Here is a 72,089-nt window from a genome sequence, read left to right as displayed (position 1 = left end):
TGTCTACCCTTGAACCCCCCAGTAACTCAAAGCCAAGCAGTGGAGGAGATGGCAGCTGTGCCATTATAGAGAAAACATTAAGTGGAACTGGACAGCAATTTTTAACTAAATATTTCAGGCTGAGAATAAAGAGCCATAAAGACAATCACTAATCCTCCACTTTAGCGTAATGACCATGAAGTCAAAGAAATCTTCTGACGAAACAAAAGAAAATTGGTCTTAGCATCTGGCATAATTCATCAAATAGCCGGTTATGCCTGGGACCCATTCCATTAATCACTGGATCAGTGACCTTTTCATCAAGGCTGGGGTTTCTCCAGACAAATCCATCATAAACAACCCTTGTAACTGGACTTACCATATATACACACATTTTATAAATGAAAGGCTCTAAAAAGGTGCTTGTTGGCATTGGTGTACATTTCTGGGCGGTTTCTAGAGCTGTCCCAAATAACCTTTTAGGGCTTTGGAGCTTTGGCCGTAAAAATTGGTGAATATTCAAATATTTGGGTGCGGGGTGTTGGTGCGGCCGCTCAGAAAACCCGCAGCTCCCAGCATGGCTTCACTCTAATTGTGCCTACACTGAGCCACTAAAGGTACAGAATATAAATGAGTTAAACAAATGGTCTAATTTGAAGTATAAAGCTGACACGATGAATTGCTGGAGGAACTGATCAGTGTTTTTTTGTTTGTTTGTTTTTTAAAAGGTGGAGAGGAGCATTGATTTTATTGAAAGCCATAATAAATAATAATAATAATAAAATGGGCTGTGAGGAGTTGGTGTGTCCGCGCGGGTTTCCTCTGGGTGCTTCGGTCCAACGGTCCAAAAACACACGTTGGTAGGTGGATTGGCGACTCAAAAGTGTCTGTAGGTGTGAGTGTGTGTGTGTCTGTGTTGCCCTGTGAAGGACTGGCACCCCCTCCAGGGTGTATTCCGGCCTTGCGCCCAATGATTCCAGGTAGGCTCTGGGCCCACCGCAACCCTGAACTGGATAAGGGTTACAGATAATGAATGAATGTATGAATAATAATAATCCGAATCTCAGATTAAAAAAAAAACTAATATCTATCCTATGAAGGACTTCAATTCTCTTTTTATTCTCCCTGTGTCTTTGTGGGTTTCCTCCCACAGTCAAAAACACATTTGACTGTGTGAAATTTTCCACAATAAATATGTGTGTGACTGACTGGGTGAGTGTGAAAATATCCACAGTTGTCCTGTAATGGAATGGCACACTGTCCAGAGTATGTTTCCTGCCTTGTTTTGTCACCTCTCAACCAAATTGCTGATGCGTGGTTGGCAGCCATCCAGGTGAATGCCGCACAGTGGTAGCGATCCAAGTGATGCCCTCAGGCTCTATAATGTGTAAAATATGTTGTATGTAAAGGAGTATACAAAAACACTATAGAAGTGTTATTAAGTAACTTTTAAGTGGTAAAGAGCCTTCACGTTAATGGGATTTTATCGACGTATTTTCGTCACTAGTTTACAACTGTGGCTTTTTGTGAATTTCACAAACTGAGACAACATTGTTGAAACTGACAATTGCAAAACATGCAACAGATGTCCTAATTAACCCTCTTTTCCATTGTTTAACACAAAAGAGGCCTTCTGAATGCCAGCTGGAAATTGATATGCTTTGTACCAGCTCAATGCTGAAACACCAGATAGCTTCAAACATACATCATGTTATCTCCAAGATCCATTTTCAGATCTTGTTTTTCTACTTGTCCCTGTGCCTGAAAAACACCAACGTTATGATCTACATACAAGCATTATCTAATCAATATGATTCCAAAACAATCTCAATGCTTGTATTTAAGAAAGAAACCCACAATCTGGTATTTATAATCTCTCAAAAGAGAAGTGATGACACACAGTCACCACTTACTCCACCAAGGAGAGCCCGAAAAAGGTTTTGGAGAAAAGGCTTTAATCCTGATAAAGGTTGAGAAAAAAACATGAGAGAAAAATATTTGAGATGAACAAAAGAGGCCCTGGATCTTGATTGATCATGGTGAAGTGTGACAGCTTGAAAAGAGGTGTTCCTGATTGTCAGAGAAGTCTAGCTGCAAGACTCACAAAGATCTAGTCACTGAACTACTATGAACTTCCCTCTGGCAAAGATCAACACAAGTCAAAACTTTTATTAATAAGAATAATCCATGTTGTTTGCTGAACTGTAGCTTACTTTTTTGGTAAAGTTTTAAGCCGAGGCTTGAGTCTTTTGTTAATGCTCTGAAAAGTTAACTGAATACTGAAGTAATTAACTAATTCAAATAAATAACAATTGACTGAAAATTCAAAGTAAACAAAAAAATTCTGAAAATGACTTGCTTACTTTAATTAGCTAATATCTACTTTAACTTAGTGGAAATCGATTCAATTATCCCCCTCCCCAAAAAATATATATACATTCATTCATTCATTATCTGTAACCCTTATCCAGTTCAGGGTTGCAGTGGGTCCGGAGCCTACCTGGAATCATTGAGCACAAGGCGGGAATACACCCTGGAGGGGGCGCCAGTCCTCCACAGGGCAACTCACATACACACACACCTACGGACACTTTTGAGTCGCCAATCCACCTACCAACGTGTGTTTTTGGACTGTGGGAGGAAACCGGAGCACCTGGAGGAAACCCACACGGAAACAGGGAGAACACACCACACTCCTCACAGACAGTCACCTGGAGGAAACCCACGCAGACACAGGGAGAACACACCACACTCCTCATAGACAGTCAACCGGAAGAAACCCACGCAGACACGGGGAGAACACACCAAACTCCTCACAGACAGTCACAAGGAGGAAACCCACACAGACACAGGGAGAACACACCACCTCCTCACAGACAGTCACCCGGAGGAAACCCACGCAGACACAGGAAGAACACACCAATTCCTCACAGACAGTCACCCGGAGGAAACTCACGCGGACACAGGGAGAACACACCACACTCCTCACAGACAGTCACCCGGAGGAAACCCACGCAGACACAGGGAGAACACACCAAACTCCTCACAGACAGTCACCCAGAGGAAACCCACGCAGACACAGGGAGAACACACCACACTCCTCACAGACAGTCACCCGGAAGAAACCCACGCAGACACGGGGAGAACACACCAAACTCCTCACAGACAGTCACAAGGAGGAAACCCAAGCAGACACATGGAGAACACACCACACTCCTCACAGACAGTCACTCCAGGTCCCTGCGACAGCACTGTGCTCCCAAAAATATATATATAATAAATATATAAATTTGAAAAAAAAAATATCTTGATCCTCTTAAGCTCACAAGTTTCAGGTCGATCAGATACTGTTTCTTTTTAAAATCCTAGCCTTGAACCAGAGGCGATTGTTCTAAGACTGCAAGGGAAGCTCAGCTTCCCCTAAAATGTCAAAAAAATAAGTGATCAAATATACACTGTTGTGTGTACATGTCAGTGAATAAATATGCACTACAACGCACTCAACTTTTGTTGAGAATCAGCTTCTTATCACAGGTAAAGACGCGGCTTTCCTCCCAATCATTCCCGCAGCTTCACAGTGCTTTAAACAGTGAGGACGCTGAGCATCCACAGAGTTCAATAGAGAAGCAGCGAAGTGCAGCGGAACGAGACGAGTCATTGGATAAATGCTGGGCTTTGTCCCGCCCATCGGACGTTCAGCGTCTCTGGGGGTCTATGGGGCAGTGGGCCGGCCTCGGCTGGCCCAGACGCTCAGCTTCTGCATGATGATTGGATGATCTGTCTGAGGCTGAATCCTTTTTTGATTGACAGCGAAATGAGCGAATCAGCGATCCTTTGGTGTAGAGATCCGTGGGAGCATTACATTTTCATTCTGTTCTGAGTTGAACCGGAGATTTTCTTAATCCTCTTAGCGGTATTTTCTTTGTTAAAAACGACTAGCGACAAATCGAGCTTCTATTTCTGGTGGGTTTTTTGTAGCTGCTTGTGTTTGGAGACTGACTTCTATCACTCTTTCTGACTTCTATCGCAGTTTCTGTCCAGCGGGTGCTGCTGAGCCCCTCCACCGTCACAAAGCACTCACAGGCGGACACACTTCACATGGGCCAAGGCCGTTTAAGCAGCCTAGCTCTGCTGGCCATTGAGAGGACACTAGTCAAGTCCCTGGAAAAGACGCCTTGTTGGTACGACAGGGTCACAGATCATTTTCTTGAAAAGGAACGGAGGGTAGAATTTACGTATAAATAAACCGACACATTTTATGATGTAGGCCGAAATTGAGCTTCCCCTCCTTGAAAGACCAGCATCCGCCACTGCCTTGAACCTGCCTTTGAGATTCAATTTGAATCAGGAAAACCTGATATGTATTTATGGACTTGTCCTCTCTTGGTTTATCACTCTGCACTGGTTGCATTTTAGATTTAGAATTCATTAGCAGGGTATAAACTGATCTTCCATACATCTGTCTCCTCATTTTCTCTGCAACCAGAGAATATTCATTCATTCATTTATTGTCTGTAACCGCTTTTATAGTTCAGGGTCGCGGTGAGTCCAGAGCCTACCCGGAATCACTGGGCACAAGGTGAGAACACACCCTGGAGGGGGCGCCAGTCCTTCACAGAGCAACACACACACTCACATTCACTCACACCTACGGACACTTTTGAGTCACCAATCCACCTACCAACGTGTGTTTTTGGAGCGTGGGAGGAAACCGGAACATCTAGAATAAACCCATGCAGAATAATTTTGACTGAAAGGTACATTTTATATGAGAAATATGGTTTTGTTCCAGGGGCAGCACGGTGGTGCAGCAGGTAGTTTCGCAGTCACACAGCTCCAGGGACCTGGAGGTTGTGGGTTTGAGTCCCGCTCCGGGTGACTGTCTGTGAGGAGTGTGGTGTGTTCTCCCTGTGTCTTCGTGGGTTTCCTCCGGGTGACTGTCTGTGAGGAGTGTGGTGTGTTCTCCCTGTGTCCGCGTGGGTTTCCTCCGGGTGACTGTCTGTGAGGAGTGTGGTGTGTTCTCCCTGTGTCTGCGTGGGTTTCCTCCGGGTGACTGTCTGTGAGGAGTGTGGTGTGTTCTCCCTGTGTCCGCGTGGGTTTCCTCCGGGTGACTGTCTGTGAGGAGTGTGGTGTGTTCTCCCTGTGTCCGCGTGGGTTTCCTCCGGGTGCTCCGGTTTCCTCCCACAGTCCAAAAACACACATGTTGGTAGGTGGATTGGCGACTCAAAAGTGATTGTAGGTGTGAGTGTGTGAGTGAATGTGAGTGTGTGTGTTGCCCTGTGATGGACTGGTGCCCCTCCAGGGTGTATTCCCGCCTTTCGCCCAATGATTCCAGGTAGGCTCTGGACTTACCATGACCCTGAATTGGATAAGCGCTTACAGATAATGGATGGATGGATGGTTTTGTTCCAGTCTTTCTTGCAAGTGTGTGTGTGTTTTATTTTTTAAGATACAAAGCACCTGCAAAGCACAGGAACGTGCCTGCAGCTCACTTAATCTCATACATACTCACTCACCACAAAGAGCTCTATTTCTTACACAGAATCCAAATTTAGGGACTGCTCCACAATAGGGTGCTTCGCGTCTCAGAATCAATGACACATTTATCTTTTTTTTCTGTTTTGCAGCTCTGGTGAAATAGGTTGTTGCCTAGTGTATTGGTATATACAGTGATCTTTGCTGCAGCAGACATACAATGAAAGATGTGAGCCATTTCTCTTTATAGCAGTCTTATTAAGTGTGTTGGAAGGAGAGCAGGGAGTCAAAATGCTTTCCACCCCCAAGAGGCAACAGGCTGTGGAAAAGGTTAAGTTTTAAAGAATTTCCACATTCAATCCAAGAACCATTCAGAAAGCTCTATGTGATTAAGAATGTGATTAAATGCCATAAAAGGACATGTTTCTGAGTCATGGCTCTTTTTTAACATTATATTTTAGAGACAATGTAATAGCTATTTAAAAATCTGGTTGGGGGATAATTGAATCTGGGCTTCTTTATGGTATCAGTGTTTCAAAGTAACAAGACTTTTTTTTTTTCCCGGTGAGTTTCAGTGACACAGGAGGGCAGAGTTCTGATGTCTGGAAAACAACAAGCTGCTTCACCTTTTGAAGAATGTTTAATTAGTTTACTGTTCACAAATCAATGAACAAAAAGGGAGTAGAAGTGAAGGCAATGTGGGCAAGTAGTGGAGCAGAGTCTTGTTGCCATTTGTACACACAGCTAATAGAGGCCACAGATGTCCCTCATTGGCATTAAACAAAGAAATGTATTAATTAAAACATGCACAATTCTTTATTAGCCTACGAGATGCTTGGGGATGCTCTACAAAAAGGTCCTACACAAGCCGTATGACTAAGAAAAACAAAACAAGCACCAAGGGGCAGAATTACAATTGGAAAAATTGGAAATGTTTGATGGACAAGAAATCACTGACACTGACAGCATGGTGCTGCACAGAACAGAAATTATTACTATTGGGGAAATAGGGCTTTTGCAGCTATTATACAGGGGTTGGACAATGAACCTGAAACACCTGGTTTTAGACCACAATAATTTATTTGTACGGTGTAGGGCCTCCTTTTGTGGCCAATACAGAGTCAATTCGTCTTGGGAATGACATATACAAGTCCTGCACAGTGGTCAGAGGGATTTGAAGCCATTCTTCTTGCAGGATAGTGGCCAGGTCACTACGTTATGCTGGTGGAGGAAAACGTTTCCTGACTCGCTCCTCCAAAACACCCCAAAGTGGTTCAATAATATTTAGATCTGGTGACTGTGCAGGCCATGGGAGATGTCCAACTTCACTTTCATGTTCATCAAACCAGTCTTTCACCAGTCTTGCTGTGTGTATTGGTGCATTGTCGTCCTGATACACGGCACCGCCTTCAGGATACAATGTTTGAAACATTGGATGCACATGGTCTTACTGGTGCAATGTGCAGTTAATGAAGATTGGCCACCAGGCTGCTCCAATTTAGCCATGACACCTCCCACACTACAATGACAGGTGTTTCAGTTTCATTGTCTAACCCCTGTATGTATCATATATATATATATATATATATATATATATATATATATATATACATATATATATCACACACCCATAGAGTATTCACACGCAGTGTTCTTCACAGTAGGCAGACACTAAACAAACCCAGTAATTTCTGTCCTCAACTGGCCTCAAAAGATGGTAGGAATTCGATGCAGTCAAAATCTCTCTAAGACATGTTTCTTCAAAGAGGTATGGTCAGCTTTACATCCTACTTTACATTTGTTCTCTCATCTATACATTTGTCAGTGCTCAAAAAGAAGAAATTAAGAAATTGATTAGAACATAACAAGCAGTAAAGAGAGAACTGTGGTTACTGTACAACAGCCAAATGCCCAGATGCTGTAGAGGGCCATCATTCAAAAGACTGAGATAACAAGCACTGTCCCCTATAATAAACCACGATTCACCAGCATTGCCATTAGCAGCCATTAGCTACCATTAGCAAGCATGGCTTTTATGGATTTATAGGAAAGGAAAGATTGGGAGTAAGGAAATGGAAGTGTGCTGAACAAAATTCATCCTATTATCCAGGTTTTAGCTTTTAGCAGGAGCACACCTGATTCTACTTGTCTGATCAACTAGTCTCCCTCTCTGAACAGTTATACAGGGTGTGCTCCTGTTTGGTTGGAAAGAAAACCTGCAGTCACACCGGCCTTTTGTGGATAAGACTGGTGACCCCTGCACCAAATGATCACTGAATTAAGAACACCAACATGTATCAACAATCAACCTTTGTGACCATGCAGGAGCTCTTTGTAGTTCTACAGTTACAGACTGCAGTCCACTCTGCACAGTTTCTTATCCCCAATTCCCCCTTCTCTTCAATGGTCAAGGTCCCTCAAAGAACACTCGCAGAGGAGAAGTGATATGTGTGGTAGATCATTCTCAGTCTTGCATTGACAATTATGTGGTGGTAGTGTGTTAGTTGGTGCTGGGCTGGTCACAGCAGTGATGCTCAAGGTTTTAAATACTCCATTAAAAGACCCCATTGGTCCACCTTGTAGATGTCAGATAGTAGCTCATCTGTTGCTGCAGTTTGTGTTGGTCGTCCTCTAATCTTTCATCAGTGGACACAGGACGCAGAGAGAGTTCCCCATGTGCACTTGCTATTTATCTTTTAAATAATGTTTTTTTATATTTCATTATAATTTTAATTGGTATATTCTTTTAATTGGTTCCCAACAGTTGCGGAATAGATTTTATTTTATATTAAATATGAATGTGTGGTTGTGAATGTGTTCAGTGATGCTTAATATGAACAAGCTTAAAATTCAAATGCAACACTTCCACTTGACCAAATTTGGTCAGTGATGCAATGACAATGACGTCATGAATGAAACACTTGTTTTTTTTGGTGGAAGACAAAGCATGCATCTTGTACTGAAGCCAGAGTGTGTTACTCATCACTTAAAAGTTGACCTTTTTTTAGCTGTTTCCGCAGAAGGAGTTGACTTTCCCGGTGTGAAGTGGGGATCTGGAGAGTTTAATGCTACTGTATTCACACGTGCTGTATTTGTAACTGTAGTAGAGTAGGGGTGGGACCATGTGGCTTCCTGCATAATGTGATGCAGATTAATGAGCCAAGGACTGCACTAGCTGTGGATGCGAGAATAGTCATTTTCCAGCTTAAAGAACTCACTCTTCGCATCGCCAGCAGGCCCAGGATGTAAAATAATGAATCAATGGCCTGCCGGCTAATATGGAATCAACACTTGCTCTACTCTGTAAGCAGAGGATTCTGCTGTCACTTTTATATAATGAGCTCATGTGACTAATGCTTGTATTGCTTATTTTATTTAATATTGTTTTCTCTGATAGTATGGAACAAGTCCTTCTTTAAAACCAAGCAGCACTGGGTGGAGAGCCATTCGAATCACAAGAAATTATTCAATTGTAAGAGCTCAGGAGTAAAACTAAACTACACAGAGCTCCTTCATGGTCTGACACTTCTTCTGAATGAAGTCAGCTACTTTATTTTGCTCTCAATTCTAACACAGTCTAAAGTCACCGTACCAAGTTCCAAACTTTAACTAGATGGGTATAAATGTTTTGAATTTGTTCAGCACTCTTTAACACTTCATTATGGTCATTATCACCTTTTCCACTTCATCAGGGTGGCAACAAGTCGACTAAAGAAGCCCAGTCATCTCTGTCCCTCACAGATTCCACCAGCTCCTACTGGAGGATACCCAGGCAAGCCAGTAGCAACAGGGGTTAGACAATGAAACTGAAACACCTGTCATTGTAGTGTGGGAGGTTTCATGGCTAAATTGGAGCAGCCTGGTGGCCAATCTTCATTAACTGCACATTGCACCAGTAAGACCATGTGCATCCAATGTTTCAAACATTGTGTCCTGAAGGCGGTGCCGTGTATCAGGACGACAACGCACCAATACACACAGCAAGACTGGTGAAAGATTGGTTTGATGAACATGAAAGTGAAGTTGAACATCTCCCATGGCCTGCACAGTCACCAGATCTAAATATTATTGAGCCACTTTGGGGTGTTTTGGAGGAGCGAGTCAGGAAACGTTTTCCTCCACCAGCATCATGTAGAGACCTGGCCACTATCCTGCAAGAAGAATGGCTTAAAATCCCTCTGACCACTGTGCAGGATTTGTATATGTCATTCCCAAGATGAATTGACACTGAATTGGCCGCAAAAGGAGGCCCTACACCAAACTAATAAATTATTGTGGTAATCAATATTGTGATAATAGTGCTATTCTTTTAGTGAGATGTTTATGTAATGATGTCATGCAATTACCCATAATATGCCATACTTTCTTTACATGAGTCACTTAGGCTCAGTGAAGTGCGATGGAAAGTGGAGGAATTTGTTGTGTGGAGGTGGTTTGTTACAGAATTTCAGATGAACAGTAAACCAGGGTATTTTAAGAAATGAAAGAAGCATATAACAACAGAACTGGGAAATACAATTAATCTGTTTCACCACCTCAAGCAGATGCACTTGGTTGAGGATGAGGAAAATCAAAAATGTCGTTAAAGTTATTCAACAGTCGAAGAGCTCTAACCCCAGAAGATAAACTACACAGACTCAGCACAACCACTATTCTGTATTTGATTTGTTATTTACTGTGAAGATTAATATTTGTATAATTGTTTATGTTAACTGTTTAAATGCACACACAATATTCTGCACTTTGGTTGTGCAGTAGATCTATATGCTACATTATCGTTTATACCTAATCTGAATCTTGGTAAGTTCATTCATTCATTGTCTGTAACAGCTTATTCAATTCAGGGTCACAGTGGGTCCGGAGCCTACCTGGAATCACTGGGCGCAAGGTGGGAACACACCATGAAAGGGGCACCAGTCCTTCACAAGGCAACACACACTCTTACACATTCTCTCTCACACTCAATCCAGCTACCAACGTGTGTTTTTGGGCCATAGGAGGAAACTGAAGCGGAACTCAAACCCACAACCCCAGAACCCCAGGACCCTGGAGCTGTGACAGCAACACTACCTGCTGCGCCATTGTCCCACCCCACCTTAATAAGATACTGTTTGAAATATAAGCAAATATTTACATATTGGTGTCACATTTCCTGAATATTTGAATAGTGTGTTCTTGAAGGGCGGCACGGTGGCGCAGCAGGTAGTGTTGCAGTCACACAGCTCCAGAGGCCAGGAGGTTGTGGGTTCGATTCCCGCTCCAGGTGACTGTCTGTGAGGAATTGGTGTGTTCTCCCCGTGTCTTCGTGGGTTTCCTCCGGGTGACTGTCTGTGAGGAATTGGTGTGTTCTCCCTGTGTCTTCGTGGGTTTCCTCCGGGTGACTGTCTGTGAGGAGTGTGGTGTGTTCTCCCTGTGTCTGTGTGGGTTTCCTCCGGGTGACTGTCTGGGAGGAGTGTGGTGTGTTCTCCCTGTGTCTGCGTGGGTTTCCTCCGGTTTCCTCCCACAGTCCAAAAACTCACGTTGGTGTGAATGTGTGTTGCCCTGTGAAGGACTGGCGCCCCCTCCAGGGTGTATTCCCACCTTGCGCCCAATGATTCCAGGTAGGCTCTGGACCCACCGCGACCCTGAACTGGATAAGGGTTACGGATAATGAATGAATGAATGAATGAATGAATGAATGTGTTATTGAAATTGATAGAAGTGTTTTTCAGTGTTTTATCATATCACTAAGAATGTCATTATTGCCAAAATACCCTGAAATATCATATTATTTTGGGGCCATATCACCCACCCCTAAAGTGCAGTCTTCCATTATTATGATGATGCCGGTTATCTTTTGTAGACAATGAAAACAACATGTAATTTGTTGCTATAAATGTAGAAGAAACTAGCATTTCTGTGAATGACTGGACTTGGAGAAACAGAAGACAGAAGTGCATGGTCTGCGCTGGTAACACATCATATTAAATCTATGTAGGCGTCGTGGGAGGCCCAACTGTTTCCAACGTTGTAAAGACAAAAAAAAAAGCTTGTCAGTGCTCTTCTCCATTTGTTTCCTGAGACCAAGGACCCATTGCCATCTCCTGTTCCAAATGCATTAAGCAGACATAGATCAGAGGTGTGTAGGCAGAAGGTTTAAGATTAATCATGCCTTTTAATATTAATCACAACAACCGTGGTAAAGTGTTGATGAGGATAATGATGTGTTATGGAAATGCTGCTTCTAATAACAATAATAATGGAGTGATGAAAGGTGTAGAAGAACGACAATGCTGCTGATGCCACTACTGCTGATGAAAATGATAACAGTGATCATAGTGATGGTGTTGAAAAACACAATGACTGATGAAACACAACTTAATTAAACATTTCAGTGTTTGCAGAGGGCCCAGCAGAGGAGTGTAAACAGTTTTATATTATTTGTATTTGATATTGACAACAAATAATTATGAGAATTTGAATCCAAGGTCCCAATAAACCTTCCAACAGCTTCAAAGGCAATACACCCTCAAATTGATTAAATTATTTTACAATCAGACTCCAGGTGCCACACAATTCTAGGGCCAGGGGGGTCAAGCCTCAGCTCATTGTCTTATATGTTCTCTCTGTATCTGTGAAGGTACAAAAACACAAGTTGATAGTTGGATGGGCTGTGTGCAATCATCTACAGTTGTCAATGACTGGGTAAGTTCATTCATTCATTCATTATCTGTAAGCTCTTATCCAGCTCAGGGTCGCGGTGGGTCCAGAGCCTACCTTCAATCATTGGGCGCAAGGCGGGAATACACCCTGGAGGGGGCGCCAGTCCTTCACAGGGCAACACACACACTCACACATTTACACTTACGGACATTTCCGAGTAGCCAATCCACCCACCAACGTGTGTTTTTGGACTGTGGGAGGAAACTGGAGCACCCAGAGGAAACCCATACGGACACAGGGAGAACACACCAAACTCCTCACAGACAGTCACCCGGAGGAAACCCACGCAGACACAGAGAGAACACACCACACTCCTCACAGACAGTCACCCAGACGAAACCCACACAGACACAGAGAGAGAGAGAGAGAGAGAGAGAGAGAGAGAGAGAGAGAGAGAGAGAGAGTTAGAGTTTGAAATTGTCCAATAGTGTGAGTAAATGGTTGAGTGTGTGATTCTCTGTGATGGACTGGCACCCTGTCCCGGCTGGGTGTGTTCCTGCGTTACAACCAATAATTCTGGATGAGGATGAATGACACAGTGAATTAGACTTCATTGAGAGATGATTAGCAAAGCAGAATAAAGTTCCTAAACTGCAGGAAATGTCCAATTTTGTTGAAAACCCTTAATCTAAATCATTATGTAATTTCCCTCAAGAGCTCTGCAGTAATATAATCATATTTCAGCACTTTAAACAGTTTAGCGAGGATCATTTTCGAGGCATAAATCTTTAATCAGAATCAGAATGATTTTGCTGAATATTGAGAAGATCCGATGAGATAAAGCTCACTTTTACACTAGTTCAGCACATAGCGGTGGACATGCTGGTCACAATCGTAAACAATATCCACATTATTAAAACACAGCTTCATAAATGTCTCACCTCATAACTGCAGATTGGGTAAATCCCCGGAGGGTTCCATATGAAAGAGCATTTGCGATTTCTAAGCACTACCAGTCTGAGATTGCAAAGAGGTGTTTTGAACTTGAGCCTGAATATGCCATTTAAGAGGTGAGGAGCAAAGGCTTAGATCCACACATTACACCAGTACTCTGCTCTCTGCATTGGTTGCCAGTGAAGTTCCAGATAGATTTTAAGATTTTACTGTTTGTTTATAAGGCCCTACATGGAATGGCACTCAGTTACATATCAGACATGTTGGTTTTTTACCGTCCATTTTGATCATTACGTTCCGCAGACCAGCTGTACCTGGATGTCCCACGCTGCCACCTAAACTTCAAGGGTGATAGAGCATTTTCAGTTGCTAAACTCTGGAACAGCCTCCCATTCACATAAACCATTAGAAATTTTTATGACAAATGTTAAAACCTTTTTCTTCGCCCAGGTGTTTAATATTTCTATGTATTATGTATTAATTGCTCTGTTTGGCTGGTATCCATGGTGTTCTCCACCTACCAACTTGTCTTATTTTGCTATAGTCTATACCCAACTGCTTATTAATTATTCATTCATTCATTATCTCTAAGTGCTTATCCAGTTCAGGGCCGCGGTGGGTCCAGAGCCTACCTGGAATCATTGGGTGCAAGGTGGGAATCATGTACCTGCGTGTCTGTGTCACAAGGCAACACAGACACACACACACACATTCACACCTACGGACACTTTTGAGTCGCCAATCCACCTACCAACGTGTGTTTTTGGACTGTGGGAGGAAACCGGAGCACCCAGAGGAAACCCACGCGGACACAGGGAGAACACACTAAACTCCTCACAGACAGTCACCCGGAGGAAACCCACACAGACACAGAGAGAACACACCACACTCCTCACAGACAGTCACCCGGAGGAAACCCACACAGACACAGGGAGAACACACCACACTCCTCACAGACAGTCACCCGGAGGAAACCCACACAGACACAGGGAGAACACACTACACTCCTCACAGACAGTCACCCGGAGGAAACCCACACAGACACAGGGAGAACACACCACACTCCACACAGACAGTCACCCAGAGGAAACCCACGCAGACACAGACAGAACACACCACACTCCTCACAGACAGTCACCCAGAGGAAACCCACGCAGACACAGGGAGAACACTCCTCACAGTCACCCGGAGGAAACCCACGCAGACACAGAGAGAACACAATACATTCCTCACAGACAGTCACCCGGAGGAAACCCACGCAGACACAGGGAGAACACACCACACTCCTCACAGACAGTCACCCGGAGGAAACCCACGCAGACACAGAGAGAACACACCACACTCCTCACAGACAGTCACCCGGAGGAAACCCACGCAGACACAGAGAGAACACACCACACTCCTCACAGACAGTCACCCGGAGCAGGAATCGAACCCACAACCTCCAGGCCCCCAGAGCTGTGTGACTGCGACAAAACCTGCTGCACGCCCCTTATTAATTATTATTTTATTTAATATCTATAATTGATACCACTAGATATCTTCTTGTTTTGACATTTGATTCACTTTTAATGTAAAGCACTTTTGTTGTTGTCTTTTAAATACGCTGTATAAATAAAGCTGTTTTATCTTGTCTTACACAATAACCTTCACAGATACATTAGTCTTACTGTTCCCTATTCTGCCTTTCAACCAGCTGTGATTTTTGGACAGTTCTGCCACTTCTGCAGAACAGAGCTCAGACTTCAAATTGCTTTTCCCCAATCCCCAGCTAGAGCACAGAATGCCATACCATTTACATAATTTGGCTCAACTTTACATTTCCAGGCGGGTCTGAATGTTGAATATCATGACAGAGTACATTTTCATTTCACTGCTACGTACAATACAGCTTCTTCAGCAGTAATGGCAGATGTGTCAATCATGTTTGTTAAATCGTAATTTCACGGCCTGTGTGCAGTTTTAGACTTGGAGATTTGACTAAGTGCAGCAATCCTATCCACACCGGCAACAGACTGAACGAATAATAAAATAGAGGAGCAGTTTTCTCAATCAGAACAGTGCTCTATAATCAGATTAGCAATAAAGACGCAGTGGCTGCTTTTTTCTCTTGACAGACATGGATCAGAGAAAGCAGCCTTCATTAAATTATTTAGTCACAACCAACAGATCACTTAAGTATAAAAGCAGAAACATATTAAACAGTGAATTACACGGGCGGTGTGTTTGTGGGGGGCCTGTGGTGGTGGTGGGGGGGGCAGCCGTGGCCTCCCTCAACATCCATGACTGAAGTGCCCTTGAGCAAGGCACCTATCACACAACCGTTCCCCAGGTGCTGGGATGGCTGCAAACCTCCCGAGGGGGATGTGCTCACTCATCAACTGCAGCCCATAGTTTACCTCTGAACAGCAGGGGTTGTCCCTGATAAACACAGAAACAACTGATGTGAGATCAGCCTTATCGTCTCCATTACAGCGGTAGGCAGTGTGTGAATCTAGCTCCTGGTCTTAGTCCAGCACCGAAGCCTGGCACAAAATATTTAGCACGAATACACCCAGTGGGCCATGACGAGCTGTGAGAGGCTGATAAAGGCAGTGGCGTGCATGGGTGGACAGGAAAGGAGAGGAGCATGCTGGGAGTCTGACAGGCTCACAGAGAGGCCGTGATTAATTTATCCCCACACTGTAATTAGATGGGCCTCTCTACACGGCTTACATTCTATAGTGGGAAAGCAGAAAACTGAGCCTCTGATCTTGTCCGAGGCATTCTTTGATTCCCATGTTCTTCAGACAGGTTTTAAGATTACACAAGTGCTCCTTCAGAACCTCCAAACACACTGACGTAGTGTGTGAGGATCACAATCCTAACTGAGCTCCTGCATGCTCTTATAAAACCAGAGGATTAGCCACGGTGAGGGCAGACTGTATTTCCATTTACAGGAAGTAGTCTGAGGTAATGAGATTTGGAATTAACCAATAGCTAGTTATTTATTTTCTCTCTCTATTTATTTGATATTTCTGCTGATTTGCTGGTCAACTGTACCACCTAGTGGTCAAATGTGAACTTCAGAGGAGAGTGTGCTGTACTCTTTTCATTTGAAATAAAACGTTTTAAATACTTTGATCAAAGGCTTGTGGAAGTTTTTCTAAAGAAATGCTTACAAATGAAAATCATTTATTTAATCCATAAGAAATTTTGAATTAAAGATTTTAAAATAAAAACACACGCACACCTGCATGTCTTGCCCAGCTCAACCCACGGTGTGTTTTGTTATGATAAGTAAAAACATATAAATGGTGTTACAGTAGAAAATGACCCCAGAAACTGTAAACAACCCCAAATGATGTGCCAACTGTACAAGGGATGGAGTGAATGTAAATAGAAACATCCCCAAATCCTAAAGGTCAAAAGCTACCGATTCATGGCAGATTCTATACAGCTGATTCTTCACACAAGAGCCTGGCTTCAACTGCCATACCAGGCCTCACCCAACACAAATGAAACCATGTCACTCACAGCAGTCTCCTGCAACCTCATCCCACTGTCAAATCTCTGCACCTCCCTGAGGTCAATTCCAATTCTCGCCTTCACAGTGCTACCAATCTTGACATGACATAAACCCCACATTTCACCTCTAAGCCGATATTAGCATTAGCTGTAACCAGGGAATTTTCCCTCACCTCAAAAACGGTGGCTGCAGTCTGTGCTTTTCAAGTAATTCTTGTGTTCCACACACCATCGCTTCGGTTTGTATTGATGCTTTGTAAAATTTTTAATTAATTTGTGGTAAAATCACAGCGATGGGTCTTTTCAAAACCCATGAGTAAGTTTTAAAAATCAAAAAGTTGGGATAATTAAAATAGAGTAGGTGATATTGTAGAAACTATCCATCCATCCATTATCTGTAAATTATCTGGATCCTTATCCAGTTCAGGGTCACGGTGGGTCCAGAGCCTACCTGGAATCTCAGGGCGCAAGGCGGGAATACACCCTGGAGGGGGCGCCAATCCTTAACAGGGCAACACAGACACACACACACATTCACTCACACCTACGGACACTTTTTGAGTCACCAATCCACCTACCAACGTGTGCAGACAGTCACAGACAGTCACCCGGAGGAAACCCACGTGGACACAGGGAGAACACACCACACTCCTAACAGACTGTCACATGGAGGAAACCCACGCAGACACAGGGAGAACACACCACATTCCTCACAGACAATCACCCGGAGGAAACCCACACAGACACAGGGAGAACACACCACACTCCTCACAGACAGTCACCCGGAGCGGGAATCGAACCCACAACCTCCAGATCCCTGAAGCTGCGTGACTGCGACACTAACCTGCTGCACCACCGTGCCGCCAAATAGTAATTTTTAAAAAAGAAATCCCACCAAAAAATTTCCCTTCCCATTTTTTGCCTTTTAAAGCCACACCCCCAAATCACACAAACTGCACTCTGTTTGCATCACACAGAAATGACATCAAATCCCTACAGCTGAATGTCAAATATCTCCCTGCACCCTATGTCACAGTGCATGTCATAAAATAATGTTTTTTCACAGAATGTACATTATATGTTCACTTAGTGTGTGTGTGCTGACTGGAGCCTTGTACAGGACTCTTTCCTTGACTCCAGGTAGAATCTGGACTCACTGCAATAATCAATCAAGAAGTGGTAACTGAAAATGAATGAATAAATGAATAAATGAACATTCCAGATTTGAATGAAGCATTCTTCAGACTTTCTACCAGTGTAGATCATACAAGATCAGATACAAATATTCATTGTCTGTAACCGCATATCCACTTCAGGGTCACGGTGGGTCCGGAGCTGAGAACAAACCCATGGCAACACACACTCACACCTTTGGACACTTTTGAGTCACCAGTCCACCTACCCATGTGTGTTTTTGGACAGTGGGGAAACCTACATAACCTGCTGCGCCACCATGCTGCCCAGATCAGACACAGAACAGAGTTTTCCTGCTGCTTAGATACTGACAAATCCACCAGGTGTTTGAAAGAAAAGTAGATCTCTATCACCCAGCTTATCAGCCCAGTGAGGAATGGCCTTATTTACAGCCGTCTTAAACAGATTCCCCCTCGGATCTAATTACAGCTTCCTTGCTCTGTGTAGTTAGAAGCATTTCCTGACTGATCGTGTTTGACATTCATTTGCCCTAAAGGGGCAACACTTGGATAAAAGTATGATCTAATGACAGGCAACCTCCATCCACACATCACACGCCTGCCATTTTATTATAATAACACAGAATAATCCAACATGTCATCTATCAGGCGTACAAATAAAATGTAACATATAATTATAAATGTTCTGTCATTTTATGGCAGCTGCTGTGTGGTAGTAAAAATAACAGTAGTAATTTTATTTTAAAAATAAAAATAAAAATATATAAATAAATAAAGGAGGGCAGAGTGGTGCAGCAGGTTAGTGTCACAGTCACACAGCTCAAGGGACCTGGAGGTTTTGGGTTCGAGTCCCGCTCCAGGTGACTGTCTGTGAGGAGTTTGGTGTGTTCTCCCCGTGTCCACATGGGTTTCCTCCCGGTGCTCCGGCTTCCTCCAACAGTCTTTTCTTGTGAAGGACTGGCGCCCCCTCCAGCGTGTATTCCTTGCATCCATTGATTCCAGGTAGGCTCACCACGGACCACACCTTTCCTCACTATCCTTTCCAGATTTAAACAACTGGAGCACCTGCAAAGTGTTATTATTTACAACTGACAATATCCGTGTTGAGGTCTGATTGGACAAAATATTACAGATAACGATGTGGGACACACATGGCTTTCAACCAAAGAGGGCAGTGTCTCTTTACAGTTTTACTCGAAGAAGAAATTAGTAGCATATCGTACCTATCAGTAAATTGTACACAAGCATGGTGTGGTAGTGACAGCTCCTTCATATGCGGCCGACAAATGCGTCCTTCTTCTCCGAGAAACAGGACTATCCTTCACCAGCTGAGATATTCCATGGTTAATTGTGTCCTGTGGGGATTTCCGAATATTGCGGAATCAGCAGAGGAGCAAACAGGGTTTTACTTAACATCGAGGAGTTTGGTGTGTTCTCCCTGTGTCTGCGTGGGTTTCCTCCGGGTGCTACGGCTTCCTCCCATGCTCCAAAAACACACATTGGTAGGAGGATTGGTGACTCAAGTATCAGTGAGTGTGTGTGTTTCCCTGTTAAGGACTAGCGTCCCCTCCAGGGTGTATTCCCGCCTTGTGCCCAATGATTCCAGGTAGGCTCTGGACCCACCGCGACCCTGAACTGGATAAGGGTTACAGATAATGAATGAATGATTATTGGTACAAATATTAAGAAGGAAAATGTACTTAAATGTTTCCTTTGTTTAAGGAGCAATTGGCAGTTTATTAAACTGTAGGGAATTGTAGTGTTTATCTATGAACGGACTCTTTTATCTCTTGTTTATCTCCCGCTGTGTTAAACGACACTAGTCTGAGGTCAATACATAGCAACTGAAGATGAAGCAAAACACATAGCGATTAGTTCTGTTAAATATTGTTCATATGAGAGTGCTGTTGAACTCTGTTTATATCAGAAAGCTGTTGTGGTTAGTAATACAACCTTTCCATTGTCCACAATCACTGGCTTAAATGATCGCTGTTTATTTTAAAGATGACCGTTATGTGTATTGTGTAATAACCACTGTGAGTAGAGCACGATGGAGAAAAGAGAAAGACAAGGAGCAGACAGAGAATTTTTGCTTGTTTAATTAAGTTCAATACTCTACTCCAATATCTACTGCTATCTTTGGGTTTTGGTAAAAAAATAAAATACTATGAAAGGGTGCACTGATCATTATCACTCTAAAAAAATAACCAAAAACAAGCATAGAGCCACAAATGTGTTATAACAATAAAAGCAGCAGAAGAACGTTCAATTAAAATGGTTGTATCTGTTTCAATTTATTATTATTTATGATATATTTTCAATAAAAGTCACTATAATAAAACACTTATTATATCACCGCGAGCTTTGATAAATTGAGAAAAATTATTAAAATGAAAGTGTGTGTGTGTGTAAACATTTAAATGGATGAAAACGGGGTTCCGTGGGAATAAAGGGAAAACCACACTGATCAATAATTGTGGTGAAATGAAAAGTAACCAGATTCAGATTGATCTTACTGCTGTCATATGAGGCGTCAAGGGCAATTTTACTAGCTCTAATCTTTCTGTCAGTGCTCAGCCTATGGGGTTTCCTCAGACGGCACAATCATTACCTTACTGAGCTTTCTGCTGCTGAACCGTCAGATTTACTGGAGAAAGACTTTATTCTCTGGACATTTGGTCTCACAAGAACTAAAACCTAAACATAGACTAGAATGGCTGCAGGACAGGAAGGGTTAAATATGTGAATGCATAATATATTTAAATTATTACATTATTTGATGAGCATTATTAGAGACGGCTGGTACAAGGAGCTTGCAGAGAAAGCTGTTATGAATATGTTCACTGTAGGATTTAATATTCACTTAATGAAATGGTTCTTCAGAGCGACGCAGACTGTTGTACACTCCTTTAAAGCACCACTTAATGTTTCTATTTATTTTCAAAACAAATGTTGAACACTAGAGGGCACAGTTGTACTGCATAAAATCTAGAGGGGTGTGGGTGTGTGGGTGTGGTTTGTAAATCAAAGGTTTGTTTACATCTGTGTTGAAAGGCAGGTGTTACATCTCAAAGCAGTAAAAACAGTAATACAACTGTTATTATTTTATGATATTATTATTTATAATTGCATTAAATCTAAGCATGGCAAAATATAAAAATTATATTGAGTTATTTGATGAGTAACTGATCAAAATGCACATAAACCAGACTATATCAGTACAGGAGCTGATGATTTTAAAACTCAGTTCTATTCTTATTCTTTAATACATTCTAGGTCTATAATATTTTAATAAAATACAAATGTGATAGAGCAGTACAGAACATGTGGTAAATGTAGAATAATATTAAACACACCAAAAAGGAAATGGTGATGAACATTACTGATTAAAATGCACAAATATAACCTGAAAAGGAGAATAGTTTCCTCACTGATGAACCTGAGTAGAAATAAAATATCACAATTTAAAAATTCATTCATTATCTGTAAGCACTTATCCAGTTCAGGGTCGCAGTGGGTCCAGAGCCTACCTGGAATCATTGGGCACAAGGCGGGAATACACCCTGGAGGGGGCGCCAGTCCTTCACAGGGCAACACAGACACACATTCACCTATGGACACTTTTTTTTGAGTCACCAATCAACCTACTAACATGTGTTTTTGGACTGTGGGAGGAAACCAGAGCACCCGGAGGAAACCCACACGGACACAGGGAGAACACACCACACTCCTCACAGACAGTCACCGGGAGCGGGAATCAAACCCACAACCTCCAGGTCCCTGGAGCTGTGTGACTGCGACACTACCTGCTGCACCACCGTGCAGCACAATTTAAAAATGCTCAAGTAAATGTAGGTAGCTCCATTTCACCTGTGCGTTAAAGTTACAACAATAACGTGAAAATGTCATGTAAAAGAGGGGAAAAGTTTAAAAAAAAAATGCTCCAGACACAATTTAATAAAGTCTGTTTATTTTTTTTATTATTTATTTCTTTTGAAAAATAGAAATTTCTAAAATAATCATGTCTGTACTATGTCCTAAAAAGTCACAAAATTGTGATTTTTTTAAATGTTACCTGTTTAAAACACCCTACTGTTATTACGAGCTTCATTTGTTTAAATAATCTAGTTCACCCCGACATGTTTACACCTCTGCGACATTCTTCAGTATTCCTCATCGGTTTGCTCTACACAGCGCCCAAAAATATAATTAAAATTTCATTCAAATACACTGTTAAAACAACTTGATTCTGAAAAAAAACATCATTATAGTGTCATTTGTACAGAACTGGTGATTTTAAAAAATCTGGTCATTTTTTTTTTTTTTTTTTTTTGGAAAAAGATAGGAATAGAGAGTAAAAACAGTGGGACGGAGAGCGGGAAAAGGCTGAGGGTCATTCATACAGGCCATGAGGACATGCAGGGAGATTTCACATTTCACCATCTCTGCAACAAGCTCGATATACCGAGCTCACTTAGCATATGTGTGTATTTCATGTCATGTCCATAAATATATTAATCAGCTCTCAGAACAATACCTTGTATAATCATTATTGTTTTCACATTGAAAATCCCAGCTGCCATTTACAGTTTTAAAGTTTATAGAGGAATCGATCCATAGAAATGCTTCAAACTAAATGTGTAATATATTTACTCCTGTTCTTTTTTCTGAAGATACAAGGTTTTGTTGAGATAGCAACAATATCCACCGTTCTATATGATGACTACTCGTTAAAGCTAATGAGTAATGTACAAACATTCAAATAATGAATGAACATTCGATCTTTATCTAGATGTCGCTTGAATAATGCACACAATGGACTAAATTCACTGCACAATTCTACTTCAGCTCCAGGTCTATTATTGCAGTTCTTGGTTAAGTCACTTCGGTCATTTGTGCACGACAAACAGATCTAGTTGGAAAAAGCAGGATAAAAATAAGGGCAGTGATAACCACATATCGGTTGCAGAAATCTGCAACATGAAAATGTCTACGAAAGTAAATGAATGCAACCATAGTGCAAAATATTATTTTAAAAAATCAGAGCTGGATCTTTAGTTATTAATACAATAATCTGCACTTGAATGTATTTCATTTTTGAAAAGGAATACAAAAAATATATCTTAATACTGTATTAATAATACAGTAATCTTGTAGTAATGTCATAAAGCTACGCAGGATCAAAACCATAAAATATTAAAAGGTTAAGAACAACTATGTATAACAATATATTATTATAGTACATATTATTGCAAATATTATTGTTCTCCATTTTCATAGCATGTTCTTTCTTCAGTGTTTTTGTTCGGGAGGTACACTAAACTCACAGACAAGGTTTTAACATTAAAATCCCTTGCTGAACAAATAAAAAAATTTTTTTACAGAATGCCTGTTATCTAAAACAAGAGGTAGAGCTACAAAATAAAACAAAACATATCAATATATTATTTTCCTGCTACAGGAAAATGCAATTACAGTAATTCCTTATATCAAAAAGATGAAGGAAACAACAGGTGAGGAAGGGAACGAATGGGCTGTGATGGTTGGAGCCGGGGTCTTCTCCCCACACTTAGTTAAAAAAGAAGAAAGAAAACAAAGGTAACTACAGCATTTTCTTTTGATCAGAGGAAAAGTGAATGTAGAAATTGCATAGTAGTAAGGAGTGATGGTGGGTCAGCCAGCTTTCTGAAGAAGTAAGCGAGGAATGAGCGACTACTGAGAGTTCTTTGCTTGAAATCAGGAGAAGAATCAAAATGGCATCCATGAAGACTCTAGTAAAGTGTCCAGACGTTGTGCTCGTTGACATGGTCCCAGACAGCACTGTGGGAAGCCTTTTTCACATCCCTTTAAAACATCCTTTCCAAAGGACGAGAGAATTCACAGATAATCTGTGTACAGTGATGGGTGATCCTGCAGAATTCTGATTAGCTGAATGGGCAAGAAGGATTATATTGACGTCTCGGATCCTCGACTCTTCCAGAAGAACCCATCTTCATCGTCATCTGGGTCCATGTCTATTCTAATCTGAGGCACATTTAGTGGCAGTCTCTCTGGACTGGGACAAAAAAACAAATATGACATTTAAAATACACATGCATTTTGGTGCCTCACTTTCCCTGGGCTTTGCTTGGAGTGGCGGTCTTCATGCACACTGTGTTTGCGACCTCTAGATCAGAGAATGATCAAAACAATCTAGAGCACCAGGTTGGTGGAGCTACAAGGCAGATGGCTGTAGTAAATCGGCCCGTTGAAGAGTACAGGTGTACAACGTCTGAGACTATGAGAGGCATCTGAACCATGATCGTGATAATGTACGTCTAAGCTCCATAATCATTTTAAAGCCTGTATTTATCACCACCAGCCTGAGATTATTGGATCACTGCCAGTGCAGCTTGTCCATACATTGTGCCACTTTACACTGCCACTCAAAACAGGGCACATATAGAGACTGAGAGGATAACACACTGTGGAAAGCAGGAATAACAGTAAACTACTTAGCAGTTTGTCCAGACTACAGATCTGTCTGACCCTCACTCTCACTAATCTGGGCACTGCTTAACCCACCCAAAATCCTCTGCTCCTCATCCGGCACAGCCTCCCTACCCCTCCACCTGGATGAGGTTATGCAGAAGCCCTCTTGTCATGACTCACTTCTGCTAATGCCAACGTGATGAGTGTCCCTCCCAATCCCACACATTCAAATATGCCACATATAAATTAATCTCCCCGCAGACCTCAAAACACCTCTTGACTCACCTTGACGTCGGACTGTCTTGGTAGTAGTGCAGTTTCTCAACATGATGTATATCGTTCAAGAAATGAAGGGTTCTTTTCTCCTGCAAAGGAAAATGTTAGAAGGAGTTCAGCAAAGGCTTGCCCTAATATTCTACTTCACACATGCTATCACAATTAATATTTTCCGTAATATGGTATCAATTTGGTCACATCTAATTCTATATAACGATTCTCATATGCCAGCCTTGTGCAACTTTGCAGGTTTTAAATATTTAGAAGAAATCTAGCAATCTCTAAAACATTTACAATAATGCAAAAACATCCAGAGATATGAAAGGATAAGCTACAGATGATCCCAGTAGAATGATAACATCAAAAATAATGTTATAAGATAAATTCTAGCATTTAAAAATACTTATTGATCTGGAAAAGCACAATGTTTTAAACTTAATACCTGCTGACTAAAAAGTATATTAAATACTGATCAATTTATATTTAGTACTATATAATATTTAATACCGATATTTAAATCTACTACAAAACTACAAAAATTGCCCAAACTGAAGTATTCTACATGCACAGTTTTTCTTGAATGGTACAGTACACACGCTTATGCACACAGTATTAAAAAAGCATCAGTATTAGAGCCAAATAAAAAAAGAGGAGTGAAAGAAAAACATTCTGTTAATTCATGCACGGCCATTTGGATCCATCTACTTGCAATTCAAATGCAAGCGAAGCTCAGTGTCCACATCTGACCGAGGTCATGTTAAACACCACTTGACCACTAAAAGATCTTTCTGGAGATATGAAGTCCAGCAACCCACTGGCTAAGCAAATGACGCAAAATGGAGCAAATATGTTTTGTAGTACACCACAAATCCCATGAGTAAATGCCCAAAGATGAGGATCTCTAAGAGGGAGCATGCAAATTAAATGAAACATAAAAGAGTGAACGCATGGTTAGAGAAAAGAGAAAAATACATTATTAAGAGGTTTCTGTTCATGCTGAGAGCGAATCCAATGTATGATCAGAAACAAGATGTTAGTAATAGCAAGTAATGAAAGAAAAATAAGACACAGAAATGCATGCTGGGAGGTTATAGAGGCCGCAGGCTGGCTTCAGGGACCCCTCTGAGGGCCTGAGTTCAGAGTGGAACGCTGTTCTTCTACTCACTGTCAGAGTCCTTATCCCCTAAAAAGGGCTCCTGCTCCATCATGTCCAGGGGAATTTTAATGCTGGGGACGTTCTCATTGGATTGGTAGTCAGACTGCAGAAAGGGAAAAGTGTTCTCTGAATAGTCATGGAGGGGAGATCCACTTCAATGAATCTACTTAAATCTACTGAGAGCTTTTAGGTCAATATTGCATTGAGGGAGCAATATCGTAACAAGTGAAGTAAATATTAGATTTATTTATGTTGTTTAACGTATGCTTCTAAAATGTTATAAAATTCAGAACCAACAGTATACAATCCAAGCCAGCCATTTTTCTCCACAGCATTATTTCACATCAGATCTCTAAACGATTTGATTGGCGTCTCAACAAATGTCCAATGTAGAATTTTTAAAAAAAAATCAGTCAAGATTCTTAGTTCATTCATTCATTCATTCATTCATTCAATCATTCATACGTTCATTTGTTCATTTTCTTTAAGTGCTTCATCCTGATCAGGGTTGTGGTGGATCCGGAGCCTACCCGAAAACACTGATTAGAAGTCTAGAACACACACTGGACAGGGTGCCAGTTACAATAATATTGTATAATAATCAATTACAAATGTGTGATCCTTTTTTTGCATAAATAGTTATGAATGACAAAGACATTTTAGCTTTACATTAATTAGAAATAGTTCTCTTCTGAACAATAATTTCTAAACTCAAAAAAAAAAACTTACAGATAAATGGTGTTGCTTATAAATTACACAGTGAATCTGTATGGCCTTCTGAAAAAGAAACTGGTCTCCAAAGACCCTGAGTCATAGGTAAATAGGAGAAGGAAACAATGCTGTAGTGGGTTTTTAAATAGGAAGCCTAATGGAAAATGACAGTTGTGCTGGCTAATGCAGTATTCCCTAGTGTTTGGTTCTTCCCTCTAGAGCTGTGATGAGATCCACTGAATGAGGAGAGACAGATATTTCCTTAAACATGACCTAGAGAATGCTTCTGTACTACACTGTATCTTGCTGAAATGATATCCTTCTTATATTTTGCTAAATGTAGGACTACTTAACATCCAGTTTTACATAGCCAAAATAGTATCTTCTGTAAAACTGAGCAATGCAAGTTAATGACTGATAAACAATGTGTTCACACACACAAACAGTCATATTAATAACACACTGCTTACATCTACACAGTATTTATATTTGTTTATAAAAGTATATTAAAAAAATATATTTGTTCATAAAAATTGGAAACGTCTAGGGATACTTACATCTTCTGCATCACTGTCTAAGCTCCCTCTTTTCTTCTTCTTCTTTTGCTTCTCATCTTCTTTCTTCTTTTTGTCTTTCTCTGGGATGACATCGTCTAGGAAGCTGAGGTCTTGCTGAGAAAAGACGTAGTCCATGGCTTTCCTCACAGCAACCAAAGCCAGGATCTGGCCATTCACATTGTGTAAACATAAAAATAATATTACACTGGGTTCAATGTTAAAAGAGAAGGCTGTAGTCAAATGTGCCAGAAAGTCAAGGCTTTCTGCACTTTCTGTATCTTTCTATTCACTGATAACATGTGAAAAGAAAAGAACACACTGAACTATCCAGTCTCCGTCAGTGTTTGTCAATGAGCCTAAAGGAATTTGCACATGATTAAATGCCTATTCCTACAGGAGGTTAGCAGCTTCTATATTCGGCATAAGAAAGCCAACACAATAGTTCTAAATTCATATAAGAAAACAACATAAACAAATTAATCAAATTAAGATTGTTCTTGACTTGACTACTAAATTGTTTTTATTAAACTGGACTTTATCTGTGTCCAGAATATCTATCTCAAAATGGCATTCTAAACCAGAGAGCAAATGTGAGCACACTGAACACACCATGACTGGGAAAATAATGGCAGCCACAGTGGATTTGAGAATCCAGAGCAGGGCCAGGCACAGCAGCTGGATGAAGGTGAAGAGGTGGACCTTGCGCAGGGGCACGTGCCGCAGGTAGATCAGGTCCGGCTGGTGCTTGGCAGGCATGAGCAGCAGCTGCAAGCGGTCCATGAACTAAGAGTAATGTAAAGCATTATGAGAATAGCTTGGTCAGCATCCAGGAATATGAATGGTAGGAAAATGTGGCTGTAACTCACCTGAACTCCGTTGAGCGAGGCCACCCCCATGTAGAGGAAGACTCCATAGAGGACAGGCATGGGAATGAACTGCAGATCATAACAGTGAAGTGCTTAGCATGTCAGACACAAAGCATTGATGACTGTTACTAATCCCCTGAGGTTGATTTAATAACACCTGATGCCTTTTTGAGTAGACATGGATGATACCTAAATATAAATGCACTATATTTTATTGTCAAATAAATAAATAAAACTCCACTCCGTCTACATTACCTTTAAAATGGGAGACATAAAGACAGACAGCCCAGTGAGAAGGAACACACAGACACCAGTCACCCTTTGCTCCCTGTAAAAAAAATAAAAAAAAAACAGATTAGTTCTGATATCTTGCTTCTGTTTATGATTTCTCAAATATCATTATGTCTGCTCTATTTGCACTGATCTGTCTTTCATGTGGTGGCATGGTGGCACAGCTCCAGAGGCCTGGAGGTTGTGAGTTCGATTCCCGCTCCGGGTGACTGTCTGTGAGGAGTTGGTGTGTTCTCCCCGTGTTCACGTGGGTTTCCTCCGGGTGACTGTTTGTGAGGTGTGTGGTGTGTTCTCCCTGTGTTCACGTGGGTTTCCTCCGGGTGCTCCGGTTTCCTCCCACAGTCCAAAAACACACGTTGGTAGGTGGATTGGCGACACAAACGTGTCCGTAGGTGTGATAAAATGTGTGTGTTTGTGTCTATCCGTTGCCCTGTGAAGGACTGGCGCCCCCTCCAGGGTGTATTCCCGCCTTACGCCCAATGATTCCAGGTAGGCTCTGGACCCACCGCAACCCTGAACTGGATAAGCTCTTACAGATAATGAATGAATGAATAAACTTTCAATACTTTATCTCTTATCCATCATATTAGCCACATTAAACAATGATAAAGTCCCTTTCAAATACGTTTTATATCGGTTTTACATCTTAGATATTAAATTTCAGAGATTAGCCTTGCATTTGCAATAGCTATTATTATCTCTCACTCAAAGAATATGGCTGCTACAGCTTGCTGTGTATCAGTCTTAACAGCCTCAGGTGTATTCTGATTTCAGCTATTTAATCTGTTCATCCTATAACCAGTTGGAAAATCTGAGTCCATCCCTAGTTGGTCATTATCAAGATTTGCGGACAGGAGCGTTCCATGTCAAAGTCCCACATTTCTCAACTTTCCTCTGACCTTGTTGATTTGTTTCTGTTTTTTGTGTGTTACTGCATCCAGGTCTGGGTAGAACCTCACCACCTGGTTCTTGTACATTTTTATTTGTAGTTTAGTTGTAGTTCCAGAATGCTTTGTCCCTTCTGTTCAGAAATTCAGGTGGAGTGTTAGGATCTCTTCTGCACAGTCATTGTGCAGGAAATGTTTCGGGAGACTCCCAGAACAACAGGGATCCAGCTTTCCAAATAAGAGCAAGAACCTTTACATTCTACTTTCTCTGGCAGTTTCATTAAGCTCTTGTTACTGCGACGGGATATTGACTCTAAGTCTATGACTTTGTGTAGCAGCTCCTTGTTTGTGAGGTCAAGAGACTGGACCTTTGAACATAAGGTAGTCTTTCCATTCGCCATGTTGGAAATGAATTCTCACTCCTTCAACTGTAGTATTCCATCAAACAAACTGGAAAACCTCCTCATTGAGGATTTTGGGTTTGGCTTCAAATTTACTTGTTCTGTTCAGGTTTTAGTCACATTAGGTTTGGATAAATGAAAAATAGTTTTTTCGGTTGCAGTAAGTCAGGCTAAAAGCAGAATTAATTAGAGTAAATACAGAGAGGGGAAAGCCATGTTGACCGAACACACTGCCATATCCACAAACCTTGCTACTAACTGTTCATCTAAAATACAACCCTTTCGCTTTGGAAGTAGCAGTAAATAAAATAAAAATTAAGTATTTCTGGTAAGTTATGCATATGTTAAAAGATCCAAGTTGTATTTTCCACAAGTCTGTGGTAGCAACACTGTTTCTATTTGTGCAGCTTACAGCTGAATCAATATCGCCTCCCTGAAGTCTTTCTAAATAAGCAGCGTTTTACACAAATGTGTCCCACTGTGCTGATCTCCACAGTCAAGCAGCAAATAAGACCACCAGTTTATTGGTCTTCTCACATAGAGGATGAGGCTGACATTAGACCAATGGAAAACATTTTTGCAGTCAGTACATACACAACATATATTAAATTGTATATATAATTTAATTAAATTTTAATTACATATAAAATAAGTATCTATATTCTACCCAGACTGTATGACCACAACACCTCCAGGCCTAGAGTTAACAGTCTAATACAACTTGTATTGTATATTGTCATGAATGAAGGCTTTTTATGTTCCCGAAACGTACCTGACACCCAAAAATTTTGGCTGTTCCCCAGGAGCTGAGGTCTCTGTCTCCATCTTCAAGCTGTCTATGTGGGCGATAGAAATAACGGTAGCAGCTACATACCAGGGCAGACCCATGAAGGAACACAGAGCAATTAATACTGCCACCCAGAAGAGATCCAGATGGTAACCTGCGCCTTTCTGTAAAATATAAACCAGAGAGATGAGGTGGTAACATAGGGGCAAACTGTGAGATTCTGATTGTCTTACAGCACTGGTTCTAAATGCCTTAACAATACACCGGTGACTGTGCAATCGAAAAGAAAGGCTTAAAGTAAAAATTTTGCAGCTTTGCTTGTGTTATCTGACTAAACATGCAGTGAGTTGATGGTCTACGTCTACTTTTCACTAGAATAAAGGGAACTACTTTTCAACACCTATCCTAAAGTTCTAATCCACTAAAAGAAAAAAGGCAGTCCGGATCCATGTTTGTTGTGACCTAACCTGGTTCACCTCCACATGACTCGTACAAAAGCAATAAAACAGCCCTTTCTTAGCAAAGAGGCTTTGAGATATTTGATGGAGGACACAGTGTAAGGAGGCAAGTATCATGTTACATTCCTCAAAGGAAAATGAATGGATTGTTTTCAGCTGCCTCACAATCCCGTCCTTGTTGGGCTCCTCAGAATCTGTTCATACTGGGAGCAACAAAGAGGTCAGTTGATGAGACTGCTGAATAAGCATTGTGGAGCCAGCCTGAATGGAGAATTTTTATTTCAAAACAAAATTCAGCATATGATCTGTAATATCATGTTATATAATTAGATTATTCAAAAGAAATCGATTCAAAATGTGTAAGTGGCCCTCTCACCATGGAAAAGCTACATCAGAGACTTTGAACTAAATCAAGAAGCAGCCAGTTTATATTTCAGGCTTATTTCCATCCCATTTTAACACTGCCCATCAGGTGTGACTCAACCAGCATGTTAGTGCAAAGCTGATTTTACATCCAATTTCTTACTCACTTCCTAGAAATAAAACAGGAGTGCAAAAATAGCTCTGCATTCACAGGAGCTCTATAAATATAGCAGCACAGGCACAGAGTGTGTGCCTGGCTATGTTTGCCCACAACCCTGCAGATTTTTCCTTCCTTTACCTAGGTGGTGCAAAGTGAGCATGCTAAACCATCTGTCCCAGAAGCTCGCAAACTACTCATGCTTTATCTACCTTCAGTTTGTGCTCCTTGCGGTTGACAATGACAGCAGTGATCTGCTGGTCCATAAAAAGCAGGATGGTGACCAGCAGTGCAGGCAGAGCAGACGCCAGATAAACCCACCAGGGGTTCCCCCCAAATGGTGCCACAAACCAGCCACGGAGAGGGCTTGTGGGCTGCAGAACAGGAGAAAGGACAGATTTGGAGGATCAGAGGATAGGTCCCATTAAAAACTGCTAAAATGCAAGTCAATATTGGACAGAAACTTTGAGTATTTAAAATAATATCACAGGTCATTGCAATCTATACATTTTACATTTTATGTATCTGATTTTGCAACCAACCAAAAATATCAATGTATTTGGAATTTTATACATTATTATTCACTATAAATAGTTATTGATTTTATACTGGGAAAAAAATGTGAGTTTCACCTTAAATTCCGTTGGCACAATGAGCTTGGGAGTATCAACACCCACAAAAGCATCGACACAGCAGAAAATCAGAATAGCCAATATAATGGCAAAGTCACTGATGAGTTTCCTCACCTAGAGAGAGAAAGAAAATGTAAGTATAAACTGCTAAACTACTTCATGATGTTATGTTATTATGATGATCAGGATGCTGCCCTCTTAATTCACAGCTTTGTGAATAGATTAAAGTTACATGCAGGCAAAGGGGATTCATTCTGCACTGCTGGTAGGCTGAAGTATACTGGATAATTCTATATGGCTGCTTACCGTGGTAGGGAAGAAGGGGCTTGTCTTAAACTTTTTTAGACACATGGAGCAGGTGTATGTGCCAAAAAACAGAATGAAGGACATGAGGGTGATGTCGGGCACAAAGTCACAGGCCTTGCCCACCAACTCCCCACCATACTTCAGACATTCTTTCTTCGACAGTGAGGACCAGGTAGTATTTGTAGGCTATTGTACAAAAACAGACACAGGTTAAAAAATCTACTCTGAGGATCTAAATAAGTTAAATGATTTAATTTAGTTTTAATCAGTGAACTCAGTAAAGGACATTCAATAGTAAACTCCCAATTACCGTTATCTCTTTTTTGTTCCACCAAAGTAATGTAATTTGGAGATGTAGAAAGATAGCCTACATGTTTTCGATGAAAATAGGGACAAATTATGGAGGTGAAGAATGAAATTTGTATCTGCCCTTGTCCCGTACTACATCATGAGTGCAGGAGGAGATCTGAGACCCCTTTCAGGGAAACCACAAAGATAGTGGCAGAGATTGTATTATAGGCATTAAATTTCAATGAGCTCAAACTGAGGGCACCTGCTGACAGAGCCCATTGTGACTACATGCCTTTTTTCCTTTGACCAAAAACCTGTGACAGAGTTAAAGTTTCTGTTATGGGGAAGCTGTATGTAGCATGGTTGAAATGAGGTGATCATGTGATTTTAGAGTTTTCTTATGGGAGCAAATTTACATTAAAAATAAAATACTGTTGTAATTGATCTTGCTAAAGACAAGGGGAGTTCAGTGAGGGATGGCTGCTGTACTGAAAGTGCCATAAAATTTTAAGAGGTAACACTAAGTTTTTCTTGGTTCCTTTTAGTGAAGTGGAAGGTTAGTGTTTTCACTAACTACACTCCTACACTGCGCCAAAGCTGAGACTTGGGCCTGCACTGTGGTGATTGAATGTAAAACTTGAGTGTGAGGGGGCTCACGGTTGTAGTTAGTAGTACTAACATCTGATTTTAGTTTTAACATGTTGTTAAGAAGTATAGCAGTTTTAACAATCTGGTGAGTGATATAGCTGTTATAAACGTGCTTTTGAAAGTGATATTTTTGCTATGCATAGTGGGAGATTTTTATTTAAAAGCACCAATATTCGTGCTTGAGTATTAGCTTGCCAGTAAATGGAGCATTTGAGTTATAGTAAGTCATTTTTGTTACATTTCGATATTTCAGTTTTGAGCTTTAAGTTTGTATGAGAGGTTGCTGGTTTCACGTACAGTACGTTTTTTGTTTCTATTTCATTATATTTGAGAGAAAACAGAAGCACTATTTTACTGGACCCAAAGCCCCTCCCTTGAAGAACATTAACAGATGCTTAACAGAACATAGGACACTACATATAGCTATTAGTGTAATAATGGACCAAATTTCATGCAAGCTTGGGTATAATATTTAAACGTGTACTACAAGTTGCTAAACATTACACACTGTTTCAGTTGTACCTTATTGTTTTCCAATACATTTAAAATGGTTTTAGAGATGCTTCATATGAAAAGGACAGACTGCTTTTACCAAAGACAAATACATATTTTAAACTTCAAAGTATTTGAGACTGATACATAAAGAACTTACAAGATCTGTGAAATTATATAACCAAGAGGTTCCGTCGTCTGCATCATTGTAAATATCCGACCCGTTTACTGAAAGAAAAAGAACAGGATGCATTTACCTACATGTAGAACATATCTTTCTTTTAACACTTTAATTTCATTAGGTTTTAATAAAGTGATTATTTGCATATTTGTAGCTATTCATAATTTAAACATCAGCATTGCTATCAGAAAAGAAAAAGTGGTATTGTGTCTAAATGAGACTCACATTTCCCAGTGATACACTAAATCATACACAGCACTAAGCACTTAGACACATTATTCACATAAAAATGTTAATTGTTACATGACCATTAAAAGGACAATATAAATATATAATTCAAACAAGGAAACATTATTGCCGGGCTAAAATGCATGTGTCAGTCAGATCTAAAACCAGTTGCCATCTGATTCATACAGAGCATTTCTGTCAATTTCAGCACCAGCAGGTGACCAGAAAAAAAATTATAGCTGGTGTCAAGAAAGTGAGGCTAGGACACCTCTAGTGTTGAATTATATTACATTAGGCTTGTCCTGTTTTCATCCTCCTTCCAGCAGAACTAGTCTCAAGATAAGTCATTACTTCCTTCTGCTGGTGAAGTGCCACACATGGGAGCTGTGTGCAGGCCTTGGTGCATGCTGTGAGCGTTCAGTAGCCTTCTTCTGCATTAATCTTTAAAGAGCCTTATAGCTTTGGCTGCTCATAACTGACTGGGACTACTTTGTGCCCAGCTGTTGCTTCTTCCACAGTCTGTCTGAGGCATCATGAACAAAGGGAAGTCAGGAGGAGGGTGAAGACTATCGCTTCAGAGGCAGGCGGTAGGTGGCGGATAAAGATGCTTCCCGCCCACTGGCCCACCCACAGGGGAGGTAACCCTGTCACCTCCATTTCGCCATGAGCATATTACTGCATCCCTGCTGAGAGTGCACTCACACAAACACGTCCCCTCACGCACACATGAATATCCAGCCTAACACAACAAATACATGGTGTCAGCTGCTACACATGAGGATCGGAATGGCCGTTGGCAGCACTAACAACTGATTCCTGAGAAATGTTATGGAAAAGGGAATGGAAGTAACACTACAAGAAAAATGTTTAATAAAAAATATAATTTTTTACATGCATTAGAGTGACACACTAACAAATTCCAATTCAGTCCACATTCAGCACACCCATACTCTTAATGGTTCGTAATATCTGAGTTCTGGTGTGCTGTGACCTGTAAAAAAAAGTATGGACTTGGGAAGAGTCAATGAAGAAATTGAGAAATGCTGTCCTATGCAATACCAGGACTTTACTTTCTGTTTTATTTATTATTAATTTGTATTAAATTTATTTAATGAAACAGTTTAAGGTTATGGCTGGATGGGTAAAGTCGTAATGTCCAGATTAAGCTTGGCCCCATACAGACATTACTGTTCATAGTTGAAAGTACTTTCTATAATGATACACTTCATGTGCAATCCAACTGATTAAAAAAGGCACTTATAAAATCAGTAAAAAAAATCATGCTGTCCACTATTTATTAATGTGCAAGTGTCAAACCATTGTTTGCTGTATTCAATGCTGTATTGAATTAAGAATACCTTTAATTTAAGCATATCCCAAATAAATTAACATTTTAAAGTACATTAAGAATCATATTGCCTTTGAACTCAAGCATTAAGGGCATATAGTAAGCCATTTGCTTGTCTAAGCAACCAAAAGGCTTGTTTCAGTGTGGAAGCACTGTAATATGCATCAGTTCACTGAAAAATGGACAGGACATTCTGCAGTTCTTTCAGCCTGGTCAGCAGTGCCTATCACTCTGTGCATATACAGTAGGCTAAGGGTGACATGGCTGACAGCTTTAAAAGGATAAAGCTTTACTAACACACACTGAAGCCTATATAACCCTATTTGAAAGTTCTATAGGTTATAAAAATTTAAGTACCTTTTTATGTCCAACCAGCAAATAAAGACCATCTACATTCAGCAAGGGATCACCATTAAGCAAGAAAACATTTAGAGAATTGGTTCCTACCTAAAGTGGGTGCCATGCACATGCAGTCATACTGCGTGACATATTCAACCTTGAAATCTGAGTTGATGGGGTAGTAGTGGGCCAGCTTTAGCATCTTCTTGAAGGCGTCGTAAATGAAAATGAAGCTGATCAGTGAGGAGAAACCTTCTTCAGTGAAACGGGTGAAGTACTGCACCAGGAAGCTGGCGTCAGTAGCGACCAAGACCAGACAGAAGAAGGCTGACCACAAACCGATCCATAACCGGAACTCCAGATAATCAAACTGGTTGTCCCTGCAGGAACCAAATTTTTTTGTGAATTGGCTGAAAAATATATTGAGACTCTCTATGAAAATATGTACCCATGAAGTAGTGCATACTGTGCAATAGCGTAATACATGAAAACAGTTAAAAATACAGGAAGATCCACTCTAAACCTGGAAACCACTACTAGTATACAGTGGAGATTAAAAGTAGGGGAAAAACGTATGTAACTAAGAGCAATCCCTGTGATTTGGTTATATGTATGAATAGGAAGACTCAAAACCTGCTGAAATTGAAGAGGAGCCTCTCAAACACAAGCACAGGCCCTGTGCTACTGAGGATCGTAAGAGGTTGTCCAGCTAAGAGGCAGAAGACGGCTCCAGAGACAGCGGTGCCCAAAAAACTTTCCAGCACACCCTTTGGAGAGACAGTTATTCATCAGTGGAAGAATTAATTACATCTTTTGACATTCTTGCATATTGTATTATGCAGGAGCACTATGATGATGATGTCTCTGTCCTAGCATAAAAGTTGTTGTGTATGAGGCATTTTCGCTTACTGACTGACTGACTGACTGACTCCTAATGTTGAAATGCGCACGCGTGAGTAGACTGTTAGTTCAGCCATATTTCCCATTCCAGTGTATGAACTAAATTTGGAACCGTTCTGCGCATTTCCACCGACATAAACTGGTTCACAAACCAGAAGAATTTGTTCCTAGTTGGAACCAAAGAACAGTAAGTTCTTCAGTGTGAACCATGGCAGAATAATAGGAAACAAGACAAGAACATGCTCGGTTGGTGTGTGTTTCTGGGGCTGTGTTTGGCGTGACACCATGCGCATTGGCCAGAGCCTCAGCTCTGCATTAAGTTCACAAGCTCAGCAGGATGGCTCAGAACTCTGCAACATTTACACAGGTATTATATCTCACAAAGAGAGGAGAACTGCTGAATTTGTCCCATTTAACATGAGTGTGTGTATTTGTGGTGTAGAGACATTTTGTGGTGTTTTTTAATAACTCCATATATATAGCTGCACACAGTCACATTGAACTTCACATGTTTTACTCTAATCAGTTACATTGAATAAATAAGTCATTGTAATTCTTAAAATAAACAAAATGTTCTCGGTTTTCTTTGTTCTTTGGTGGTAGATAATCTAGTATTAATTTTTTAAAATAAAATAAACAAGGAAAAACACTGATGCCGGTGTTAAATATTATGAACAACATTTTGTGCTTTTTTTCATTACTGCATGAATTAGTCCTGCCCTCCATATTTTCTGTACAACACAATTACATAATAAAAATCACATGCAAAAAAGAGATTGATATGAAGCACCAAAGAGTCTCCAGATCTTCCAATGACAAGGGTCAAGGGTATTTTGGGCATTTCCTGTTTTTACAATGTCAGAAACACTTTTGTGACAATGGCCCTATGGCTAATGGCGGTCTGGCAAATCTAGGCTTGCCTAGTTTCTCTTTGATCTTGTTTTAAAAATACCTGCATGTTTTCAGTAGCATCCCCAAGCAATCCTCCAAATGTGATGGCATTAGTAACCGTTCCTAAATAGATGAACAGAATGGCAGACAAAGACTGGATATGCAGTGCATCATAGAAATCGCTGGCAAAGAATGGAGCTTTCCTTTTGATGTCAAGAATAAGGCCTCCGCAGAATCTGAAAGATTTAAAATTATAAGAATTCAAACTGTAGACCAGTGTCTTAAAAATGTTTTTTCCATCTCTTATAATTCTTTTCAATGTAGGTAAGTAGACAATTTATTAAATACATGAAATCATCATATATCTATCATATGCTATATGCTATACATATCATGTGCTATCATATGAGAGAGTATTAGGGCTACAATGTCAATACATTGTTTAACTAACGTCATGAATTATAATATAATCACAAGATAACAGTGTTTGCATAGTAAACTGATAGTAGTGTTTAATATGATAAAGCAGTTGAGTACACCGTTATGTTGTTAGAACACATACCCAATTCTAACATGGCTATAATTGAATTAAAACCTTGGGAACCTGTCAGGATCGTGCTAATCATCTAATCAGTACTGTTTTAGCAACCACACTGACGCTTTCTTTTCCCCTCTGTCGGATTAATCAGTGAGAAATGTTCATCCAAACTCTTAACCTTTAATGAACACTGGAACATTCGATCTGTTGGAGCCATTGTTTAGGAAGCAAAGAACTAAGGAAGGGGGGATAAGTGAGAAATCAGGTGCATTTTGTAACTCACCGCCCCGTCTTTTTCAGCTCATCACCAACTGCGTGTCCTCCACCTCCGTGTCCCCCATCATGAGGTGTATCCCCATTCATCTGCACATTCTCCCCTCCAGCGTACATGTTCTTCCTGGACAGCAGATACAAAAATTACAAACAGAGAACATTGAACAGCATGATGAATTTAAATGAAAATTGTCCTCACAATATCTGCAAATAATGATTACAACTTTACTTGAAAGAAACCATAATGATCCATTAAAATTAAACATGTACATGACATATTTTTATATAATTTATTATAAACCTTAACCAATACTTTTTGGATTTTTTTTAGTTATGTGGATATTAAGGTAGGGACAGTCCCTCATGTACACTACAGAAAACAATTCAAATAAAAGGGAAAAAAATGGAAAGCAAAAGCAAAGGAAGATAACATTATTATTTAATATTGTTTGGAAAGCTGTCCAAAATTAAATTAGCATCATCTACTACTTTATTAATTCTATTTCCCATTACAGCGATTCAAGCATCAGCTTTGATTTACTTATTAGTCATCAGCAATATACAATTTTTGTTATCTTATCACCAAGCCCCACTGACCAGAAACCAAAAAGATGTTTATTTTTGAAGCACAAAAAGAGACTGATTTAACTTATATATCTACATTCTGCACATAAGCATTAGCAGTATACAAAGTTGTACAATGGCATTGTGCCCACTGTGCCGACACAGATTGACTGACGTTGAGACGGCAGCCTGCCGACACTTAAACTAAAGTCCAATAGACGTGACACGGCTTATCTCATTAACTGTTACCCTGCTCTTGCTCTTGTTTGGCTCTGTCTGTCATTCAAGCTACTGGCTCCACAGGATGAAGGGAAAAGATTCCCACTGTGTTTTATTTTAAAGAGCATGGTAAACTGAAAGGTCAGTTAATTCTTTCAGTTTATTAATTTTTTTCTCTTCAGAGAACTGGAACATGTGAAGGCTTTTAAAGTATTTTTAAAGGATGCTTATGAAAACCCAGTGGAAAATATTTGCCTAAAATAACCTTCCTAATTGTTTTTACTGGACAGATTCATTTAAAATTTCTCACTTTCCAGTATATCACAAATACTGATGATACTCAAATGATTGCAGAAATTTTGTCAGAACCTTTTGTCTGAAGATGGGAGAGACTTTGGAGGTTCTATCCTGATGGTAGGGTCCCATTCGCCCGGTGGGAGCACAATGACTTCATCCAAGAACTCATCAATGCCAGCTAGAAGGTCTTGTCTGTCCTTGGCTTTGTACGCAATGTCATGAAAGACCTTCATGAAGAGGTGATAAGGTAATACTGATTAGAGACTTCTTCAAGACATCATATCTGAACAGAAGTTCTGTGATTGCACAACAGTAGGGCCCCATTCAATACATTTGCAGGTCATTTCTATATTATAAATAAAGTTGTCTACCACCAAATATAAAGCTGTTTTTTGTTGTCTTACCTCATCAGACATAAGGGTGGCAATTGCTCTACCGATTTCATGGTATGACTTGGCTTTTCCTTTTGGTCCAAGAAGAATGAACAGGAATCTATATAAAACAATTTAGCACTTAATTATGTACGTCTCATGGGAATATGATGACTGCAGTAAAATTCTCCTACCAAAAATATATGGCTATGATCTCTGATCTAAAGCATAGGACAAAGATAATCAAAGTCAACATACACATACAAGAGTGATAGCCAAAGTAGGGACCTAAAGATAAAAACAGTTAGGTTTTGCAATGTTTCAGGACTGGAACTAGTCCTACCTGGTTGGAACTGGCACTTCTGTTAGTGCCCCCAACATAACGGCCTGCTGCAGCCTCACAAAGGCCACAAAAGGGGTGTCTAGGAAGTCTACCTCCCCAACCAGCACATTAGAGGCTTCTGCATCTCTAGGCAGCTTCTTCATAAACTTGTTCTTCAGCTAGACACACAAACAGCAGCAATTAATGAATCCGCACACAGCAAAGGACAAACAAAAAAGAAAATCAAGCATTCATTCCCTTTCATAACATGCCAAAGAAAGACATTAATAAGATTCAGGGAGTCACTCATGGAGATGGATGGTCAAACATTGGACTGCTACATGGATATTAGACCTGCATACCTTTCTTCTGCTTCCACAGAAACCAATGGTAACCCAGACACTTCTACTAAATTTAAGTAGTGCTTGAAGGGTAATGATACCTCTACTGCTGAGGCACTGTAGGCCAACTTCAAAGCTAATTTCATTAGTGGACACACACCCTTTGAGTCAGTGCCACATATAAAATTTACAGACCAAAGATTATTAGTATTCTCACCATGGCCATAAACTGCTATTGGGTAACTTTTCAAATACTGCTCACAAAGACATTATCCTCACTCTTCATATCCTTTTTGTGGGCTATTAATTTCACACACACAAAAAAAAACAAAAAAACAAAGGCACATTCAAGTATTAAAACAATAAATTAGTTTTATAGTCTTTGTATGTAAGAACCGTGGTCAAGTATTAAGTTCATAAAATTTGAATTCTGCTTGTTTGTCTCATTCGATTAGTGGCCAAGACATTCATAAATGTGGCACTTAACAGTACATTAAAGTACTGCCATAAATGTCATACTAAGCTGATATGGGCTTTACTGGGTTATTCATTGATGGGAGAACACTACAGTGGAACTTCAACCTAAAGCATCCAAGGACATACTGTCTAAGGACACATGGTACACTGCAGCAAACACTGATTTTTCCTTCAAGAGGTGTGGCAATAAGGGACTTTGATACACAGTTTGAAGATAATAAATTGAGATTTCAATCAGTCCAGGGAAACAATTGTATATGACTTGTAGAGTGCATTGTATTTGAAAACAAACACTTCACTAAAAATGTCAAAATAAAGAATCATTAGAAGCTGATCAAACACCAAACGCCCTTCTGTCAAAACAGAGAAATGTACCGCTTAAGTGTGTGCGCAATTTCAGCAAAGATATATTACAGGATCTGTATCTTTTTATCCTTTTGATATCCAATCCAGTATTTTTTTGGCTTCTACCCACTGATACCTAAATGTAATTTCTAGATCTCTCACATATTCTTAAACCAGTGGCACAAAATGTACAAGGCTAAAAACAGTTTCAAATTTAGGTTGATATTTGCCTGGTTGCCGATGATCTACTCTACACAGTTTTCAAAAATGCAGTTAAGTAGTAATTTTAATTTTATGTGTGTATTTTTTATTGATATAGATATCAATCTCAAACAGAGCATATCCAACTTTTGCAGACAGGTCCTTTTTTTACATTAAAATTGTAATATCAACAAAAACTGTTGACATCAGTTTTTAATCAGCTTCGCTTCAAGTAACTGAAAAAGTTATGTTTTGAATAGAACAAGGCAGTCAGATGAACCATATCACCATCACTCTAAGGGGTGCAGATGTTAATATCTTAACTAGGAAAAGCTTAACTTGCAGTGCCAGAAGAACTCCACAACGTTGCTGCCAGGCTACATGCTTGACTCAATGGTTTAATTTAACACTTAATAATATATTAAGTGTTTTATAATTACTTTGCTTCCTGGAGCAATCCTTCCTAGGGGTAGGATTAGCATTATGCAAATGTCCAGGGGTGAATACTTTTCTTTGAATATATTATCTGTCGGTCTATGTGACTCTTAAAGCCAAAGTGACCAAACCTTTTTTTTTCAGGTATTTCATAACATATGTTTGTAGAATAAAAGGGAAAAAAGAAAAGAAAAAAAACTCTTCTAAATAAATCTCCAGAAAGAACAAATGAGGCGGAATATTTGGTTAATTCCTCTCTGTAGACGAATTCCCTCCTTTTGTCAATGACAAAACTGTTAACAGACTTTTACTGTCTGTGATTTACTGCATTGGCTAAAAATCATGTTGATTAGATATTTAATAATGTTATGGAAAAACAATAAAGTAGAGGGGACTCACTCGGACTAGAGTAAAATTTAGGCTCTTGGGTGGTGCAGCAATCTAAGCTCTGGGCTTAAAACTGGAAGAGAGCCTAAGCCAGGAGTCTTAGACAGCAAAAATATGATTATAAAAATACATAAAAAAAAAAAAAGGAAAAATTCCAAAGTTTAACCTCAGATTTGCATTGTTAAATACCAGATCCCAGAAATTCCCAGATATTTGAGAATGGTATAAGGTTTTAGCTGAACAGAAAGTGTTAGTGTGACAGGCCATCAGGTTTCTAAACTACACTCTCCTAACACATGGCACACAGTGATGCATCTAAACAAATCTGTGTTTACAATCCAAATCTGTCTGCATTTCTGGGGAACATAAACCACTCCACCCAGCACACTGGCCTCTTCCTGGGCCACCAAAATCAGGACATTTTCTCTGGCTGATCTGAGGCTGTCAGCAGCTGTGAATCCTAACAGGGTCAGCAGCTTATGGCACTTCATGAGGAATGCTTAGACACATAAAACTGTCACAAAAAGGCCAGCTACCTAAACTGAAGCTTGAGTCTTGGCTAAGCACTAAGGTCACACAGACTTGTCAGGTGACAGAAAAAAAAACATTCAGCCAATTTGTCCAGTTCCTCTGTTTTGTTAATGCTTGCCGTGCCAGATCAGAGACTATATCGCCCCTCAAAATTCCCTCAGCAAGTGGCTGAGCATTTCCTGTTGAGATTGTATGCCGGCAGTGCTTATCTACTCAGAATATGTCCTTGTGTACCGCTCTGTGGCTCCTTTTGTTTACGTCTGTGATGCACTTAACATCAAATTTTCCTGGTGGATAAACAGCCAAGGAACAACGAGTAGCAAATTCCAATGACATTTTATCTGTTCTCATGAGTGATGTGGAAATGGCATAAATGCAAAGTACAACAGAAGCTTTCAAAGAGTTGAAATGGACCTGGACATATCCAGAGATTATGCTGTACTTTGGCCCTACTAATTACTAACAAACAAGGTGCATTACTGTCAATGAAAGGCTTACTAAGTTCCAAAATCACTAAAACCTCAATCTGATTGAACCACAAGTGTCTTAACAAAGCAACCATACCATATATGGTCTTCCTTTCACTTAGTCTGCAAAATCAAAGCATTTAGTTGCAAGAGAAGTATGGAAATATTTTGACAATATGACAGTGTGCATACCTGATCTTTCTCTGGTTTATCAGAGATATCATTCATGCTGCTTGACGTCAAATTCCGGTGTGCAGTAGTAGGGCTACCTGAGGAAAATGAGCAGTCCTAATATGGTTAATCATATTCAGTTCCATATGGCAAAGCAATGAAAGAGAGTTCAGCACGAACAAGAAACAGTGGCCCATTCCACTCTGCATGCATAATTCAAGAGAAATCCAGAAAGCACATCTCAAACAAAAGCAAATCTCAAGCAAAAGAGAGGCACACCTAGTCTGAAACTGTATATGTAATGTATAATATGTATGTAATGTAAATTATCAAACTAAAATATTTATAAAAAATAAACTCCATGAGTCAACTTAAAAATGTGTGTGCATTTAACATGACTAATTTACCAAAGTATCACAGAAATTGATACAAACTGCCTTTCTTAAACTTAGTCACAGTTAAAATTTAAATACTGAGAAGCTAATGTGGTATGTAAGGTGGAACAGCCAATTTACCTTTAACAGCTAAACCCAAAGCTGGCAAATTACGTAGTAAAATTAATAGTCCACTTCAGGATTTTATTACAACTCTATGGTTTCTCTAATCATTACAAACAGCATCAGAAGTATAAGTGAAGTGGAAAATAACTTTCTGAAAAGAAATTATCCATCTCTAGCTAAACCAAGACTAGGGTGCCTTGCTGCATATAGTACAAAGAGGGAATAAAAGACAAAGCAAAGCAGAGCATTCCTGATGCCACTGTCTATACTTGGTCTATATTTGAAAACAAAATAAATTGCAATAACGGCATGGGTGTCAGTTTGATGCAGACAAAGAAAAGCTGCTTAAAAAGCTTTAAAAAATGACGAGGAAGACAAAACTTTGCTTATTTGTCTTGTTCAAGGTTCAATTACGAATCCAATGCTAGTGAAAGGAATGTATCAGAATCTTTGTTTATGATAAAGTAAAGCTGAGTGGCATGAAAAGATCTTGGAGTAAAGATGACTACACTGGCAGATATTTAATATTATTTAATGTTATATAACCATGACAAGCTGAACAGTTATTCTTTCACTATTTCTCAACAAACACCACATACATGTTAGGGTTGACTGTGACGTGGATTCTAGTGTGGGGGGCTACAGTCACTTGACTTACTAAGCCATCCCATGCTCGGACTTCCAGGGGCTTGCAGCTCTTCCTCAGAGGCGCGAGCAGTTAGGCAAGGCACTGAGTTCTCAAGTGGACTACGAGCTTTAAGTGTCAGAAGCAGCAGGAGAGAAAGAGGAAGAAAAAAGCAAAGCATTTAAGGAAACTGAAGAAAGGTGTCCTAAAGCAAAAGTAGTGATGTTAGAGTTAGTTTTTGTGAAAGAATGTGAAAGACTGGAGTTGCATCTTATTAGATGCCTGAGGAAGTAACTTGTTTAACAGGCCAATCAGAAGCCATCACTTAGAATAATAAAGTAGCTCAGAAGACATACAATGACTGCTGTAAAGGTACACAAATGAAAAGCTTAACTGCTGTAATTTACTTTTTTTTTTGTTAGTTTGGCATGTCCAAATCTCGAAAATGCATGAAAGTGAAATTTTACAAATCAAGACAAATTTACTGAATCCTTCAAATATCACTTTTAATAAGATGAAAGATGAAAAATGTTAAAAGTTCAATCAAGCAATATAAGTTAATAACTATAATATATAACCTCATATAATTTTGCTTCACACGGCACTAAAGAAAATGTTTATCAAGGGTGTGTACAGCCATTTACAGACAGCAGCTTTTGTGGATATTGCATCCATACAGATACTGCTGATCAGTCAAACTTGATCTAGGCCATGACCTTAATGAAGATAGTATTAGTGTCATTAGCCAACAGCCACTAATAAATGATATTAGATTAGCCTGTACATAACAATGTACTTCCTTAAAAAAATCTAATGAAACATCACATTGTATGCAACATTTAAAAACAAAATGACATACACAGACATTTCATTTCATTAAACACAGTCAGTACAGAGCAGAATGTAAATGTGGGTGGGTGCTGTAATGTTTTAAGGGAGTTAGTCAACTGTAAAAATTGAATGTTTAGTAAAAGAATTGATGTAGGTGTAATTCTTTACTAAGTCTAAAGTTAGTGAGAGGTTTTAGGACTATGTTCATTAGAAACATTATATGTACATCTCCTCCTTTAAGTATCATCCAGTATTTGGATGAGCCTTAAAAATCTGCAGTTTTATTTGTCTAATATATTGTAAACTGCATCAAGATGAAGTGATGTAAAATGCTCTAAATGTCAGGATGATCAATAAATCAAACCCATAAATGAGGTAATTAAAAGAATAGTTTGGTGAAATGAAAAGCACTAAAACATTGAGGCAAACCTTGCTAACATTTGAAGCAATAATTAACAGGTCTCAGTTCTTTACTGCAGTCACAGAAACAAAAGATATCATTAAGAAACTTTTTGTGTGACTGGTGGCTTTTAGGTTTAGTTGGTAACAACAGCCTCATTACTTCAGTGATAAAGTAAGGAAGTAGACTTTGGACACTTAACACGTCATCTACATGTGAAGTAGTTGAAAAATTGTGTTTTCATACAAACTCATATATATACACCAAACTATTCTTCTAAAGCTGGGTACTAGGGGCTGATTATGCTTAGTTAGTTGTGATAAATCCTGTACAAGTGTTTTCAGCTCATGAGGTATTTGAAAGCTAACATCTGTATAAACATAAGATCGTTCAAATACCTGCAAATGTGTCATTTATATGTGCTGTGGCAGTTGAGACCTATAGAGCTATTGACGTACGTAATGATGTCGACTATTCAAAAGAACACAGCAAAATCTTCCTTTGAAGATTTGTGGACAAATGATGGACTAGGTAAAAATGGATATAAAACTGCACCAAACTGGCACCTGTATTACCATTATCCGTGTTGGAAAACAGCCTACTTGCACTGGAGACCGTTTTGCCAATGTCAGCTAGGGAGCGCAGATTGGATTTTTTGGTCTGATGACGATGCTTCCTCAGCAAGGTGTACATGACCTTATCTTTAAGGTCGGCCTTCAACTGCCCGTTCTCTATTTGACTGTCTGTAATCATCTCTGAAACACAAGAGGAAAAAACAGTTTGGATTATTTTATTTCTGCTCATAATAAAGTCACATAAAGCTCCATACTTCTGTCTATTCTCTCAAACATAAAAAAATACATTTACATTAATCAACTTTCAATTATTTATATAATTAATTGTATTTGCATTCTGTTGCATCATCAACCTTGAGGAAAGTAAAAACCATCCAACATGTTTTAGTGATACATCATATTCTAAACTACAGTATCAATGACAGAGATCTATTAAATTCCTGGTATCTTTGTGTCTTACAGTTCACACTATGTTCTATTTTCATAAAGAAGGTCAGGAGCCTGGGCATAAAGCTGGGGCCCTTAGGCCTTGCTTTCTAAAGGGTCTAGTGCTTAATGGCAAAACCCAGGAAAAAAGGAAAGCTCTATATACTCAACTCCTGAAAATCAGTGCAAGGACTGGATCTCACATCTCACATATATATCAAACAAGAGAATTAAAATTAAAAGGACCACTCTGGCTTGATTTAATAAATGGTATGTTCACATGTTCTGTTCCTAGTCCAAGCTTGCCTTCACAAAAAAGTAGTCAAAATTCATTTGTGTTTTATCTGGAACATCTCCAGAAATAAATGCTTTGGTATTTTAACTGCCGTTTGTAATAAATTGTCTGAATGTTTTAAAAAAATCGCCGTTTTTAAAAATATTCTTAAAGTAAATATGAAATTTTATCAGTGGTGGTTTAATAGTGATCTCTGAAACTTCAAACCTGACCTTCTACTTACTGTGACTCAATTCAATGTAAAGGAAATAAATCTAAGTGGAAAAAAATCTCTTTGCTTGCCCACAATGGATGCACCCACCCGTAAAGCTGTGTTTGCTGTTGCAGTGGGATCTGAAAGTGGCATGTATTAAAGAGATCTATAAATATGTCCTGACCTCGTAGCAGTTAGAAAACAACTTAAAAAGACAGCCGGTTACACATGATGGACCATTCATCATATAACCAGCAGTGATTTAGTAAATATCTCAGACTCCCATACATAAAGCAAAACATTAGTATGCAGATCAAATGATATCTGCCTTACAAACTCACTTCTACCACGATGAGTAGTTATAAATGATAATTTCCTATTGCACAACACTGTATGTAGTGTAGCATATAGTGTAATTTTCATTTGTTTATATAGCTGAGGCTATAATTGTTCAAATCTGGAACCATTGCTATAAAAAGCATATACTCACCCACAACCTGAGGCAGAGTGGTAGCCTCCAGGTCCAGCATGATGGTGCCTTTTTCTATACAGGTCCTGAGTTCAAAGAGACTGTGCAAGGAGAGCGTGGCTACATGAGGCTTACTCCATCGCTCCCCACCCTTCTCCACCTTTTCTTCAAACTTGATCCACCTGTGGATATGCAAAATCATTGAGAGTGAATGTGTGGTACACACTGTGTAGATGGAAGTTGTCTTATATCAACTGCAAGTTCTTTTTATATGGAATAAAAGGTGCAAACAAAACTTTACATGACTTGTGGTTTAAACAGGTTGTTGAGGGTATTGTAAATTACAGGTGTCTTAATGCTGTTTTCAAGCTAAATACCAGTTGCAAGCCTGGCAAGTCAGTTTAGAAAACAGTACTTAAACAAAACAACTGCTTTTAAATAAGCAGTAAGCCAGGAGCCTAAATTATGTTACTTTACTACTTTCCTTAGCCAATCAATAGGAATTTCTGCTACAAAGTGTTGACTATCAGGCACAGCTGTGAAATATTTAAATGGATAATATAATAGATATGGACTAAATCACACAAAATTTTAATTATGACACTTAGAATGTTACTATGTTTTCCCCAAATGCTGATTTTCACCAAGCTTTCAACAGACCCAAGTTCTGGCATGTGTTAATAGCTGCTGAGTAAGGACCGTTTAAAGAGCTTTGGAACTTAACATGTCCTTGCCTTCCTCAGCGAAAGATCAAACCCACTCAGGTGAATAGAGTATGTGAGTATGGAAGGCCCATATTTTAAAGGGCGTCAAAAGACCATAATTGACGTGTGCTGTGGGACCCATCTTTTTTTCAGAGATCAAATTCCTGTCTGAACAAGCTGCCAAAAGATCTCTCAGAGGAAAATGTTTAAAAACTGTGCCTTTGCTATCACAATTCACAACTGAACTGGGTTGATGCTCATACTTAAATTATTTCTTTCTGTGTTATAACAGAATCAAATTAAGTAAAAAAAAATTGTTGACAACTATGTCATTTTAAAGGTGTTGAATAATATATTTACAAAGTCAACCACAATCAAATGACTACACCTTTTTTTAATTTGCCATAATACTCTTGTCCGTATGAGTGTTTTTGCTGAGCAAACGACCACAAAGCTGTTGGTGGCAATGTGCCACAGACTCCGGATGTATTTTCATGAATTTGTCACAGATTGTAAAGTACTGCTCTACACATTACAACTATCAAGTCATGCTTTTTCATGAGTAATTCACCTAATTTTTTTTCCCTTTTTTCCCTTTAAGTTTAATTTTTTAACTTACATTATCTTTCTTTTTGTTTGCACAATGAACAGCAAAATTTTACAAAAAAATATTAAAATATATATTTGTAATAAAATTACTTTTGGAAATAAATGTCAAATCTGACCATCACTGTATGGGTCCTAAAACAATAAGTGGAAGAACTTGAATTTGTCTGGAATTGAAAATGGAATATTTTTCATATATTCTACTCATAACATTTGGTAATTTTATTTACACAAGCATTTACCAAACCGAGCTTTATCCAGCAAACATTAATTCATAGGCTATATTTGTTATTATGTCTTGCAAAATATGTCTGTAAATTAGTTTTGTTCAAAATGGCTGCTCTGTATTGTGCTTCATTCCGGCTTTCTTTAGTTTAGGTCAAAACACTACTTATAATATCTATGTGAATAAGTACAGTTAAACCACTGTAGGCCAAACATGCAGATAAACACTGGTTCCTTAGAAATCACAAATAAATTCAAAACAGATGGTTTATGCAACTGAAGCACTATAAACAAACCCTTTATTTCATACATGCAAATGTTAAGCTCATATTTTATATTTAGTAATTTTTATTTTAATGATATGGACCGTTTAACACCATGGCCATGGACATTAATGCTCTGTACAAGATCTAAGGGTCACCTCTTCATCCTTTGACATTTTCTCAATAAGCAGAAGATAAGAAAGTCAGGTCCTGCATAAACCTGGGGATCTTACCTGGCTGTCTCTTTCCATTCCATCTCCTGGCCGTCCACTGACAGCAGTTCATCCAGCTCTGTGAAAAGTTGTGGAGGTGCTGGCCCATCATCTTCTTCACCCAGGATGAAACGAATGCGTTCAGCTGCTGGTGAAACTGTATGGGGAAAAATACTGCGGGTCAGGGGCTGAGCTCCACGACTGTCAACTTGTGCCTTGCCTTCTTCCCCTAAGCCATTGGGCCTGATCTCTGGTTTTATCTGAGAAGTCTGCTCAGGTGGAGGAGGGATTTTCACTTCAGACAATTCCTGCTCTGAGTTTAGGTCATTGTTTTTGTCTGAATCCATTTTCTCTTCTTCTTCTGCTACATTCTTCTCCACATTGTTGTTGTCCAACGTGTTCTCTGAACTTTTTTCTGAAGTATCCATCATAAACCCCTCCAAGAAAACGTTGTAATCCTCAGATATACGTTTGGTGAGGATGGATGAGAGAGGGATGGAGGTCAATTTCAAAAGCCCCCCTCTGCAGCCAACACTTAGACCTTCATTAAAGCACTCCCAGAAGCTTGCTGTCCCGTCCCCTAGTATAATGTAATGACACCCAGGTAGCTAAAAAAGGGGGTCCCCCTGTCCTCTAACAGCAACAGCCCGCCCCTCTGCCATTCCACCAGTAGCACCCTCTCCATTGGTCCACAAGCTCTGGCACACTGCCCTTAGTCCCTCATTAACAATTAGGAAATGTTCCACAAACTGCTCATTCTTCACTGGAGGGCTTTGCTTTCCTTCTCCCTTGTCTTCTAATTTAAATATTTGTCAGGCATCAGTGCTTGCAGAAAAAAAAGTCTTGCCAACTTTCAGTACCGATAGAAAACACAATATTGCTGAAAGATGCAACGTCAAGGCACTGGGCAGTTAAGAAGCAGTTTGAGAAAGCCATTACCTTCTGGATCACGGAATGTGAAAAATTGAAGGCCCCTACTATAACAAAAAAGAGACTTTTTTTCTACTCCTTGTATAGAGCTCATATATAACTAAAAATGCTGATTTAAAATTAATCAGTAAAATTGTAGTGAGCTTTGAGTTCAACTGATGAAAGCATGTGTTGGTTAGTGGACAGAATATTTAATACAGGTCGGAGCCCAAACCAGTCCAATATTTCCAGGCTCACATGTTTGTGGCTAGACAAATGAGGTCCTCCTAGTCCCTAGAACTAGAATTTCCAAATCATACATTATAAAAAAGACTATGACTCTTCAGAGAACTAAACTCTGAAATGGTTTGGTTTCTTCAAAGACAGATACCTGTTTATACTGCACTGCACAAAACATTCATAGCAGGAGCCGGGTCATTATTCCATATGACAATAATGAAAACCTTAATTCTTGTTTATAGAAAGTAGCATTCTGAAATGCAATACATATTATTCTGATTTGTCTTCAAGAAAAATAAATAAAGTACAACTGCACTGTAATTGACTGGATGAGTTATCACTCCTCACCATCCTCCAGATCAGTGGGCAGAATTGTATGACATGTCACTTTTCAAACTGTGCTTGGACTGAGTTGCAAGAAGACATTTTTACATCAGGGGTAATGTGATGTTTTAGTCACATCATTAAAAGTTTGTGGGCTGCAAGGGAGGGGGTATTATTGCTCATTTTTGCTTAAAATAATTTCTTAACGTCTAACACATAGGAATTTAATAATCAAACCAGCTGAGTAGGAGGTAGAGTCTGTCACAGCAGAACCCTTTTTGGTTGCTTTGGGTTGCTTAGTTGTCCCTACACAGACTGTGGCCCTGAGCTGCATACAGACAACATTGCAATGGATGCCATGTGCTAAGCCTTGGAAAAGTCCGCACCTCACCCAGTTGCTAAGTGAGGCTTAGATTGGAGAGACGGGTCGAAGGATGTAGCTAAAAGGAGACAAGGGGGTGTTCAATATGGGCGAGTGAGCAGAGAGAGCAAGCACGAAAAAGGAGAGATGGAAATGAAAATCACATCGTTCAAATGGGTTTCAAAGCTGTGGCTTCAGTCGCCAAGAGCCACAGGCCTGCACAAAGAGGACTTTGTCCCTGAAACAGGGGCTCATGGGAAAAGCAAGGGAGGGAGAATACTGCCCGAAAAGGGGCTTAGTGAAGCTGCCACTCCAAGCTGGAGAGACTCATTTTGGCTAACACTGGCGTACAATATTGCCTATACAGTAACCATGGCAGCACCTACTCAGTGACCAGTGGTGCTACTGTAAATGTTTGAAAAAAGAAGAGAATGTGTAAAAAAAAAAAAAATCTAATGTTATTCCTATCCCATAGATTTGCCTCATTAAAATGTATGTAGCCTGTAGCTGTATATTATTCCAAAAAGGGGAATAATAAAGCAAAAAGACTTCCTCCAAGTTTTGGTAAGGTGCAAAGTTACTACACTGTGATGATGTAAGCAAAACACCTACACTCTGACTGGATTTCCGATAGCAATGATGAAAGCTGGCAGTGGGGGTTGATGTGAATGAACTACATGTTTAGCCTTTGAAAGCAATGTCGTAATCCGCATCATAATTCTTACACATAGCATGCACATGACAAACACAAAACCACGCACTCTAATAATATCGTCCTATGTTGTGTAGGATAATCCATTGTATAGGGTATGTGCTGGATTGATTCTTCGATTGTTTCTATAGGCTGCTGGGGTTGTTTCTGCACCTGGAATCAACAGGGTACATAAAAATGCAAAATTTTGGAATCTAATAGAGCAGCATAACTCAGACTCCCCTGTGTTCAAGAGCGCAACAGATCTTACTTGAAAAGAATAAGCAGCAGATAAGACAATCAGCCTTTAAAGGCATAGCTTAGGATTGTAACCCAAAAATATTTTTTATAAAATTCAGAATATGTTTTCTCATCATTTGCTAACTCTACAATTTGTTTGCATGCTCAAAACCAGTCTAATGTGTTTACAAAGCCCCAGTTTTTCTAAATGAGTAAATAAACAAACTGTCTCATTCCGGTATGCTGGTCTCTCTCTCTCTCTCTCTCTCTCTCTCTCTCTATTTTTGATCTCTGAACATTCTGGATAACTTAAGTTGGAAAAACTCAGGAGATGGCCCAAACAACGCGATTTACAAATGAGTTTCTGTGATAATTTAAACAGTATTTTCCATATTAAAAAACATGACGCTTGGAACTGCATTTCCCCACAATCATAGATGTTACTTTTAAATATTTAGTATATAGGTGAGTCTTTGCCCTTTGACACTTTGCCACTGTTGTGTAGTTAGGGAAGAGCCATATAAACTTTTATTCATGCATTATCTGAGTTATATGGCAATATGTATTGTTTTGTTGGGATAGGGATTAAGGAATACATAGCTGTAATGTTGTAGGGTCCTTGGAGCTTAACAGTACCTTGTTCATGGGAATGACTCTTGTGGTCATAAAATAAGCTCAGGAACCAATGGCCTTCCATTACTAGGTCAACATCCTCACTCCAAAACCAGAAACACCACAGTATTCCTCTTCCATATGTTATGTAAGGTATAATGCATAAGTATGGTACACTGTCAGAAAAACTGTGGTGGTACCTTTTTCTGACAATGTGGGGGTTACCCTCAAGGGTACATATTCTGTACCTTTAATTAGGGAACATAGTTCTACCTTCTTCTTTTTAATTTTAATGTTTACAATTGTGTTGATACCGCGACCCTGAATTGGATAAGCGGTTACAGATAATGAATGAATGAATGAATGAATTGTGTTGATTTCATACACCCAATTTCATCTACAGGACTTATGTTATTGTATTTAAACAGAACTATAGTGAAACAAATATTAATCTCTCCTTCTGGAGAAGAAAATATAGTGCAGTTTGCAGGAACAGAACTCTTTAGTTGACTAGTTAAGGCAAAATCACTGTTGTAACTTTAAAGTTGCATTTACACTGTTTGTACCTTTAATGACAATAATGTAACTCTACCATACCTTTTGTTATGATAGTAAAGCATTACAAATCAAACATGTCAGCATGTTTCACATTAATCTAGATGTTAAAAGATGCATGAAAAGTACTGGTCACCTTATAGCTTTAAACACTGTGCACCTCTTTCTTGGAAGCAAATAGGACAAGGACACTGGCTTTGTATCTCCTCCTGGCAACAAACACTAGCTGGAAGCACCCAATTAACCACATATCAAAGCACAAAGGGAACTTGAAATTCACTTCCGATAGTATTCCACATTCACTGACCATGTTGTGAACAATGAGAGTAGGCTTAAAAAAGAAGAAAGAGAATAGTAACTGAACAATAAAGGCTAACCATAACAATTATCTGTGTAAATAACTGGTGTTACTTGAAATTAAGTTCTACTGCAAAGAGACTAGTCCCCAGAAGTTTATTCTATTGCTATTTTAGAGGTTTCAAGAAAAAGAGAAAAAGGAGCCAAACGAAAATGCATTTGAGGTGTCACATGCCTGTGATCAGAGGCTTTTGTCGTTTGTTCGCAGCACAATGATGCTTCATTCAGATTGGTGATTGTTCTTTCAGCTAGTGCCCACCCCAACCACCACTTACTTGCTTCCTAACAATGACAAATACTCAATGTCTGCAGAAAACCAAGCTATAAAATCTTTTACAGTTGGGATGACACTGTTGGGATGGAAGGGAATGACCTATAAATTATTAAACAATTACCAATATTAATCAAACTGTTGATATTTATTCATTCTTCATTTGCTGAGTCTATGTATTATTAGAATTAACATTCAACATTTGGGCAGGGGTTCCACACTAGTAGCCCAGAGAGACCAACCAAGGCTGTATACCATGTGATCTGTCCAGAGATCCTTATTTCTTCAAACCCCATCAACAAACCAAAGAATAACAGCATGGATAGTCACAAGACACTATACATGTAGATCCAATACTTATGTCCCTTCAATCAGACTGCTTTATACTATTATGTAAAATGTGCAGAAGGTCAATCCCTAATATAATACACCAAAACAAACATGTATAATCAGGCAACACATCCAGTGAGGTAAATGTATTAATGCTGTTAATATCCAAATTGAAATTATTTAATAGAATTCAATCCTGATATTCTCTGCCTATAACTAAAAACCACTGTGATTTCTGTAATCTGGTTTGATAAATGTCCCCTTTCTGAACCAATCAGTCCAAAGAAAATTGTAATATTATCGAATATTTAAGACATTTTTTCCTGAACACTTTTCTTTTTAGCTAGTCATTCCACATGCAGGGGCAAGCCTTAGGGTGAGGAAGAAGGTTAGATTAACTAATTATAACCTGCAGTGGGGGGAGAGACTAGCTGCCTTAGAGAGGATTACTGTGGGCTGGTTCACTTGCCTTATGGCTAAAGAGATGGTCTATGGGACATCCTGTTCAATTCAGGGGCTGACTGGGTCCCATTGGCACACTTTACATATTGTGGAAGGACAATGATACAATAGATACAACAGCTAACATGCCTACACAGGAGGGATATTTTTACTCAGGTTTCAATTGCTTACTGTGGAAGCATTTTGTGTAGAGTGTCTTGTATAATTAATTTCTAGTAAAATATGTAGTATAATAATATTTATTTTAAGAGTTCAACAGGCTTACATTTAAATACAACAGGTTAATGTTTATTCAGACATACCCCCAGACAGTCTAATCTAAACTGAACTTTTGTACTGTGAGATATTAGTTAATAGTTAATTTTAATACCACCAATATTCATAGGTGTTCAGTTCGCAGCTTTTTATAGTTCATTCACCTATCTTTATAAAGGAAACACTGATATGGGGACTTTTCCACCAAGGCCAATATCCAATATTTTCTGTGCACATATCTGTCAACAAGCAAATGTTATGCTGAGAAAAATAACATTGTTCTGAAAATATAAAATGCAATAAAATGCATTAGTTGTAAGCATTCTAGCAAAGAGGTCAAAAAGTGTGATTCTGTGTGATGATTATGAATAATGTTTCATAAAATATCAGTTTTAAATACAGCCACTGGCTCAAAGATGATTATTTCTGTATTGAACATTTATCTGATCACACCAATGTGATTCCATTATCATTCCTAATCTTTATCCACTTGTCTAATAGATCTGTTCTTCATTTCTTTCACTCTTTGACATCTGGGGAATGGACATCTGTTTGCAAAACATTAAGCTTTATTAACAAAACCTACACTATTGTGCAAAAGCTTTAGGCACTTGGGATTACTATTATTATTGTAGCATAAAAATACAATTAAAACATAAATACAATAAAAGTAAATTAATTTCTTTTCTTAATAATAGTAGATGTGTTCTGAGCTAGTGAGAAAAACAGTTTGTTTCCAGATGTTTTCATTTATCATATGGATTTGATGAATCAACAGTACATTTCATTTAACATATTAAAGTATTTATTAACTGGTAAAACTAGGCATTAAATGATAACCTCAAATAATACTTGACTACCAGTAAGAGAGATTACTTACTGTACAGTAGTACTTACAGTAATCATTTTATTTCTTTTTATTCTACTATTAAGGGACTTTTTGTTTGTTTGCTCTTCTGTGCAAATAAACACTTACTGCTCAGATAAACTTTTCATTTCATTTTTCATGTGCCTGAAAGTTTTGCACAGTTTTGTATGTTTTATTTTGGCTGTGGAGAAAAATCTAAATGCCAAATGATCTCAGAATACTGGCACATATTAAAATGGCTTCCACATATATTCCATATAAAGTGGTTTTACTTAACTTTTTCCTAGTGTACTTTCTAAGAAGTGTCATTTATTTTGCTATTTTGTATTTACATTACATACAATGAAACTGAAACACCTGTCATTGTAGTGTGGGAGGTTTCATGGCTAAATTGGAGCAGCCTGGTGGCCAATCTTCATTAACTGCACATTGCACCAGTAAGACCATGTGGATCCAATGGTTCAAACATTGTGTCCTGAAGGCGGTGCCGTGTATCAGGACGACAATGCACCAATACACACAGCAAGACTGGTGAAAGATTGGTTTGATGAACATGAAAGTGAAGTTGAACATCTCCCATGGCCTGCACAGTCACCAGATCTAAATATTATTGAGCCACTTTGGGGTGTTTTGGAGGAGCGAGTCAGGAAACGTTTTCCTCCACCAGCATCACGTAGTGACCTGGCCACTATCCTGCAAGAAGAATGGCTTCAAATCCCTCTGACCACTGTGCAGGACTTGTATATGTCATTCCCAAGACGAACTGACGCTGTATGGGCCACAAAAGGAGGCCCTACACCATACTAATAAATTATTGTGGTCTAAAACCAGGTGTTTCAGTTTCAATGTCCAACCCATTCATCCATCCATTATCTGTAACCGCTTATCCAATTTAGGGTCGCGGGGGGTCCAGAGCCTACCTGGAATCATCGGGCGCAAGGCGGGAATACACCCTGGAGGGGAGGCCAGTCCTTCACAGGGCAACACAGACACACACACATTCACTCACACCTACAGACACTTTTGTCCAACCCTTGTATTTTTATTATAAATAGGTTTCAGGTTTTTGTTTTTTTTGTTTTTTTTTTTGTTATTGTGAAAACACATTTTTCAATTTTTATGCACTGACCATATATGGCAACTTTGGAACATGGACTATTGTCAAATTATTAGCAGCCTATACATATAAATATGACATATTATTTGTTTTTGTGAGCTTTAGAGTTAAACTGATGTGAGTGCTGCCCATAAGACAGAACAGACAGTATCCACCACATCAATCTGGGGATTTCAAAACACATGCTTTTGTCATTTAATTTCTCTTTTAGCTTATTTGTATTTATGCTGAGTCTCACAGCACTGCTATACTGAAAATCAGAAGCAAAGATCAGAAAGGGAGGAAGTATTGCAACCATATTTTATACATATATATTGTACTATAATGCTGTAGTCATGTTTAAATTGCTTGTGTACAGTTGTCACAGTATGTTTTAGATGGAAACAATGTATGCATGTGTCAGTATATTGCCTTGAACATTTTACAATAACAATCAGTCTTCTGGCATTGAGTTACATGAGCCTAACGGTTTAAACCATTAAGGCACCTTTTGGTATTCCTTTAGTAAACATGAAAATGTTAATGAAATTAAGTTCTGACATGAATAATCAGCAGGTGTCCTAACTGAGGCTTTTGTAAGAGAATGTGTAAATCTTGGCCCAGACCAACAACAAAAGCTTCTTCCAACATCATGAACAGCCTCCCACAAAACCTGTCCAAGTTCCAGGATGTAAATGAATCCTTCAAGGCACCCGTACAGAGGCAAAAAGGCAAGCTTTTGTTGGAGGGAGGGGAGAAGAAGTAAGACAAGAGATTTTCTTCATGTCTTCAGAAGCCACCAACAGGGTACAGAAACATGTCTGAACAACAGCAAATGTGTAGTTTAGAATGATTAATAATAATAAATAAATAATAAATTTTTATTAGCAGAACAGTTAGCAGGAATGCTGCTAGTTTTAAACACTAAAGCCATTTAACTTTAGCTATATTGAACTACAGTTGTTTTCACTATCAAGGTCTTGATGGAAAGATTTGTTTAAATTGATCCTACATATTACTACTTACCAACAAATTGTTACTTAACTGATGTAGATTCATGTAGAGCTGTTAGCCTGCTTTGGATGAGTGTGGAGTATCTTCAGCAAGAACATTACATAGAAATAGCAAATAAAATAAATATGACACTCTCAAATCAGAGATTATTGGCTACTGTGATTTTAGGAAACAAAATCAACTGAAAACTGCTTCTTAAAAATTCCATTTTAAGCAGATTTACTACTTCATTTGTGGTAGCTTATAATAGAGAATGACTGATAATGGCAAACAAGCATCCGGATCAAAGATAACAATCAGGAAGCAATCCATCTAAAGACAAAAGGTCAATGTCCCCTCTGTACACAAGCTGTAGCCCACAGAGGGTCAGTGGCAAACAGCCAGCACATTGTTATCCTTAAGCTTGTGGTAATCTTCTACCTCACAATATCAATTCTCTACAGAAAATCACTAACATGTAAAAAAAAATAATGAATAGATGCGGGTAGAGTGAACATACAAAGGTTTTTCTTGGTTTAAAAATTGTGAATCTCTCTTTTGACAAGCCCTGCTGTAGATCAATGTGACTTCCATATAACGTATACAACGTATTTAGTATATAAAGTTATATAGCTGTATGCCCACCGTGATTCCATTCTAAGTCATATTTTGATTAAATGGGGACATTGTGAGAGTAAATGCTTAGCAGAACAGTGAAGATAAGGTAAGCTATGAGCCTCCTGCAGAGTGTAACTCTACATCCCGCCTGTGGGAAGTTTCCATTAACAGCTGTGCACAGTGAGGGGAAAGTGAAAGGGTGCCTACAATATCCTACAGTGTTATCACAAAGCTGCATCCAATCTTGGTCTTATGTAGGCGAATGGGCTGGTCGCATGACTTTCAAATACATGACTGACACTTCCTTTGTCTCCCTCTTCCTCCTTCGTGTTCGTTTTCTTCCTTTCTCGCTCCCTATCCCATTCTATCCCTTGCCCCTACAGACATCATTAGGGACCATTTAAAGGCTCAGTGTCCAAATCGGAAGAAACGCCTTCTAAGTGATCCCCCTCAGGTCAAATCTCCCTGGCCATTAGATATCTCAGCTGCACATACACACATCCTTCTCTCCATGACTCACATCAGGCAATCATGGCCTATTTAGAGTGACTATTACTTACACAGAGGGGCCTTCGCTCTGGCCTGTCCAAACATACTCATACACTGCCTGGGCAGCTCTAGATATTGGTTCTGACGAAGTTGAGTTAGCAGTAGCTTTGGCCTGAGGCTGTATGTGTGTGTGTGAGTGTGTGTGCCTTTAAAAGACTGCCTTTCTGAAGGAGAACCAGGCACTAATGTGAGCTGAAGGCTCTTTGGCAGGCACTTACTGAGAGGTTTGAGGATGCTGTTGCTGGCCTCCTCAGTGTTTTCGGCGTCCGACCTGTCCAAGGCATTCTCCATCACTTTCTCTTTTCTTTCCCTGTGACTGGTGCGCCGGCGGTGACGCCTCCGTCGCCGGTAGCTCTTGGGCACATGCACACCGATGTAGATGGTGTGGTGGCCTGGAAGCAAAAAGAGACAATGATCTTGAAACAAGTCAGACATGATCACAAATAAGTGCAGTGAAGTTTAAAGATTCATTTTAATTATAACTTGCATCAGCAAAATGTAGTACTTTTATAAGTTTGTGCAGTGTCTGTCAAATGGTCTCAGGAGAAACGGGGGATTGCTCTTTTATATCAGTAGACAGTTCTATGGCATTATAGTATTTTTTAACTGAATTTGAATTGAACTTCATTAATGTTTATCGTATGCTTTTATTTTATTACAACAGAACTTCAGCTCACATGTTAACACTGTGTTTGCTCCCTCACGCATTTCAACCAAGCAAAAGGGTATTGCTTTTTTCAGTCAGGTTCAGCTGTCTAAAACAGCTTGGGCACTCTGAACATTCAAATCTACAGGAAGCTACCTCCATGGCAAGTCTGAGAAAGGAAATGTTCTACAAGACATTGAGCTTAGAGCTCTGTGTCAATTGTTTCCTCACGGTCCACTGGGAGAGACCTATGGTGTTCTTACCAAAGTAAGGATGTAAATAAATGCCAACCACTTCCTTAATGTAGTCTATACAGGAAATAGCCTAATTTCCCATTTAAGAGGACAGCCCAAAAATAATTGTCAGGTCCTCAAAAGAAGAATTTGCACTAGACATTTGAACCATATATTTTGTCTGAAAAGAATCAGTAGAAAATATGAACTTTCAATGCTGAGTCACACCGCATTTTCTCAAATATTGGGGCCACCTGTTCTGTAACCTTTCAAAACACATTATGACATGCTCAGTACCGTGTTTTAGCATTTGTATCAAAACAAGACAATGTAATAATTACCTGGCCTGAGTACAAACTAATCTCAGGAAAGCTAAACCAGACAGACTTAGCAAAAAAATTCTGCCTTCTGTGTTTTCTGGCTTTTAAATTATACACAACTTAGTCTACTCACATAATTAGCTACAAGCCATCAGGACTGACAGAACATATTTGCCACCACCAGGAAAAAGTATCAGTCTCAACAGATGTTATATATTAATATCCTATACTATATATCCTATCCTATATTAATAACCTTAACATCTCAGCAAATATTTCACTGTTCCAAATAATATGCTAATGATACATGCTTTACACATGGCTTAGTGGTTAGCGCTGGGATCTTGGGTTCAAGTCCCATCTGGGTGGAGTTTCCATGTTCTCCGTGTCTGCGTGGGTTTCCTCCGGGGGCTCCGGTTTCCTCCCACAGTCCAAAAAACATGGAGGGTAGATGAATTGGCTTCTGTCTAATAACTGTTCTGCTGTGTGAGTGAATGTGTGTGCGCCCAGAAAATCCTAGTGAAATCCTAGTGCCCGATGCAGTCCTCCAGGTGGACGGTCGTTCCTGGTCGAGAGTACGCTATGCACGTTTGGCTGCTGCTTCTCAGTGTGTGGATTGAGTGTTCTGAGCAGTGTGGATTGTAAAGCGTCCTTGGGTATCTAGAAAGGCGCTATATAAGTGTAACGATAGATAGATAGATAGATGAGGATCTGGAATGTGAATTGTTAATAAAGGTTTTCCCCTTTGTAATGGTAATAGCCACTACACTTCTGGGAAGGCTTTATACTAGATGTTGAAGTATTTCTGTGATGACTTTAAAGTGTTCACCCATGAGAGCATTAGTGAGGCATGTGGGATGTTTCTAGTTCTAACCCACTCCGATTCATCCCAATTAGATGGAGCACCTTCACCCTAAAAATATGCAGTTCCACTGCTCCACAGCCCAATTCTTGGTCACTTTATACACCTCTAACAAACACTTGGCAATGAATATGGTGATTTTAGGCTCATGTTTGGCTGCTCCAGAGCAACCCATTTCATTTTGTACTTTTGTACAGAGATTTTACAAGCTGTGTGTTCACAACTAAATGATGCACTGTAACTGAGTTCACTGTAACATTATCATTTGATGTCCAAATGTATGCAACAACAACGTCAATGCAAAAGTAATTTTACAGCACTCAATACTGCTGTTCGCCCTCTCCAAAGCTTTAGCAACACTCCTGTTAAGACTTCATTCTTCTTTCTCATCAACACTCAGCCCACAGAACCAGTCCACTCTCTAAACTAAAGCCAAAATAAAATGTTTAAAGGCTATTCCAATGCAAATTAAGAAGGTTCTACAAAGACTATCAAAGCTGTGATTTCTCAAACGCTATTCAATTTCTCAACATTTCAGATATCTTTATCACAAAAATCCAGAGAGAGAATTACTGCCAATTAATTTAGTGAACATTTCAGCCCCAAGCAGAGTCACAATAAAAATAATTTAAACATTTAAGTATATAAAAGGAATTTGTTCACGTTATAATTATTTTGCATATTCCACAATAAATAACCTACAGATGTTCAAACTGCTGTAAAACAAATTCAGTGAAACAAACCTGTATCAAACATAGATTTGCTATTTGCTTCAAAGTTAAATATGAAGATTCAAGGTAATCTGTCATCAATGTGAGAAAGAAAGAAAGAAAGAAAGAAAGAAAGAAAGAAAGAAAGAAAGAAAGAAAGAAAGAAAGAAAAAAGAAAAGGGAGGGGGAATAAATAACACTGATGGCAAGAGCGTTAAGTGAGGAAAAGGGAGTACATGTTAAGAAAAAGTAACAGAAGGAAAAGGAGAGGTGAGGAGGGTGGAACTGCTTGCCCAGCTTTGTAGCAGGCTTCCTGTCCATTTTGGAAGAACCCGTTTCTAAAAGGCCATAGAAAACAGCCTGAATTAGAGTGGCACACTGTTTATCACTGGATAAAGTTCCCTACGTCTGGCTGAGCCTTGTGGCTGCCACAGCTCAGTACTTCCAGTTTCCCCAGTAACAGAGCAGCTGGGACAGTGCGTTCCACAGCAGAGAGTTGGGCAACACAGATACATTCATGCCCAGCATGCTAACACAACCATGAAGTTTAAAAAACAACCACATGCTGGCTCATTGTTTATAAACAGTACATGTTAATTCACTTTGAACAATAGGCTATAATACTTAATTGTATACAAAAATATCTTTCCAAACAAACATTCAAACGAAGCCATAGTTATTTTATCTTTGTCAGAACAAAGCCTCTGAATAGTAATCTAACAGAAAGGAAAAATTTTGCTACATCGAATACAATTTGATGGAACCAATGCAAATTTCTAAGACATTTTTGTGCACTTCTATTGGTTCAATGTAAAAGGCAACTTGCTTAAAAATAAGGTAAACCCCCCACTGTGCTAACCTGAACTTATCTGAGACTTCTTTGGCATTGACAAAGACATGACTAAGTAGGTAAGTGGAATAGGAAGTGTCCACCATAAGGGATTTAGTCATACAACCTGGGAACACTCAGCTTCACTCTGGCTAGAGGAAGTGGAGGGATTGTGTGAGAGTTCAGTCAGAGGTGAAAGGAAATATCACAGTCTTTAAAAAGTACACTGATTAGAATAAACTGGTACCTGAGATACATCTAACATGATTTTAATTTTACTCTCACTCTAATGACCTTCGTAGTGCTATAATCTACTTTCAACATTCAAAGCGATAAATGTCAAGACCACCTAGTGTGTACTGGCGCCTTTACTTAATCCCTAATCAGGATGTGTTTTAAGGACTAAAAGGGACCTTCCTGATGGAAACTAATTAATACTAAATGATACTGACATAACATATATATATATATATATATATATATATATATATATATATATATATATATATATATATATATATATATATATATATATATATATATATATATATATATATATATATATATATATAAGAATACGAATTAAGGTCAAAATAAATTAAAACAAGCAAATAAAAGCAAGATTTCACTGCTACCTTTTAGGTTTTGGCTGATCTGATTGTAATGTAAAATGTCTAACACCTTGCTGTGGCAACTTAACCCTAAAAACAAAATACTAGGTTTCACATGGCTTTAAAATTGATTGGGAGCACTATTTATTATCAGCCTTAAAAGAAGGTTAAGCAATGGCCTCCAAAATCTAAAAAAATCTCTGAAACAATCACAATACATAAAACACCTACACACACTTGATAATTGTCCAAGTTTGTTGGCCAAGTAGACCAGGAGGTGATTAGCTAAGTAAACACAATGTCACGTGATCCTGCACTACATCTTCATTACACCACTTCAACTAAAAATGGGCCAATTATAAAATAACTGAATATCCACAGAAAAAAATCTCTTCTGTACTGAATTGACATTTGTCTGCCACATAAAGGAAACCACCAGGTGTGCTACGACATGCCAATGAAGCTTGGACAACAACAAAAAAATTCACAATGCTGAAACAATTTTTAAGAGAATCCTTACCCTCAACTTCCTCATCATCGCAGACGTGCTTAAGGAAAGATGCCCCTCTGTCTAACACCGCCTCATCCTCCATCCTGTAATAGTAAAAGAGGAAAAAAGACTGCTCACATTTTTCTTCTAGAGACAGTGTTGAGCCGTAGCACCTCGGCTGGTTCACCTGCAGTATGTTACTGCTAGAGCTAAGGCTAGCCATGGTCCCAGGTTAGCAGAAATCGCTAACAAGGGGGGCAATTCTGGTTCTGGATCCAGCCCTAAGGTGGTAGACAGACAGCAGGGGTAATGATACACGTTCCTGCCCTTGCTGGGGACACAAAGAGCTATCAGGTAGACACTGGAACGATAATCCTTGTTGTGGAGGGAGGGAAGGGAGGGGTGCAAGCTGAGTGTCTCTGCTAGATGTTAATTGGCTTTGAAGGGTCAAGAGGTGATAGTTGGACAGCCATGTACAGATCCCAGATCAGCTGAAGAGAGTAACAGTGACCAGCGCAACACTTTCCACATGGCCAGAATACATATGAATAAACACAGTTCACACCCACCCATTGTATATGAGAAACCTCGTCTGTCTGGCCTCAGTAACGCCACACAGACCTCCCCACCCAAACACACACACACACACACACACACACACACAGACACACACACACACACACACACACACACACGTGCACACACTATATACCATGCTAACAGGCAGGTGGGGCATCACGTGGCTAGCATACAATCATCTGACCTTTGAGGATTAGGTGAGCATCTCTAGGGGGTATAATGTAGGAGCTCATAACATGACTACAATAAATTCATTTCCTGTTTGAGGGTTTCTTATAATGAGCTGAGCACAGAAGACATTTAATCATTTAATTCTCTCAAAATAAGTTTTTCCATTAATGTGAAGGAGGTTTAAAAGAAAATATCTACATGACGTTTAAGATTTTTAAACCAGTAATGCTTATTCTCCTCTGCAAAATATGTATATAGCACTATGCACCAAGAAATCCATAATCTTAACTTTTCAAAGTATTATTCAGACAGTATTATTTTTAGGGTATAGTGCATGATATTAGGGTTAGTATTATCACACAGTTCCAGAAACCTGGAGGATGTGGGTTCAAGTCCTGTTCCAGGTGACTCCTCTGTGAGGAGTGTGGTGTGTTCTCCCTGTGTCTGCGTGGTTTTCCTCCGGGTGACTGTCTGTGAGGAGTTGGTGTGTTCTCCCTGTGTCCGTGTGGGTTTCCTCCAGGTGACTGTCTGTGAGGAGTTGGTTTGCTCTCCCTGCGTCTGCGTGGGTTTCCTCCGGGTGACTGTCTGTGAGGAGTTGGTTTGCTCTCCCTGTGTCCGTGTGGGTTTCCTCCGGGTGACTGTCTGTGAGGAGTTGGTTTGCTCTCCCTGTGTCTGCGTGGGTTTCCTCTGGGTGACTGTGAGGAGTTTGGTGTGTTTTTCTCTATTTCATGTAATCTGTATGTAAATGTACTAACTGGGTGCAAAGTAGTTGAGTAAAAGGTGGGGGTGAAGCCTTTCCCCTTCAATAGAAAAATGCCAATGGTTATTGTTTCCTCGTAAAGTGTGAATCACAGCCTATGAGTTCCCCACCCCCTCTCTCTCACTTTCTCTCTGTCTTTTGGGTCTTAGCTTTCACAGGTGTAAGAGAGGTGTGAGAGGCATTAATGCAAAACACCACAGTACTAAAATACAATAAAGAGATAAAGTTGAGCTTGCAGAGATACGCTTACCACACTTTTAAATGTGTCTTGTGAAATAGGATTGTTACATGTGTGCATGGGTGTGTTTTTTTGTCGGTTTCAGAGATCAGTTAGTTGATACAGATAAAGGGTGTTATATTCATTTGTTTAAATAAGTTAATATTTTACCAGTATGAATAATATAAATTTACAGTAATACTTTCTGCGGTTTCAGTTACTCTTTAAGAGAACACATATTTCCCCATGTACTACTCTTCCATGCAGCACAATGTGTGAATCACAAATTGTGATTTTTTTCACAAACTGATAAAATGCCAAGTACCTCAAACACACCAGAACAAATATGATTTGCACATTACTGGCTTTTTTGTGTACTGTTGGGGCTGAGTTTTTTAAAGTATGAAACACATTCAATACTACCGGTCATCGACAAAGACAACTAGTTTTCATAAACACAACTAAGTATATTAGACACTGTTGAATAAGACATTTTCCTGCAACTAAAATCTTTTTTAAAAAAAACTATACACTCTCTTTTTGTGCATAAAGGTACAATAAAGGGTCATTACCATATAATTCCAAACACCAGTCTTACATGCAATTGCATATTAACTTCTCGTGCACTGTGTACCACCAGCTTTACTGTATTCTATCAACATTGTGATATTTTCCCAGAATAAACTCTGAGTATACAGTTCATATCACCAGTATTTAAAGAACACTGAACAATTACATTGTCTCATTGTGAACAGAGCTTAGTGAAACTTTGTGCAGTGAACTAAATGGAACTACAGACACTTCATACTTAACCTAAGAAAAACTAGTCTGTGTGTGTTCTTTTATTCGTTCACTCATTATCTGTAAACCCTTATCCAGTTCAGGGTCGCGGTGGGTCCAGAGCCTACCTGGAGTCATTGGGTGCAAGGCGGGAATACACCCTGGAGGGGGCGCCAGTCCTTCACAGGGCAACACACACACACACATTCACACCTACGGACACTTTTAAGTCGCCAATCCACCTACCAACGTGTGTTTTTGGACTGTGGGAGAAAACTGGAGCACTTGGAGGAAACCCACGCAGACACAGGGAGAACACACCAAACTCCTCACAGACAGTCTCCCGAAGCGGGAATCAAACCCACAACCTTCAGGTCCCTGGAGCTGTGTGACTGCGACACTACCTGCTGCACCACCCCTGTGTGTGTTCTAAATATGTCAACTACTGTGTATATATTGTGCCATAATTGAAAGTTCAATTTGTTACACAGGAAACAAAATATTTATCTCTCACTGCTTTTTTAAAATGTTTTTTTTCTATATTTGTCTTCCTGAGTCTTTTAGTTTTTCTCTGAGAATTTTGCGAATTGCAAGCAAGGACAAATACGACAGTGAGAGAGAGCAAGAGAGAGAGAGAGAGAGAGAGAGAGACAGAGAGAGAGAGAGATAAAGAGGGATGTTTGTCAGTGGTTTTCCTCTGGCACATGACTTTTGAAACCACAAAGCGTGATTGAGCACTATGCACTCTCACTGCATCCTGAGTCAGCACCACAGTATAGTCAGGTGTAGACAGCTATTAATAACCGACCATTTACTTCTGTTCAGAAGGCTAAACACACAAAATGACTATGTTTTCTGACCTCTTGTGACCTAGGTTACAGGTACCACTTCATAAACGTGTGGTTTTTATGAAGGGCACCTGCACCCATTTAAAAATGCTAAAGGTATGGAGGTGGTACTTAACTAAACTTAAACTAAGTTTAACTAAACTTAAACTAAGTTTCTCCAGATAGAAGAGAAGGACATTAGGGGTTTTAGTGAACAGAGGTCTGCTTTGCCCCTCTTTAGTGCTCTGTCTCCCCAAAACTTTATTGCCACCTATGGAACACATGCCGACACAACAGGCTTTTAGCAAACTGTGGGCAAAGAAATTCTAAACTATTAAGCCCACTGCTTTCCCTAAGCATCTCTATGGCTTTTAATATATGGTATGCACCAGACCAAACATTTACAAGGACATATACGTCCTTAAACATTTCTGAAATGAGCCCAGACTCACATAAACTGCAACAGAAAGCACAAAGCTATGTTCCAGAGCTGACTCCATTAAAAATGGACAAATCAGCTAAGTTAAAAAAAATCATTTCATATGTCAACTATGAACTACCCACTCCCCAAAAACTGCTGGTCACTGCAGGTACTTTTTTGAGAGAGTTTTAGAAAGCTTTTTAAAAGGTAATTCAAGTAAATAATTCAGAGTTGTTCTATATTTGGGAACTCTGAAATCATATCTGTGTTATGTGAACAAGAGTGTTACAGTAGAACAAAACGTCTTTGAAATTAAAAAGAGCCAGTGGTAAAACAATTAAATTAAATGCTCTTCTTTTCTTTTTTTTAATCTATTTTTTTAGTTTAGACTTTTGAAGCTTTAGTCTATTCAAAATAGTCTGTAAACTAAACTCTACATTCTCCATTCTGTTTTAAAATAAAACAATACTAGTAAAGGGCAAGTCAAGTCCAAAGGGGTAATGCTACATGGTGTAACCAGCAGGAGAATTAAAACAGAACATGTGCACGGCTGTTTGATATGGTTCTTATTACTGCCTGGTCTGTAACAGAAACAGTGTCGCAAAAAAAATGTATTCAGTATCAGCAGATGCCTATATCACACAGATGTTTATATTTGGCTGATACTTCGACCCTCTAAAGTGCCCTCTATAAGTACAGTTTATATTTCTGTGTAATGCTGATTCAGGTGGCTTTAGACCCCATTTCATTTTTTTATCTCCATGTTTATGCGTCAGTATCAACAGATATAGTACAGTACATCTGTAATTCTTCATTTTATATCAAGTGTGCTGCTGAAGGATTCTAATACATGTGGCTGTAGTGAACTGAAACCCGACACCTGATAAATATCAGATATTGGCCCTGGAGCACAATTCTCATAAATGCGCAACAAGACTACATCAGAAAGGACTGTTTTAACTGTTTAATATTATTATTATTAATAATACTTAAAGATTAAAACAACATTAAACAACTCAAGCCCCCTCCAGGGTGTATTCCCGCCTTGCGCCCAATGATTCCAGGTAGGCTCTGGACCCACCGCGACCCTGAACTGGAGAAGCACTCACAGATAATGATGATGATGAAATGATGATAAACAACTCAATAAATCCAAATCGTTTTAATGTTGTTTCTTATTGTAGATTTGCAGGAAAAATCAAATACACCACTCTCCACTCAGACAAAAGATTAATTAATTAATTTATTTCTACATTATTATCCCTGTCAACTCCATCAGATAGAACAGGTCACTATTACCTTATCATTTCTGCGTTATTTAAGCAATGCTTGTTAATGTTTTATAAAGTTATAGTGATATATTAATCATTAACAATGTTTTGTGTTAAACTGTTGATAATCTTGTTATGAATTGTTTTTATTATGCGTCGCAAATCAGTGAAAACAACTTTCTCCACTCAAAATGCAAAATCCTCAGTCACTTACTTATTCTTTGCGCTGCTCATTTCTGAGGCGGACGTCTTCTTCTCTTTTATCGTCTTCTCCTTCTTCTTTTAAAGCAAGTGTCAGGACACAAGCCCTAAAAAACAAACGGTTGAAACTTATTGTCCAACGTTTTTGTCTCCTCCACACATCTTCAGTTCTGAATAAAAAGAAATAGAAATTAATCTGTTTCTGTGAGATTGTCACCTGGCTGGTATTGTCAGAAAAACAGGTTACAATGCTGTTCACTGCGAGTACTGCCAGTGTAAACGCACCCTCTGAGGTATAACTGTACTTAAAGTCCAGTTGTGTTCGATAAATGTACAGTAATTTCTCTCTTCATTTTTGGATTTAAACTGTTTTAAACAGATATTAATGGCAGAATTATTTTCCCTGTCTAAAGGTACTGAAGACCTATCCCTGAGGGTATGAAAGGTACAAAAATCTTTCACTGTGGTGGTACCTTTCACTGTCGCTGTGATGTTACCCACAAAGGTACATCTTCAGTGCTGTTAGGATGGGAACATAATTTTGCAATACCCTGTTTTAACTGTAGAATTTTAAGGTGCATTTATTTCATACATATTGAGTCAAGTCCAGACCTTTTATGTAGGTTTTGTATTTATGTATTTTAGGTTTCTACTATGAAAACTTACAAATATTAACCTTTCCCTCAGGAGAGGAGAATGTAAAGCACCTAAGGTTCACTACTGTACTTTAGTTGTACATTTGTACTTTTACACTGTCTACTGTATATTTAGTGAACAATAATGTAGCTATTGTACCTGGTTTTTCTACAGAAACTACAATTATAACAATATGGACAAGAAACTAAGGATGCCTGCTTGGGACATCCCTTCGGAATAAATTAAGGAGTACCGACGACTTAAATTAGATACATAAAATTCCAAGCAGTCGTTCGCACTACTTTATTCTGAAGGGATGTGACCAGTAAGGATGCATTCAAACAGAAACAGTGTTTCCAAGTGCACTTCCAAGTCCGACTTCAAAACACTGAAGCAATGTCAGAGTAAAATAAACCACCCTGAATAATGAAGAAAATCAGCACTGCCAGGACTCTGACCAAAAACCCTCGGCAAATCAAACGTGAGCGGACCTTGAAGGTAAGAGAGAAAGAAACAATAGCTACCGACAAGTATACCTCGTTGTGTGTGTGTGTGTCTTTGGTTGTCCCTCAGGTCGACATGAGAAAGAGTGCTGTAGTCCTGAAGTTTCAGAGTCAGAACGAAAACAGCTCGAAGTCTGAACGGGTCCGCTTCATATTTGTAACAGCCCTCGGTCCGCCAACGTCAGAGGTGGGCGGAAGACCGAGGATTCACCTGAGTAGTGACTTAACGACACGACGGCGAGGAAACAAATAACCGAGCTTCTTAACTGATTTACATAAGGGTGTTCCAGAAAAGCGACTTTTCTTTGCGTTTAACACAGCTTCAAGCGAGAATCTTCTACTTTCTCTGCTCCCTGCTACAGTTAACGGTCACTAAGCCTCAGGTTCAATATCGCCGTTACTATGATATTTAAAAATGGCTCGTCCTGCTGAGCCGATACATTTCTCTGAACTTCAGTGGGTTGACTCATGCATTAAAATACACGGTTCACTGAATGATCAACTAAATGAAACATTCTCTTTGGCATGAACCATAAGCCGAACATTCTCATAACTTTATCTAATAGATTAAAAACGTGTGCAAACACACACTGTGAATTTGGAAGGAGCGTATATTTCAAATGAATCGATTCAATCAGATTCATTCATACATGTTACCAACTTCATGGCCCTTAACGATATTTTCACACATGAGAAACAGCGCCCTCTAGTGGGGGAAATTAAATGTATAACAACACATAGCCCAGAGCATGTGAACACCACATCCAGCATCCATCCATCCATTATCTGTAACCGCTTATCCAATTTAGGGTCGCGGGGGGTCCAGAGCCTACCTGGAATCACTGGGCGCAAGGCACATCCAGCATCCAAGCAAGGGTATTAATAAGCAGTTTGCCCTTCAGTAATGCAGCAAAAGGCTTTGGTTGGTGCTCCAACACTTCACATAACACATACCCATTGGTTACCAACCCCAAATCTAGTGGAATTAATGACCCTCTAGCTGATTATTGGCATTGGAGATGGTTGTCTTAGGCTCATATGTGGCTGTTTCATTACTTTTTATGGAGTTAATAATGCTCAGAATTTTATTTTGTATTAAAATGGTACATACTTTGTCCTTAATGGCCATTTTGGCAGGAAAGTACATAAATATAGGATGCTCCTAATTTGTTATATATATATATATACATGGAACCTCCCATGGAAACTATATATATATATATATATATATATATATATATATATATATATAGTTTCCATGGGAGGTTCCAATGTTCTAATATTGTACAAGAGAAGGTCTAATTCACAGTGGGAGTGAGCTCGGCTTTCTGAAGGTCAGATGTTTGTTAGGCCTCCCTCTCCCCCCATGGGAACACACGATAGATGACAGATCACAACATGAGCTGTTCACAAACATGTCTATAAAAGCACCACCCCACCTCAAGAAATGTAACAATTAGTTATCTTTCCATTTGATTTGTGTGCTCTGACAAACACACCACATTTATTACTGCTGTTAATGTGTGGTTTCTAAATCATTTAATTTCATCTTGTTTTGTCTTATCTGTAGGGAAAAAAAACAATTAAATGTAGCACTTATTTTTGTCTGGACTTGCTATCAAGCCCAAACTGTGTAAACAGCATTCTGCTTCACACACAGAGAGAACTGACATCAATAAC

The 72,089-nt window shown here is 39.3% G+C and overlaps 1 protein-coding gene across 7 annotated transcripts; it reads right to left on the bottom strand.

Moving 5' to 3' along the window:
* Positions 1 to 21,679: 21,679 nt before the first annotated feature.
* Positions 21,680 to 70,624, bottom strand: LOC136678213 (electrogenic sodium bicarbonate cotransporter 1-like). Of its 7 annotated transcripts, none has more exons than XM_066656173.1 (28): positions 70,443 to 70,624; positions 69,284 to 69,440; positions 64,074 to 64,147; positions 59,561 to 59,734; positions 49,633 to 49,768; positions 47,623 to 47,783; positions 46,219 to 46,398; positions 44,446 to 44,541; positions 43,309 to 43,385; positions 39,954 to 40,111; positions 39,644 to 39,731; positions 39,312 to 39,466; positions 38,170 to 38,283; positions 37,410 to 37,584; positions 36,191 to 36,324; positions 35,666 to 35,937; positions 33,622 to 33,689; positions 32,031 to 32,216; positions 31,725 to 31,838; positions 31,305 to 31,466; positions 30,100 to 30,278; positions 28,004 to 28,076; positions 27,749 to 27,817; positions 27,492 to 27,665; positions 26,883 to 27,047; positions 25,624 to 25,717; positions 24,468 to 24,547; positions 21,680 to 23,766 (listed from the first exon to the last, which is right to left on the bottom strand). In XM_066656173.1, exons 2-27 carry the CDS (start codon positions 69,301 to 69,303, stop codon positions 24,504 to 24,506), a joined length of 3,342 nt encoding a protein of 1,113 aa, XP_066512270.1. In that variant the 5' UTR covers positions 69,304 to 69,440; positions 70,443 to 70,624; the 3' UTR covers positions 21,680 to 23,766; positions 24,468 to 24,503. The 7 variants fall into 7 exon arrangements, with proteins under 7 accessions (XP_066512270.1, XP_066512269.1, XP_066512272.1 ...); XM_066656172.1 differs by having other exon boundaries at positions 69,284 to 69,377; XM_066656175.1 differs by lacking the exon at positions 44,446 to 44,541 and having other exon boundaries at positions 69,284 to 69,377; positions 70,443 to 70,622.
* Positions 70,625 to 72,089: the final 1,465 nt, after the last annotated feature.

This window comes from Hoplias malabaricus, chromosome Y, assembly GCF_029633855.1.
Source record: "Hoplias malabaricus isolate fHopMal1 chromosome Y, fHopMal1.hap1, whole genome shotgun sequence".
In the NCBI taxonomy this organism is placed as follows: domain Eukaryota; kingdom Metazoa; phylum Chordata; class Actinopteri; order Characiformes; family Erythrinidae; genus Hoplias; species Hoplias malabaricus.
The sequence above is the reverse complement of the archived record's forward strand: the minus strand, read 5'-3'. Positions and strand labels throughout refer to the sequence as shown.

Coding starts and splice junctions, on each gene's coding strand:
- LOC136678213 (XM_066656171.1), bottom strand. CDS start 50,042: ATGATGGATACTTCAGAAAAAAGTTCAGAGAACACGTTGGACAACAAC. Junction 46,399..47,622: donor CACTCTGCCTCAGGTTGTGG/GTGAGTATATGC, acceptor CTTGTGTTTCAG/AGATGATTACAGACAGTCAA. Junction 36,325..37,409: donor ATGCTACTGAAAACATGCAG/GTATTTTTAAAA, acceptor GTCTCTCCAAAG/GGTGTGCTGGAAAGTTTTTT.